Source organism: Cannabis sativa, chromosome 8 (assembly GCF_029168945.1).
Source record: "Cannabis sativa cultivar Pink pepper isolate KNU-18-1 chromosome 8, ASM2916894v1, whole genome shotgun sequence".
In the NCBI taxonomy this organism is placed as follows: domain Eukaryota; kingdom Viridiplantae; phylum Streptophyta; class Magnoliopsida; order Rosales; family Cannabaceae; genus Cannabis; species Cannabis sativa.
The window spans coordinates 35,565,880-35,637,968 of record NC_083608.1 but is presented as its reverse complement, the minus strand read 5'-3'; the positions used below and the strand labels follow the sequence as shown (position 1 = coordinate 35,637,968).

Sequence of the window (72,089 nt, the reverse complement as noted above, 5' to 3'; positions counted from 1 at the left end):
TTAATTAAATTTATCAAAATAGAAACAAATAATTAAACATCTTGAATAAAATTAACTTAATTATTAATTCTAATTTAATACCTAAGAAAAATATTGTAATTTAAGTTGGTCTAAAATTAATTAATAAATTAATTTTCAACTTAAATATATTTTACTATTTAATTAAATTTCTTGAAATAGAAATAAATAATTAAGTATCTTAAATGGAATCAACTTAATTATTAATTCTGATTTTAAGTTCTAAGAAAAATATTCTAATTTAAGTTGGTCCAAAATCAATTAAAATTAATTTGTAACTTAAATATATTTTTCTATTTAATTAAATATTAGAAAATATAAATTAGTTACCAGAAATTACTATGTAGAATCTTTTCTTTAAACAAAGTGTGTTTTTCTAAATTTATTTCAAAATAATCTAATGAAAAATTAATTTTATTTATTTTAAAATTAATTATGTTGCTAATTCAATTTTAATTAGGTTAAACTAGTTTAAATAGCCTAATACAATTTTTTAAATAAGGAAAATGGACCTTTACAATTGACGTTGGTCATGTAAGGGAGGGTTAGATTCAGTATATCGTACCCACTACTAGTGGCCCACTAACTCTCACATAAGGCCTAAAAGAGAGGAATTTAACCTTTAATTAAATAATTGTTATTAATTGAATAAGCCTAATACTAATTGGGCCTAAATAAAACTATCATATGATATTTTATTTTAGCAACCTAGTCCATTTAAATATCTAAAAATAAATGAGCTTCCTAGATGCATCTAAGCCCAAAAGCAAACATATATGCTCACACAAGCACACTGATTTGGATGTGTCCTATCATGTTTCTAAGTTTATCACTGATGAAAGAAATTACAAAATTTACCTATTTCAAATTATTTGTATGATCTATTGACAATTGGACTATGATTAAAATCAGATCATTAAATCTGTCAACAAGTTAATCATAACAATTTAGATCAAATTAATAATAGGTTTGTTAAAAAAAGTTTTTTTTTGAATAAACAATTTAAATAAAACAAACATAACATGTAACAATATGTGAAGTGAAATATTTATTACTTATATATTTAAATTATCATTTGAATAACTAACTATTTTGCAAATTTAGGATTGTTGAAACAATCTTAAATATTTTTTTTAAAATTTAAAGTTCAAACTAATTTTAAAATATCTAGGGTTATTTGAATAATTTTATCAAATTAAATTAAATATCTAATAAATAAATGATTTGAAAATAACCAATTAGATAATTTTAATATCATTTTCTAATCTTATAGTTTAATAAAATTAAAATAACAAAATAAATTAAATTTAAAATAGATATGGTTAGACAATTATTATTTTAAGAATAAAATAATAAATAAATGATAATTTTTCAAATTATATGTCAAAATATCTTAAATTAAGCCTTTTTCAAATTTTTACAAAATTATATAGATTATTTGAATATTTAAAATACTATTTATAAATTTCTGATAGGTAAAATGATATTTGGCCTGGAATATTTATTAAGAATTATGATGAAAGTGGGGAATAGAGAAGGCTTCAAATTCCATAAAAAGTGTAGAGATTTTTGAAGTTGAATCACCTTTGTTTTGTGAATGATGTCTTACTTTTTTGACACGGTGACTTCAAGTCTATCCTATAAGGTTTGAAGTTATTTTCTTAGACTTCAAAATTACATACAAGTGAAACAAAATCTGCAATTTAATGTTGTGGTGTGACTCAGAATAAGGTTCAAAGAGTTCTCGATGCTTCAGGCTTTGTTTGAAGTATCATGCCTTTCAAATATTTGGGTGTCTTGATTTGTGCAACATGTATTTCAGCTGCTGATTGTACAAGTATTATTGAGAAAATGATGTCTCGTATTAGAACATGGAGTTCTCAAAATCTCTCCTATGTTGGGAGAGTTACATTAATTAATTCTATTCTAATTTCGATTCATACTTATTGAGCTCAAATCATGTTGGTTCCAAAAAGTATCTTGAAAGAAATTAATGCTATTTGTAGAGCATTCTTATGGAAAAGATTCGTTGATCATGCTAGTCTGGGGAATGTATCATGGTCTCTTCTTTGTAAACCAAAGAATGAGGTGGATTAGATTTTCAGAATGTTGTCCAATGAAATCAAGCAGCTTTGGATAAATATGTTTGGGATGTGACCTCTAAATATGATAATTTATGGGTAAGATAGGTACATAGTATTTATTTGAAAGGACAGAAATGGTAAGAATATGAATCATCCATTCAAGACAGTTTGTGTTGGAGACAAGTAGTGAAAGTGAAGAAGAAAAAATGAAGCAACTTGACTGAACAACAACTGATTCAGTGCAAATATTCAATCAGTTTTGGCTACTTTGTTTTCTCCTCTTTAGCAGAGAAAGTGAAGTGGTATGGTCAGGTTTGGGGTCGATTCAATATTCCAAAACCAAATATATTTTGTGGTTGACTGTCCTAGATTGATAACATACCAGAGAAAGACTTTTTAGATACAAAATTTGCCAAAAATTGACATGCTTGTTTGTGGGTTGTATATTGAATATATTAAACATCTATTTTTTGAATGTTGTTATAGTAGGCGATGTCTTGATGCAGTCAAGGTGTGGTTATGTAGGTTGGCGTTCTTCAGGTACTTTGGTAAATAAGGTTTTGCCTTGTCTTTGGTAGGTGTAGTTTATTGTCTTTGGAGAAATCGAAACAATGTGTTATGGAACCAACAAGTCACTATATTTTTCATGTTCTTATACATAGTATTCAACAGGTTATTAAGCTTAGATTGATAATGATTAGGCAAAAAAATATGAAACTACAAGATAGATTGTGGATTGAACCGTTATAATGGTCTTTGGTATAGATACATCAGTTTTCAAGCCAATCTTTTGGTGTTGTTAAGGTGTAAATGAGTATTGGTGCAATACATATTTATGACTACTGATTCAACCAAAAAAATAAATAAAAATGTTTACAATATTATTTTTTTAGAGACAGAGTGCATTTTAGTTGTTCAAGCTATTCTTAGTTCGGTATCTATATTCCCCTTGTTCTTCAGTCTTTTGTATTCGCAGATATTTTTGTCTAATGATTATTTTTATTCAAAAAAAAATATATATGTATATACAATTTTATATTCCAAATGAAAGTAGTTAAACTACTATTATATGTATATAAACTATATATATTTTATTTGTTTATAGTAAATAAATTTTATAATTTAGAGATGTTTAACATATTTTTTGGTGTGTATTATCACCATTATTATTCATATAATTATAATAATAAATTAATATTTTATTCATTTATGTATTTTTTAGCAGCAAAATAAATGTGATTTTTATTTTTTGTTCCTTAATTAAAAAAATGACATACAGTATTCTAAATGCTATTTACGAGCCATATATGATTGAGCCCTATATATTTTGAAGATTATAATAGCTGTAATGAAAGTTTTACAAAGATAAAACAAAAAAAAATATACTTTCAGGAAAAATTGTCAAAGTGAGATGTTGTTCTTGTCTTACATAGATTTTATTAATTAAGGGACAAAAATGTAATTAACATAGATAAATTTGGACGAATTTAAGGAAATTTTATTTACACTCTAAAAATTTTTAAAGACACCCCATTTTAATAATTTTTTATTTTATTTAAAATTAATATCTTTAATTATACTAAATTTTTTTAACTTTTTTCTTCCAATTCATATTCTTAAAAAATATACATATCAAACAAAATTAAATTATATTTTAAATATTATGGCAAAAAAATTAAAATAAAAAATTATATGAAATTTTCTTAGAAAAAAAAAATATACATCAGTTAGAAAAAATTATGAAAATGAAATCAAAATAAGTACTGAAATTAACATAAAATAATGTGAAGAAAAAAATTTAAAAAATATTAAGAATACTTTTTAAAAATTATTTAAGTTTATATTTTTTTTTTAATAATGGGGTGTATTTGTTTATTTATGACGTCTCACACTTTTTAAAATCTATTTTTGGCTTAAATTATGTTTATTTTTTAGGATTTTTTTTTTTGAGCAATTTGCGGCGAAACCCCCTTATATTTTAATTTTTATACACTTAACCCCCTTATCTTTTTTTTTTTGTGGCAAAACCCCCTTATGTTTTAATTTTTATACACTTAACCCCCTTATCTTTTTTTTTGGTGGCAAAACCCCCTTATGTTTTAATTTTTATACACTTAACCTCCTTATCTTTTTTTTTTGGTGGCAAAACCCTCTTATGTTTTAATTTTTATACACTTAACCCCTCTATCTTTTGTTTTGGTGGCAAAACCCTTCAGTTTACTTTTCTTTGCAAATTTAAAGTTTTAGTTAAATATTACCGTTAAATACTAACCGGATTACTACTGTATCGACTTCGAGGTTTTACCGTTACATATACAAAGGTGTATACAGTGGTCATCCAGTTGATATTTAACGGTAATATTTAACTGGCGTGTCAAATTTGCAAAGAAAAATAAACATAAGGGGGTTTTGCCACCAAAAAAAAGATAAGGGGGTTAAGTATATAAAAATTAAAACATAAGGGGGTTTTGCCAAAAAAAAAAAAGATAAGGGGGTTAAGCGTATAAAAATTAAAACATAAGGGGGTTTTGCCACCAAAAATAAAGATAAGGGGGTTAAGTGTATAAAAATCAAAACATAAGGGGGTTTCGCCGCAAATTGCTCTTTTTTTTTTTCATTTTTATACTTTAAAATAGTTTTTTTTTTTTTTTTATATTTTTACGAAATTCCACACAGAAACCCCTATAGCAACTAACAGAGCAACCTAAACTGTAACTAAAATCCACATAGTAACTCATATAGAAACCATCGGAGAAACCACAAGAGCAACCCAAACCGTAAATTTGATAAAATAAGTTAAAATCTAATATACGGGATAATTCTTCTATTTATTAAAGGTGTCTAGAGTTTTATGAATTGGATGTTAAAATAAAAGTGGTGAAATGAGTTGAGCGACAAAATTTTATGTTTTATTCTCTCTCAAGAAAGAAAAAAAAATATGTTATGCATTTTATCATGTATTTATTAGGTAATTTTGCATGATGCAACCTTATTAACGCAGATTTTCGTTAACCAAACTTGAGCCTCTCAGTAATGATTTCATACAGAAAAAATAAAAAACTGTAGAAATAAAAATATGAACACAAGGTTTTTTAGTTAAAATTCTGCATAGTCCACGAGTCAATCTTATTCAGATTTCTGATTGTTTTTCAGGGCTTCTCTTGTATGAGTTTTTTTGTCCCTTTTTTGATCTTGTCTACCACTATTTATAATTACATAGTGGTCAGTAAATTATAAAGTTGACTGTAATATGTTTACAATAATCATCCTTAAAATTGTGGGATTTGATTACATATCACGCAGTGTAAATGCAGCTTATGATTTGAAAATTGTATAGCTGTGATTTTTCCGCTTTTACTGGGTCAAAATGATCGTGTTTTAGATCACGTCTTTAATTATCGTTTTTGGAGATGTCTCGACAGAAGCTTGGTTTTAGTGATCTAAATAGCGAGCTAGGGCCATTTTTCCTTCTGAAGTTGACGATGCATGTCTAATGTTGATCGCAGTTCTTAAAGAGTTCTTCGAGGCTCATTTGAATGTTATACTCTGGTTCGCGAGGATTGTAGGCCTTGCTAACGCTAACTGGATGAAGCTTATAAGAAGTCTTCCCATAGCGAGATGAGCACCTCGCTTACTTGTTCTTAAGCCGATCTGACTTTTTAACTTAGTTTTGTTCATTGTATGCTAAGGACTTTCATGATTGATACGTGTCGCTTTCTTTGGTGCCTCGCTATTTGCATTTAGCGACATATGGTTTCTCGCTAATATACTAAGTGCCAGTTTGTACATTGATTCCTCGCCTAAGACCTTACAGTCAGCGGGTTATAAATATACTCTGATACTTATATAATTAATGAGTTATTCCATAAGAAGCAATTGCATCGATTCACATTCCTTTTATCTTGACACGTGTCCACCAACCAAATTTCGGGTATAGCAATTGCCCCTTAAAAAGTTTTTTTTAGTAAAAAGAGCTTTTTAATAATTACAGAGGGCATTTTTGCCAAAATCCTTTCTTGAAAAAAACACATCCTTTGATTCTGGTGGTTGTACGGTTTCGAGGGTCATTATGAATCGTCATTTCATATTCTGCCTGACTCCCAACCGTTAGATTTCCCCATCTTTAGCTTTCTTGTCACTGGACTTTGTCTATAAAAGGGCGGCTTAGGCTTATCATTTTTCACAATATTCTGGCTTTTTAGTGAGATCCAGTTTAAGAATGGATCATCTCTTTCCTGCCAAAATGTCCCTTTTGAGTTCAGAAGTTCATCCTCCCAAACTCATAATACCCAGACGCACCAACCAATTTCCATTTGTTCCCAAGGACTTCAAACCTCAATCGGAGCCGAAAACGATGGATTCCAAGCCTGAGGAGCTTTCGACCAATCCAAACCAGGGGAACCCCGTAGCCCACCATGGGCGATCCTCACAAGTGATCATAGATCTTGTGGGCGATTTAGAAGGTCCTCCTCAGGCTGATAAAGAATTCCAGAGGAAAGTTGGCGTGGTCAGAGAATCCAGCCAACCCAAGACCCAAACCTGTGCCAACCTCTTTCTGGTATCGAGGAATTTCGTGAGGTTGGGAAAGAGATCTCGGCTTCAGGAAATGGGATCTTCTGATGATGAGGAGAATGAGGTCTGTGCAAAGATCAAAGCTCTCTACATGTAGCCGGTCTTTGTCAAGCTATGTGTACTCGGTCTTTCTCCGAGCTACGTGTAGACAGTCTTTATTAGGCTATATGGAGACGATCTTTCTCGAGTTTATCAGCTTCTCCTCTCATCCTTTGTTTAGGAAGATGACTTAATGGTTTGCCCCTAGTGGCATTTTTGTAAAGACAAGTTTGTAACCCGATTTAGGTTTTTTTCTTATCTTAAATGCCTTGTACTATTTTCATTTGAACTTAATACAATTGTGTTTGCTTGTGTTTTTATTCACAATGTAAACAACTATATTTTGATCAAATGTACAGTACTTTTGGATTTTTCCATTGCTCATACTCTTCATGTTTAAGTAGTTGGTGATCTACCAAACTTTTTAATTTTCGAGCAGTTGTTAATTTTGCCTCGCTATAGCAGTTACAATCTGCCTTAAGCAAACTTAAATATAATTTAATGGTTTTATTACTTTTTATATTTTAATTTGCTCGTATGAATAGTTATATTATCTATCTATTTTTTAGGTTCAAGTACTTTTATCAAGGCGTCGTGATACATCGTTTTGTACTTTCTAGCTCGCGAGAACCGTTAGTATTCAGTTTTATACGCGAGTTATAACTTTTGATTTTCCTTTCCCGTCGGATAGGTTTTAAATAAAAAATTATGGTTGTTTGATCCCTTCTTCGTCAAAAAGGTTTGATCAAGGTGTTATAACGATTCGACCCCTCTCTCATCAAAAAGGTTTGGTCAGGGAGTTATAATAGTTCGACTCCACTTTCGTCAAAGAAGTTTAGTCGAGAACTTTGAATTTCAAAAAAAAAAAATTGAAATGGCGGGTTTGCATTATATCATGTATTTCCAGATGAATTTCGATTAATCATACATAAATTCCCCTTAAGTAATTTTTAAAGAATAAACTTTGTAATTACTTAATATAAATGATTCTCTTTATTCATAACTGAAGTTTAAAGTTTACATCAGCAATGCGAGTTACATCATTTATTTCTTGGTAGTAGGGTCGCAAGTGTTCTACGTTCCAATAGTTTTTTGTTAGCGAGCCGTTGAGTCGAGCCAATTTATAAACTCAAACTACTGCTTTGATGACTTGCGGACCCTCCCAATTCGGGTTGAACACTCCTGCTGATGCATCTCTCGTATTTGCAAAGAATCGTCTTAGCACCAAGTCTGAATAGTCTTTTCTTTACTTTTTTGTTGAAGTATCTTGTAACTCGGTGTTGGTATGCTTTGTTGGTGATTTGCGACTCAGTTTGTTTTTCCTCAAGTAGATCCAAGGACAATTTTAAAAGTTCCTGGTTTTCTGCTTGATTATAAAACTCTCTTCTGTGAGTCGATATGTTCACTTCAACAGGCAACATCGCTTCCGAGCCAAATGCTACCGAGAAAGGAGTGTGTCCTGTAGTTGTTGTTGCTATAATTTTAAACACTACGCAAGTATACGCAATCAAGTAGTAAATCTCACACAGGTGAGGTCGATCCCACAGGGAATTAGATTAAGTACCACTAAATTATACTTATGATTCTATTCGGTAAATCGAAAGCAATTATGATTTAAAAACAGTAAAATATGAAAGAAATTCAGAAAACTTAATAACACAATTTAAAGTTGAGCAAGATAGACAATAGGGAGGAGAATCCTGTTGTTGTTTACCCAAATCGTTAATGATTAATTACTATCCTATTCTTGAAGTGAATGACAGATTATGAAACAACCTAGCTCCTTTCAGATCTTCTAGATTCTAAATCACATGTTATCTAATTAATTCCTTAATTAAACTAACATGAAATCAGCATTAAGTAATAATCTACTCGTCACATAAGTCATGCAAATACTTTCGTTTCACATAGAACATTGATTATCTTAATTTTAGCATTCTCAATTCTCACTTTTCAGATTTTGAATTGAGATCATAGAGCATGCACAAGGTGATCAATCTTAAACATGAAATTAAACACAAATTAAGATAATTTCACAAACAAGAATGGAGGAATGGTAATTAAACATTAACTAGGCAAAACATTAAACAACAATCATCATCCTCCCTAAATGGGAAATTTAGTTCAGAAATAAATCCATAACCATTCCTATAGCAATATTCAACATAAATAAATTAAAGAGGAATAGAGAAAGAAACTGTTGGTGGATTGACTCTGGATCTTCACTTTGATTTCCTCTGCTCTTCTTGCCTCTTTCTGCTGTGTTTTAGGGTTCCAAATCGCTTCCCTTGACTTCCAATCGCAGTTTTCTATTTATATCTAACTTTTAGGGTTCGTCGGACAAAAATACCCCTGACCGTACGGACGCTCGCCGCGGCCAAAAGTGGTCTCGCCGCGGCCAAAAGTGCATCAAAAAACTACGTTTCTGCCCAGACTTTCTGGCCGCGGCCATGGAATTCTCGCCGCGGCGAGATGGAATTTTCAGCTTCGACATCTTTTAGTAAAATGGGCATAACTTTCTCATACAAACTCCAAATGGGCTGATTCAAGATGCGTTGGAAAGATAAGAAAGAGATCTAAAACTTTTATGTTTTGACTTTTTCCAAAATATGATCAGAACATAGTCGAATTTAGGCTTGAAGTTTCAGCTTTATTCTCTTTCAAAATTTTCTCTATTTTATAGATCACTGTTTTCCGAAATTTGTCCAATTTATACATTCCAAGTGTTGAAACCTGAAACCAAAGAAAACAAGCGTAATTCTATTCCAAAAACAATAATAAAGAAGAAAAATAACTATAAAATGTGATCCAAAACTTAGGCTAAAAATAGCCTAACAAACTCCCCCAAACTGAATCTTTACTCGCCCTCGAGTAAATCTAAAACTCAAACTGAAATTAAACAATGGAATCGATAACTAAACCTTCAATTGATTGAACTCCCACTACCACCTGCACAACTTCAAGCAAATCAATAACCAGAATTTCAACTCAATAACTCTACGAACTAACTTGGATGCATAATTCAGAAGTAAGCAATCCATACAGGCACAAAACATCGCTTTTGACATTCATATCACAACCATTCTACACTTTCCGACATTCCGCTAACCCATGTTCAATAAGTTTGGATGACATACCTCTCTCCACTAATGTTGACAATTTTTGCTCGGAATCAAAAGGTCTTTTTCGGTTATAATAGCATGGCTTAGGCAAAACGGGTAGATGAGAAGTCATTTAGGTTACATTATACCATAAGCACAATTATACCAAACAAGCACCCACACTTATCCATTTTTTTCTTTTTCATATATCCCAAAGAAGATAGTAAGAGATTGCATATTTTTTCCTATGTGCCTACCCCATTGTTCACAATTGATTCTCAAGAAGCAATTATCACATGTCATTTTTCTCTTTTTTTTCTTCTTTCTCTTTTTTTCAATAGAGGCACAACACATAACAACTATTTAATTTTTTTTTAATCTCTTACTGCAAAAATTATTCCCCCACTTACAACAATTTATCCCCCCCCAAACTTGCTTAAAAGCTTATGGCATAATAAGGTATGTTGAGGGTGAAAGTAGTTAAAGATAACGAATTCAGCTTAGTTAAGTGGTGAAATTTTTTTTAGAATAGGCTAAGGCTCAACTTTGGGTATACTAAGGATAAAACTTTTTTAGGTAGGCTTGAAAGGCTCAATCGATCCAAAGAAAATTTGCCTAAATCATTTTCCAAACAAAAATCAACAAGAATTTCGCTTCAAGAGAGTATGTCAAACAAATTCTATTTCATGTCAAGCCAAATCATTCCACAATCCAAATAGAAAAAAAAAGTGATATGCGTCAAAAATAAATGTTTTACATCTAAATGAACAACCTTCTAATACACATCTAATTCAATTCAAAAAGTTATGACTCAAGCACACAGTTAAGATTTCAATCCATTGCACATGTGAATAACAGTAAGTCAATCAATATTCCAGCTTAGTTATCAACACATGACACTAACAAAAACAAAAACTAAACTAAAAAAAGAAAACATAAACTGAAAAATTGAAAAAAAATTAAATCTCTCCCCCCAAACTAAAGATGCACATTGTCCCCAATGTGACATTAAAGAAAAAGGAAAGGAAACTTACCTGAGTGCCACATCAATAAGCGGTTGACGCCCGTAATAAGCGTCATGCAAGACAACTTGAAAATTGTTGTTGTACTTGCCTTCAAGCTTGGCAAGTGATGAGTTTGAACCAAAATCAGCACCAACAACATAAGACTTTGGATGATAAGCTTGGGGAGATGCCTTTTGTAGCTTGTAGAGGATATAATATGGTGTTGATGAAATATATGAATTCATTGGTGGTTTATTAGTCAATATCATTGATGAAGTCGAATCAATGATGCCATGTTCTTCTTCATCGTCCAATGTCACAGTTTCTACACTTTCATCTAACAACACTTCTTCTTGTTGCTCACTCTCCACTTGGCTATCCATACCCTTGCTTGTGATTTCATATTCAATGAGTTCCTCTTCACAAGGATCTTGATCTTCAATTGTAGGCTCATTATCTTCCTTGTATTCAAATAATGACCCTTCTTCATTGTACCAACAACTCTCATAACTTTCATCATTGGAGTTATTACATTCTGAATCATGAGTCATTGAATTATCACATAAGGATCTCACCATGTCAGTTAAGCGATTAATCTCTCCTGGAAGTGATTGTAGAAGTGATAGTAGTTGCTCCTCTTTTTCAGTTTGTTGGGATGAATTTGGGCAATAAGGTGGGTATTGGTGACTCCAACCCTGAAGTGATGGATCCCAATGCCAGTCGTAATCAAAATCTGCCATGTTATTCAACAGATTTATTACATCATAGCCTCTCATTAATAGAGGTGCTCCAGTTGCCTCTGCTCCATAATCAACCCAACTTCTTGTTTCATCATTAAGCCCATTATAAAAGAGCCACGTAAAACACCCACTTGAGAAAGTGGGATAACATCTCTCTCCAAGCTCTTTAAATCTCCTCCAAGCAGAATAGAATGGTTCATTGTGTTGTTGGGCAAAATCCTCAAGATATAACATCTGGATTTATCTTGCAGGTCAAACTCATAAGTAACACATTAGTAAAATTAAAAGAAAAATAAAACTAAATTAATACTAAAAAAATAAAAAATTGAAACAACAAAATTAATACTAAAACTAAAAAGTAAAACCAAATTAGAACAAAATTTAATTTTTAATAATATTACAAAAATTAATCTAAAAGAAACAGATTAGAAATAAGCAAAAAGAACCAAAGTAGAAGTTAGTATAATTTTATGTAATATCAATCTTTATACAATTCCCCGGCAACGGCGCCAAAAACTTGTTGCTATAATTTTAAACACTACGCAAGTATACGCAATCAAGTAGTAAATCTCACACAGGTGAGGTCGATCCCACAGGGAATTGGATTAAGTACCACTAAATTATACTTATGATTCTATTCGGTAAATCGAAAGCAATTATGATTTAAAAACAGTAAAATATGAAAGAAATTCAGAAAACTTAATAACACAATTTAAAGTTGAGCAAGATGAGACAATAGGGAGGAGAATCCTGTTGTTGTTTACCCAAATCGTTAATGATTAATTACTATCCTATTCTTGAAGTGAATGACAGATTATGAAACAACCTAGCTCCTTTCAGATCTTCTAGATTCTAAATCACATGTTATCTAATTAATTTCTTAATTAAACTAACATGAAATCAGCATTAAGTAATAATCTACTCGTCACATAAGTCATGCAAATACTTTCGTTTCACATAGAACATTGATTATCTTAATTTTAGCATTCTCAATTCTCACTTTTCAGATTTTGAATTGAGATCATAGAGCATGCACAAGGTGATCAATCTTAAACATGAAATTAAACACAAATTAAGATAATTTCACAAACAAGAATGGAGGAATGGTAATTAAACATTAACTAGGCAAAACATTAAACAACAATCATCATCCTCCCTAAATGGGAAATTTAGTTCAGAAATAAATCCATAACCATTCCTATAGCAATATTCAACATAAATAAATTAAAGAGGAATAGAGAAAGAAACTGTTGGTGGATTGACTCTGGATCTTCACTTTGATTTCCTCTGCTCTTCTTGCCTCTTTCTGCTGTGTTTTAGGGTTCCAAATCGCTTCCCTTGACTTCCAATCGCAGTTTTCTATTTATATCTAACTTTTAGGGTTCGTCGGACAAAAATACCCCTGACCGTACGGACGCTCGCCGCGGCCAAAAGTGGTCTCGCCGCGGCCAAAAGTGCATCAAAACTACGTTTACGCTCGGACTTTCGGCCGCGGCCATGGAATTCTCGCCGCGGCGAGATGGAATTTTCAGCTTCGACATCTTTTAGTAAAATGGGCATAACTTTCTCATACGAACTCCAAATGGGCTGATTCAAGATGCGTTGGAAAGATAAGAAAGAGATCTAAAACTTTTATGTTTTGACTTTTTCCAAAATATGATCAGAACATAGTCGAATTTAGGCTTGAAGTTTCAGCTTTATTCTCTTTCAAAATTTTCTCTATTTTATAGATCACTGTTTTCCGAAATTTGTCCAATTTATACATTCCAAGTGTTGAAACCTGAAACCAAAGAAAACAAGCGTAATTCTATTCCAAAAACAATAATAAATAAGAAAAATAACTATAAAATGTGATCCAAAACTTAGGCTAAAAATAGCCTAACAGTTGTCTTCTCGGTAGTTCCTGTGGGCCCAGAGCACCTGAGGTAGCTCATCAACCCATTTGCCTTTGGCAGCGTCTAGCTTCTTCTTGATAGTATCCTTTAGGGTTTTATTAATGGCTTCCACTTGTCCATTTGCCTGAGGCCTAGATATTGACGAGAAGCTTTTGCTAATTTTATTTCTCTCGTAGAATTCAGTGAACAAGTCGCCATCAAATTGGGTTCCATTATCGGATAATATCTTCATGGGAATTCTAAACCTACAGATAATGTTCTTGATAACAAAGTGAGGACTTTCTTGCAAGTTATGGAAACGAGGGGCTCGGCCTCCGTCCATTTAGTGAAGAAGTCGACTGCTACTACCGCATACTTAACTCCTCCTCACCCAGTGGGTAATGCCCCAATTAGGTTAATTCCCCATATAGAAAATGGGTAGGGCGAGATCATCATTCTAAATTCTGTTGGTGGTACGCGAGGTATATTTGAAAACTTTTGACACTTATTGCATTTCTTGACAAACTCGTGTGTGTCCTTATTGATCGTTGGCGAGTAATATACTTGTCTAATGATCTTTTTAGACAGACTTTGCCAGCCCGCATGATCCCCACAGAAGCCTTCATGAATTTCTTGGATGATTTCATTTGCTTCTGCAGGGAGAACACACCGAAGTAGGGGCATTGAGTACCCTCTTCTGTATAGTTTGCCTTCGATAATTGTGTAGCGAAGCACTAAATACAATAGTTTTTGTGCCTCGTTTTTGTCATTTGAAAGTTGTCTGTCGAGTAAATAATTGATAATAGGCATCATCCATGTTGGAGAGCTATCTATCATCTCAGCGTCTTCAGTTTCACATATACTTAGCTCGCTTAGCATCTCTACCGAAACTAAGTTCAATTCATCCAAGTCATTCTGCGAGGCCTGTTTTGCTAAGGCATCGGCGTTGGAGTTTTATTCTCTCGGAATTTGTTTAATTTTACAGCAATCGAATCTTTCCCAGTTCTTTCGAATTTTCTCTAAATACTTCACCATTTTTAAGCCTTTGGCCATGTATTCCCCGAGGACCTGGTTCACGATCAGGTGCGAATCACTATGACAAATGAGATTTTTGACTTTCAATGCCTCTGCTATCTTTAAGTCGGCGATCAAGGTTTCATATTCAGCCTCGTTATTGGATGTGTCAAATTAGAACCTCAGATCATAGTGAATCTTAAAGCCTTCTGGCAATATTAATATTACCCCTGCACCCAAACCCTGTTCGTTGGATGCACCATCCACGTATAACTTCCAAGTTTCTGCGTCTTGCTGATCAGGTGGAATTTCTTCTGGAGCTATACCTTCTATCAAGAAGTCAGCCAAGGCTTGACCCTTAATGGATGTTTGAGTATTGTATGTTATGTCGAACTGCCCCAGTTCAATCGACCATTTTATCAATCTTCCAGAAACATATGGTTTTGATAAAACTTATCTCAAGGGTTGATCGTTTAACACCTTTATGGGGTGAGCCTGGAAGTATTGTCGTAGTTTACAAGACGCATGGAGGACTAGGCACAATGCGAGTTTTTCTAGAGAGGGATATCTGGATTCTGCCCCTAGTAACATTTTACTTACATAGTAAATAGGTTGTTGGTGCTTGCCCTCTTCTCGCACTATGGTTGCACTAATCGCATCTTTCGAGATGGCTAAATAGAGAAACAACGTCTCTCCAGTTATTAGTTTTGCCAAAATTAGAGGCGTTTCTAGATGCCTTTTTATGTTCTAAAAGGCCTCCTCGCACTCTTTTGTCCACTCAAACTTTTTGTTGCCTCGCAATATGTTGAAGAACAGCACACACTTATCAGTTGATTTCAAAATGAATCTGTTAAGTGCAGCCATTCTTCCTGTCAATGCTTGTACTTCCTTTGGCTTTGTCGGTGACACAATGTCTATTAATGCCTTTATTTTTTTAGGATTTACTTTAATACCCCTCGCGTTAACTATGAATCCCAAAAATTTTCCTGAGGAAACCCCAAAGGAAAATTTTTTTGGGTTTAACTTCATGTTATACTTCTTTAATATCTTAAAGCAATCTGCGAGGTCAGAGGTATGATCCTTAATTTTAATTAATTTTACCAACATATTATCGACGTAAACCTCCATATTCTGCCCTATTTGGTTTGCAAACATTTCATTTACCAATCGTTGATACGTTGCCCAGCGTTCTTTAGTCCCAACGACATGACTTTATAACTATAGAGTCCTATGTTGGTTACAAAGCTTGTATATTCCTGTTCTGAGACATACATTTTTATCTGGTTATATAAAGAATATGCGTCCATAAATGACATAAGCTCGTGCCCAGCAGCTGTATCCACTAACTGGTCGATCCTGGGAAGTGAGAAATAGTCTTTTTGGCACGCCTTATTCAGATCGAAGAAGTCAATAAAAGTTGTCCAAGTTCTGTTGGGCTTCGAGACGAGAACAGGATTGGCTATCCACGAGGGATAAAACACCTCGCGTATAAAGTCGTTAACTAACAACTTGTCCACTTCCTATTTTAGTGCCCCTTGCCTCTCAGAATCTCATTTTCTGTCTCTTCGCTGGGTAACTTGGATCAACATTTAAATGACGACAGATAATATTAGGGTCGATCCCTATCATATCTCCATAGTTCCAGGCGAACTGATCTTGATTCGCCTCCAAAAAGGTTATTAGCTGCTATTTGAGCTTCTCGTCCAGGTTTTTCCCAATGTATACACGCTTTGTGGGATTTCCTGGATCGAGAATGACCTCTTCCAATTCCTCAATTAGTTTTAGCAGGTTTTTCTCATCTTGAACTCAAGGGTCAAAATCTTCGTCTTTCTGTTCCGTTTCTTCTGCCAAGATCGCCATCAACTAATGACCGACTTTTCTATGCTATAGCTCTATCCAATAGCAATCGTGAGCCAGCATCTGGTTTCCACGCACCACTCCCTTGCCATTTGGTGTTTGGAATTTCAAGGATAGGGGCTTGATCGAACTGACTGCCCCTAGTCCGATTAGTGTTGGATGACCCAATAATATGTTATAAGCCGAGGGCAGGTCGACAGCATCTTGCATAATAGTAGCAGATAAAGGTGCCTCACCTAAAGTTAATGCAAGCTCAATTATGCCAAGGCTAGTGACGCTGTCTTTGGTGAATTCGTAAAGGTTCACCATATATGGCCTTAATTTGGCTTTTTCGAGCCCCATTTTCTTTAGAGTCTCCTTGTAAAGGATATTTACCGAACTCCCATTGTATATTAATACTCTCTTGATCCTTTTATTGGTGAGTTGAATGGTTATCACCAATGGATCGACGTAAGGATATCTCACATTTTTCTCATCTTCCTCCGTGAATGTAATGGGAGGCTCCTCGGTTTTCACCTTCTTGGAAGGTTCTAGGGCAAAGGCCGACTGCTCATTCTTTATCTCTTTCACATATCTTTTCTGGGCATTATTACTTTCCCCTGGGATATGTGGCCCTCCCGAAATAACCAAGATGTCCTCTCCCTCAATAGGAATAGGTTGTAACCCCTGGTTGTTTGGGTGATTTGGAAGACTGGGCTGGTTATATCCCTGGCCCTGTCTTTTCACGTACTGCTTAAAATGGCCTTGAGCGATGAGACTTTCTATCTCATCTTTCAATTGGCGACATTCGTCGGTCGTATGCCCGATATCCTTATGGAATTTACAATACTTATTAGGATCTCTCTTACTCCTTGAAATCCTCATGGGCTTAGGCTTGCTGAAGGTAACCTTTTGCTCATGTGCGAGGTATATATTCTCCTGAGTTTCATTAAGCTCCGTATAAATAGTATACACTGGCACGTATTTGTCATGCTTCTTTTGTTTCTTTCTATCCTTCGACGGCTCCTTAATTCTGTCCTTTCTCTTCGAACCAGAAGCCCCCGAGTTATCAATTCTTGTGGAAACTGTACCTGTTGAAACATTTCTGGGGTTGCTTCCCGAGCTTATTTTCAACAGATTCATTTCCTTTCGAGCTTCTTCCTTTTGAACGAACACCTCAGCCCTTTCGTTGAACTCAGTGATGCTTCTCACCGGACAACTTTATAAGTCATCCCACAACTCGCCCCTACGGTTAATGGATCAATATAGATCCTCGCCTGAAGGGCTGTAAGTTGCGTGCTATCATTCAAATTCCTAACCCTAGCTGCAACCGTGCTAAAATGACTTAAGTACGCCTTAAGTGTCTCGTCGGGCTGCTGCTTTATATTGGTTAGTGAGGCCGCTTCGGGTCATCTATCCCTAGCAGCCTAGAACTGTTTCTTGAAATCCCTGGACAGTTGCTCCTAGGAAATTATCGAATGATGAGTAAACTTGTTAAAGTAGCTACTTGCTGCTCCAACAAGCAAGGTGGGGAATAAAATACATCGTAAATTGTTTGTCACATTACTCACTCGCATATTGTGTTAAAGTTATTCAAATGCGAGACCAGATCTGTGGTTCTGTCATATGACGAGACATGCGGGTTTTTGAATCTCAAAGTAAAAGGGTTATTCATTATGTCTGGATGATACAACTCAAGCTCCTCGTCAGAGTCGTATCCAGATAGCTTCCCTAATTCCCCCACTTGATATCTCTTGAACTTGTCCTTCAGCTCGTTTATCTGCAATTGGATTGGATCCTCTTGCTTTGGACCAAGCTATTGGCGAAGGTCAGAATTCTGCACATTTAAGTGCTCTCGCAGATCCGATTGGGAGTAATTATTGGCAGATCTTGTCTTACTCACAGATCGCGTCCTACTCATAGACTTTGTCTTTGAGTGGCTCACAGATTTACTGGTTCCCATACTTTATCGATCATTAGCTCGTTGAATACTTTCTCTTCTTCGAGTTGATCGACTATGGGTTCTTGACCGCCTCGAAGTCACACTTGCTTCTTCACGCTCTGTTCTTTCCTCCCAAGAGCAGTTTGTCGTATTTCCCCCATCTGGGTTTGTATGAGCCCTCACTCTATGGGTTTGGGAAGAACGTTGGTGATTTCTAAGAGGTGACGTCTGTTCCCCCGATTGAGTCCCAAGATCCTCCTCATTCTCATGAGGGATTTCTGGTTCATCAGTTTCTGGTTGTCTCCCATCTAGCTAGTCGTTCTAATTTTCAGGGGGTGTCTCATTTTCCCTGGGTTGTTCTTCTCGGGCTTTTTCCTATCTCCTGGTTCATGAGCCATGAGGTCTGCCTCGTGGTCTTCTCACTACAAATTCAGGTTGATTTTGAGCATTCGTCCCCTGTGTCACCCTGGCTGAGGCTGCATCACGCTCTAACTCAGCGTTTTGACGTTGCGCCTCTTCCAAACGACGTCTTAGGCGGCGTTTTTCCGTTTCATAAGCTCCTTCTCCCACAGATTGGGCACCTCCACGATTGAGCTCTTCATCCCTCATCCTGCGGTTCTGACCATTCCCACGCTGAGTTCTCCTTGAGTGTGTTGTCTATGTACTAGGACCAACATCGGGTCGAGTTCTTCAGGAACGTGTGGTCCGTGCACTGGGGCCACCCTCAGGTTGAGCCCTCCTGGAATGGGTGGTCCTTCTGGACTGCGGGTTGGTAAATCTTTTGGAGCCCATGGGCTCTTTCCCAGAACGATGATTGGTTTCCTCATGTGGGGTGTTAAAATTTTTTGGGTTTTCAGCCATGAAGGAGGTGGTTTTTCTTCAAAAGAAGGGAGGGTTTTTTCTGAGCTTTATTTTTTTTACAGAGGCTCTCAATGAAAGCACCAAACTGTTAACGCAGATTTTCGTTAACCAAACTTGAGCCTCTCAGTAATGATTTCATACAGAAAAAATAAAAAACTGTAGAAATAAAAATATGAACACAAGGTTTTTTAGTTAAAATTCTGCATAGTCCACGAGTCAATCTTATTCAGATTTCTGATTGTTTTTCAAGGCTTCTCTTGTATGAGTTTTTTTGTCCCTTTTTTGATCTTGTCTACCACTATTTATAATTACATAGTGGTCAGTAAATTATAAAGTTGACTGTAATATGTTTACAATAATCATCCTTAAAATTGTGGGATTTGATTACATATCACGCAGTGTAAATGCAGTTTACGATTTGAAAATTGTATAGCTGTGATTTTTCCGCTTTTACTGGGTCAAAATGATCGTGTTTTAGATCACGTCTTTAATTATCGTTTTTGGAGATGTCTCGACAGAAGCTTGGTTTTAGTGATCTAAATAGCGAGCTAGGGCCATTTTTCCTTCTGAAGTTGACGATGCATGTCTAATGTTGATCGCAGTTCTTAAAGAGTTCTTCGAGGCTCATTTGAATGTTATACTCTGGTTCGCGAGGATTGTAGGCCTTGCTAACGCTAACTGGATGAAGCTTATAAGAAGTCTTCCCATAGCGAGATGAGCACCTCGCTTACTTGTTCTTAAGCCGATCTGACTTTTTAACTTAGTTTTGTTCATTGTATGCTAAGGACTTTCATGATTGATACGTGTCGCTTTCTTTGGTGCCTCGCTATTTGCATTTAGCGACATATGGTTTCTCGCTAATATACTAAGTGCCAGTTTTTTACGTGGTTTTGCAGTTAAAATTCTACATAGTCCACGAGTCAATCTTATTCAGATTTCTGATTGTTGTCCCGGGCTTCTCTTGTATGAGTTTTTTCGTCCCTTTTTAGATCTTATCTGCCACTATTTATAATTACGTAGTGGTCAGTAAATTACAAAGTTGACTGTAATATGTTTACAACAATCATCCCTAAAATCATGAGATTTGATTACATATCACGCAGTGTAAATGCGGTTTATGATTTTAAAATCGTATATCTGTGATTTTTTTTCTTTTACTGGGTTAAAATGGTCGTGTTTTAGATCACATCTTTAATTATCGTTTCTGGAGATGTCTCGAAAGAAGCTTGGTTTCAGTGAACTAAATAGCGAGCTGGGGCTATTTTTCCTTCTGAAGTCGACGATGCATGTCTGATGTCGATCTCGGTTCTTAAAGAGTTCTTCGAGGCTTATTTGAATGTTATATTCTGGCTCGCCAGGATTGTAGGCCTTGCTAACGCTAACTAGATGAAGCTTTTAAGAAGTCTTCCCATAGCGAGATGGGCACCTCCCTTGCTTGTTCTTGAGTCGATCTGACTTTCGCACTTACTTTGTTCATTTTACGCTAAGGACTTTTACGATTGATACGTGTCGCTTTCTTTGGTGCCTTGCTATTCACATTTAGCGACATATGGTTTCTCATAAATATACTAAGTGCCAGTTTATACATTGATTCCTCGCCTAAGACCTTACATTCAGCGGGTTACAAATATAGTCTGATACTTATATAATTAATGAGTTATTTCATAAAAAGCAATTGCATCGATTCACATACCCTTTATCTTGACACATGTCTTCCAACCTAATTTCGGGTATAACAAATCTAAAAGTGCTGAAGCTTGGGCATTATCACAAGCACTGCATTGGTGTCAAGACAATCAAATATTAATCCACCAGGTGGAGACTAACTAGCTGAACCTTGTCTGGGACATCAAATCTCAAGAAAGTATCATCACCGATTGTGGAGTTCTTATTGATGCTCTTAAAGATGTGTTAATTCCTTTCCCAACTATTTTCCTTTTTCATATCAATCGATAAAGGAATACAACTACTCATAATCTTACCCAAGTGTCTATTAGGTTAGTTAACACTTGGATTTGGTCTGAAAGTGATCCCTTTCTTTGCTCGTTGTGATTTGACGAGTCACTCTTCTCTAAAAAAACATCAATATCATAAAGTATAAGCAATTAATATACACAAATTTATAAAATGAATATATTATAACAAGAAATATAATATGGTTGTATAAATGCATATTACAAATTGACTATGTAGCTTTTTTTTTTAGAATTGAGATATGATATTATAAATAGTTATGTAATAAAAATGTATAGTACTATTATAGTAATTTTGTATCTTTTATAATATACTAATTAAAAAGCTTAAAAAATAGTACTTTGTATAAAATTTTAAAATATATAATAACCATATAATAGAAGTTTGGTTAATTATCTAGTATAAAATATAACTGATATTAGTACTAAACATAAAAAAAAATTGCAATGTAGTTCCAATACATTCCATAAAAAAAACAAAACACACACGCACAATACCATTAAAATATTGAACATGATTTATTAGATCACCACAATGTTGAAATATATAAACAAACAAATGGTAGAAAATCTCCTTAGTAAGAAGTAATATCTTGATTTTATTACTTCTTTGGTAGGTACACATAATATCCAAGGTACTAAACAAATAACATCAAACATTAATAATAAAAATAACGAGAACATCTTTATTTTTATTTATTTGATTAACCTTTCCTTTTTGTAAGTTCAAAACCTGGTAAGTAATTGACCAAACCAATTTTCTCTTAGAAGTTAATCAAATACGAGACGTGATGAATTTAAGCGGGACACTGAAATCCAGGTGGAGGAGTCTTCCCACAGTCAGCGAGAACTTGAAGAGCAATTGGGATGATAACATTAACGTTAAGGAGCTTAGCCTTAATAGAAGTACATAGACAAACTGCTGCGTCTAAGTCTACCAAGCCTTTAAGCACTGGACAACACTTGTCCTTTGCACTTCCCCCGATACCTATATTGACCAAACCGCCCAAAACATCCACACACGCCCCGAGCTTTAGAGTGTCTATGGGACACGTTTCCTGCGTTGGAGACGGTGGAGGACACACCGAAGGAGGGGGCTTAGGAGTCACAGGCTCTGGTGTTGAAGGAGGGGGCTTAGGTACCACAGGTTCTGGTGTGGTAGGAGGTGGTTTTGGTATAATAGGTGAAGGTGTGGAAGGAGGTGGTTTTGGCACAACAGGTGTTGGTGTAGTAGGAGGTGGTTTTGGCACAACAGGTGACGGTGTGGTAGGAGGTGGTTTTGGCACAATAGGTGACGGTGTGGTAGGAGGTGGTTTTGGTATAACAGGTTCGGGTGTTGAAGGAGGGGGTTTAGGTACCACAGGTTCCGGTGTGGTAGGAGGTGGTTTCGGTACAACAGGCGATGGTGTGGTAGGAGGTGGTTTAGGTATAACAGGGGTTGGTGTTAGAGGAGGAGGTACAACCGGTGATGGCATTGAAGGAGGAGGCTTTGGAACCACGGGTTCTGGTGTTGAAGGAGGGGGTTTAGGTACCACAGGTGTCGGTGTGGTAGGAGGTGGTTTTGGTACAATAGGTGATGGTGTGGAAGGAGGTGGTTTTGGTACCACAGGTGATGGTGTGGCAGGAGGTGGTTTTGGTATCACAGGGGTTGGTGTCAAAGGAGGAGGCTTAGGCACAACGGGTGATGGCATTGAAGGAGGAGGCTTAGGAACCACGGGTTCTGGTGTTGAAGGAGGGGGTTTAGGTACCACAGGTGTTGGTGTGGTAGGAGGTGGTTTTGGTAGAATAGGTGACGGTGTGGAAGGAGGTGGTTTTGGTACCACAGGTGTCGGTGTGGTAGGAGGTGGCTTTGGTACAACAGGTGACGGTGTGGTAGGAGGTGGCTTTGGTACAATAGGTGACGGTGTGGTAGGAGGTGGCTTTGGTACAACAGGTGACGGTGTGGTAGGAGGTGGCTTTGGTACAACAGGTGATGGTGTGGTAGGAGGTGGTTTCGGAACAATTGGTGTTGGTGTCAAAGGAGGAGGTTTAGGTATCACTGGCACTGGCACCGAAGGTGGGGGCTTAGGAACCACCGGTGCTGGAGTCAAAGGAGGAGGCTTAGGTATCACGGGCACTGGTGTTGAAGGAGGCGGCTTAGGAACCACTGGAGTAGGCACTGATGGAGGGGGCTTTGGCATCACAGGTGCTGGCGTTAACGGAGGGGGCATAGGAACCACCGGTGTTGGCGTGGAAGGAGGGGGCTTAGGTAGCACTGGTGTTGGCGTGGAAGGAGGGGGCTTAGGTAGTACAGGTACTGGCGTGGAAGGAGGAGGCTTAGGAACCACCGGTGCTGGCGTCATAGGAGGAGGTTTAGGTACCACTGGTACTGGCGTAGATGGAGGAGGCTTAGGAACCACTGGTGTTGGTGTGGATGGAGGTGGCTTGGGTATCACAGGCACTGGTGTTGAAGGAGGGGGCTTAGGAACCACTGGCACTGGAGTGGAAGGAGGGGGCTTAGGAACTACCGGTGTTGGCATCAAAGGAGGAGGCTTGGGTACCACTGGCGCTGGCGTAGATGGAGGAGGCTTAGGAACAACTGGTGTTGGTGTCGAAGGAGGAGGCTTTGGAACCACTGGTACAGGCGTTGATGGAGGGGGCTTTGGAATCACAGGTGCGGGCGTTGTTGGAGGAGGCATAGGGACCACTGGCATTGGTGTGGAAGGAGGAGGCTTAGGTACTACTGGTGTTGGTGTTGATGGAGGGGGCTTAGGTATCACAGGAACTGGCGTGGAAGGAGGGGGCTTAGGTACTACTGGTGCTGGCGTAGAGGGAGGGGGTTTAGGAACCACTGGTGCTGGCGTGGAGGGAGGAGGCTTAGGAATCACCGGGGTAGGTGTTGATGGAGGGGGCTTTGGAACTACAGGAGCAGGAATTGATGGAGGAGGCTTTGGAACCACAGGCACAGGCGTTGATGGAGGGGGTTCAGGAACCACAGGCATAGGCGTTAATGGAGGGGGCTTAGGGACCACTGGCACTGGTGTGGTAGGTGTGGTAGGAGGAGGTTTAGGTACTATTGGTGATGGTGTTGAAGGAGGGGGATTAGGTATTATGGGCACAGGCGTAGAAGGAGGGGGTTTAGGAACCACTGGTGCTGGTGTCACTGGAGGAGGATTAGGTAGCACTGGCTCTGGCGTGGATGGAGGGGGCTTAGGAACTACTGGTGCTGGTGTCGAAGGAGGGGGCTTCGGTATAACAGGCACTGGTGTCGAAGGAGGCGGCTTAGGAATTGGGGTAGGAATTGATGGAGGGGGCTTTGGAATCACTGGCTCAGGCGTTGATGGAGGGGGTTTAGGAATCACTGGCGTAGGTGTTGATGGAGGAGGCTTCGGAACTACCGGAATAGGTGTCGATGGTGGTGGCTTTGGAACTACAGGTGCAGGCGTTGATGGAGGGGGCTTAGGAATCACTGGCACAGGCGCTGATGGAGGAGGCTTTGGAACTACTGGAGTAGGTGTCGACGGAGGAGGCTTTGGAACTACAGGCGTAGGCGTTGATGGAGGGGGCTTGGGAACCTCTGGTGTCGAAGGAGGTGGCTTAGGAACCACTGGTGTTGGTGTCATAGGAGGAGGCTTTGGTACCACTGGTGGTGATGTTGAAGGAGGGGGCTTAGGGACTATTGGGGTAGGAGTTGATGGAGGGGGCTTTGGAACTACTGGAGTAGGTGTTGATGGAGGAGGTTTTGGAATTATAGGTGCAGGTGTTGATGGAGGGGGCTTGGGAACCTCTGGTGTTGGCATCGAAGGAGGGGGCTTAGGAATCACTGGTGCTGGCGTTAGAGGAGGAGGCTTAGGTACTACTGGCGTTGGCGTGGATGGAGGGGGCTTTGGAACCACTGGGACAGGCGTTGATGGAGGGGGCTTTGGAATCACTGGCGTAGGTGTTAATGGAGGGGGCTTTGGAATTACTGGAGTAGGTGTCGATGGAGGAGGCTTTGGAACCACAGGCACTGGCGTTGATGGAGGGGGTTTAGGAACCTCTGGTGTCGGCGTCAAAGGAGGGGGCTTAGGTAAGACCGGTGTTGGTGTTGATGGAGGGGGCTTTGGTGCAACTGGGGGTGGCTTTGGAATGGTTGGTGGTGGTTGTACAGCTGGCGGTTTGACGTGGGGAGGCTTGGGAGGGTGCACAATGGGCGGTTTGGGAGAATGTGGTGGTGGTTTTGGCTTGTACGGAGGATGTGGTTTGACATGGGGAGGGTGTGGTTTGACATGGGGAGGGTGTTTTGGTGGTTTAGGATGAGATGGGTGTTTTGGTGGGTGTTTAGGAGGGTATTCTGGTGGTGGACAGTAGGGTCTAGCAAGGGAAGTGAGTAAGGTACCCAAATTGAGAAGGAGGAGGAAGGTGGTTGCTAGAACATACTTTCCCATTTTTAGTTATTATGGTTACTAAGTGTTGTAATGTAATGTATACCCTCCTCACTCTCTCCAGAGAGAAGAAAGCAAGGTAGTGAAATGTTGAGAACTCTCTGCTAGAGAAGGTCCTTAAATAGTAGAGACTAGGATATTTTTCAACTAGTAGGCTAGGTGTGGTATGGGATTGTATATGTAGTGACAAAGTGAGCCAGATACGGCTTTATACTTGATATGATGATAGAGAAAAGAAATGCCGGTTTTTGATTGTTAGCTAATAAAAATCTGTTTGTACAGCTGTAATATTTTTGTTCAATGATAGTTTGTTACTTTCAAGGTCATCGTCGTGTTATAGTAACTAATTATAAGAAGTTACGTCCATATTAATTTTACACTGACACATTTATATAGATGACGTTAAGATAGATCGTCTGTTCATAATGTCACGTTAATGAAGATTTAAGAATTAGCAAGAACATATAAGACATTTCTCTAGTTTTGATTCTATTACTAAAATCTACGATCAATGATAAGGTGATGATGACATTATATATGCATGCATGAATAATGCATATGGGTAATTATATTATGTATGATGTGGTAAAAGCTTCTAGCAGACATACTTGATTGTATATTCGCATTATAATCGAGAACTGTAGTAGAGATGAATGATTATTTCTCTTACTCACTTCATATATACGTAAGAGTTCGATCATTCTCTTCAAAGTTATACAATTCTGTAATTGGGAACTAAAATTAAATCATTTCAGGCATATTTAACTTTCATTCTCTTGCAAAAGAATCCGATCAGTTTGGAAATGGATAATGAGTTTTAATTAGCATGTAGCAGCCTGTTAACAGTCCGTGACAAACTGACAAGGATAATAGAGATGTATATATATAAAACAAATTAATAGTCATATATATAATCTATGAGAAATCCCCATGCATGTGATGAATATATGATGAGGATTTCATACTTACCATATATATCATTTCTTCCATATATAGAAAAGGTTGTATAATGTGACAAAGCTCGTTTCAGATTTTTCCTATTATTGCTACATTTCAAAAATACATTGACTTGTATCAATCAATTTCGAATCCTGATCTTTAAGTTCATTCCCGCGATGTCGGCCACAATGTTTCTTTCAAAAACTACTACTATAATAATATATGTATCGTTAATTAATATATTCAGTATTTTAAAGTGCTGAATACTATAATTTACAATAATTAGGTATTATTTTAAATTATTTATTAAATTAAAATAAGAAGAATATGATATTAAAATACAATACTACTAGTGTAATATTTTTATGGTATTTATGTTAGAATTTAGAATTAAGGCGTGATTAAAATTAATTGGGCGCTATAGGAGAAATAGTTTATTTATCTTATGTATATATTTTATTTCCACACATTAGCAATTTAGAACTAACTCTATACACCCTCCTTATGTTTGGTCTTAAAAATTGTGAGTATAACAAACGACCTTTAGAAAACCACAAGACAGAACGTGACATTTGAAAGAATTCCACATGGCCAAATATCAAAATCATATGGGTATACACGTTGGGAAATTTAATTATGGATTTTGAAACACTGAGAAACAGACATACATTGGCCGAAACGTCCCAAATGAAGGCTAAAGAGGAGATAGCGGAAGTTTTTTAGGCTTTTTAGACTAGCGGCACTTTGGGCTCACAACGGATCACAAGCGGTTTTAATACCATGTTAAAATTTAGGATTAAGGTCTGATTAAGATAAATAGAGTTTCATCTCAAAACTAATTGGTTATAAATTATAATAACTTATTTATCTTATATATATGATATTTTATTTATTTTCACGTGTTAATGTAGGACTAACTCTAATAATTTAGCAGCTTAAAGTACCCCTATCATTTAACATTTCTTATACACAGAATGCATGTCCTTCCATCAACATTATTGTCATTTTATCCATTGCTTTTTTCGTTCACTTTGTTTTATATTTATAACTTTTGTAATACAGCTCTCTATAGATACTCTTTACTGTCACACACACCAGTAACATTTAGATGTGTAAGGAGTATAGGGCCTAGCAGATAGTGAAGTGTTTTTGTTTTCTTATTATTGTTATTATCGTATAAACAAAATTGTAAAATGAGATGCCTTGCCAAGATTTGTCTATTATGTATATTCATTTAAATATATATTATTAGTGTTGTTACATTATTTGAAATGATTTTACTACGGGCATGCTATAAAATATTTTGGTGTTGTTTGGTAACACTTTTGTTTTTTAATTTTTTAATCGCAAAATGAAAGTAAATTTTTTGTTTTAAAAAAATTTATTTTTGAAAAACTAAAATGCGTTCTGTAACCACTTTTGTTTTTCAATTTTAAAAATAGAATACAAAAGTGTGTTCTGTAAAGTTCATTTTTATTTTTATTTTTTGATTTTATTTAAGTTAGGTCTAGGTCCGGGGTCAAATTCGGGTTCAAGTCAGAAATCGGGTTCAGCACCAGGGCCGTGGGGAGGGGATTTGGGTCCGGGTCTGGTCGTAATCTAAAAGATTGATTAAGAAAAAAAAAAAACTGTTTAAAAAAATATTGAAAGGGATTTTTTTTTTTTTGTTTTTAAAATTTTGATTTCTAATTATAGAATTGAAAAGTAAAAACAGTTTTATGGAACATGTTTTTGAAAATATTTTTACTTTTCTACTTTTAAAAATAGAAAACTGATTAAAAAAGTGTTACCAAACGCCACTTTTGTTAGTTATATGTATGCTAAAGCAAAACAAACTCAATATTATACATATGCACAATAACATTATGAAATGTTTACTTAAATTGTACTTATAGATACTGAAATGTAAATTTTATTTTAAAAGAAATCTATTGCCATATACTATTTTCCTATTGTAAATTGATATAAACATCTCAATATATAATTAATTTGAAATCATTAAATACACCACCTTTCAACACATTTAAGATAAATATTTTTACAAAATAATATTTAAAAATTACTTCATATACTATTTTTTACATTATTTTTAAATTTACAGTTTGAGTTACTCCGGTGATTTAAATGTAAGTTGATATGTGAATTTTGGTTGCGATTTATGTTGCTTCATTGGTTGTTATGTGTATTCTATGTAGATTTCTATAAAAATACAAAAAAAAAAAAAAAAAAAAAAAAACACCTACTTTAAAATGTAAAAATAAAAAAAAAATAAAAAACCCAACAATATATTATTGTGCATAATATAAATAAAAGTTTAAATATAAATGAAGAAAATTGTGATTTCATAATATGTTTCGGTAAGTGTCAAGTACACCTTTTAAAAAGGTTGTTTTGATATTTAGTATCTAAGAGTTTTTTAGCCTTTTTTTTGTTTTCTAGTATGCTATAATTATTTAAAATCACTTATAAATTTTTATAATTCTAAATTTACAATGCAAAAATATGATTTAAGTAATTATTACAAGTGTAACTATTTTCTCTAATATGTATAGTAAATAATTGTTTAAATCTTATTTTTTGTAGTTTAAATTATTTACGATTTTTTGAAATTTTATACGTAGTTTTAAGTACAACTACAACACACACACAATTATATATAAATTATAAAAAAAATCTTTAAATATTGAGACAAATAGAGAGTATACTAAAATATTCTTTTTAGGAGATCCATTGTAACTATAATAAGGTGATGTTTGCTTTGATGTAATGCAACATAATAGAAATGGTAATTGTAATATGAATAAAAATATAATGGAATAAAAATTGTAATGAAAATAGTATTATAATGTTTGGTTTAATTCTATAATGGACATTATAATCAAATAAAGTAAGTGGTATAGTGACAAAAATATCCTTAGTTTTATTATTTTTAATATTTAAAATGTAAATAAAGGTAAAAAAAAAAAAGAAGGACAAAAGAAGTATTTTCTAACAATGTATATTTACATTAGTTTTATAATGTAATAATATATAATGTATAATAGCCATTGCAAAATTTTAAAATTTAAAACAAACAACATAATAAATAGTAATCAAAATACAAAGTTAAAACAAAAAAAAGCTTCGTTCTCTCTGTTTTCTCTCTTCCATGACAAAGAAAAGAAGAATAGTGCGAAAGCCAGTATCTCGAATGAAGGAACTTGATTCAAGCTTAGCTTTGCAAGAGAGGAAGACAGATAATGAAGCTGAAGATGCAGCTAATGGTCTAGATCTGATTATAGATATGTTGAATATTGCAGATAATACGAACTAGGCTATCGAACAATTTGGTTCCAAAAACCAGGTTATGGAATAGGGGCATTTGAATTGGGCTAAGGAAGTGGAAGATAAAGCAGAATCAGATAACGATCAGGTTCAATTCCAAGAATCAGCGAGGAATCATTGGAAATCTTTCAAGGAGGAGAAGATGTACTTTCGTGTTCCTAAATTAACGTATACAAAACCTATACTCAAGAATGGAATCAAGATTGCACAACTCGACCTTAAGGAAGTGAAAGAACAAGCTGCAACTTGTAATACAACAGTGATTTATTTGTATGGTTCTTGGAGCCAATCCTCCTATGGCTATTTTTGAGGGATTTATCAAACGGATTTGGGGACATCTTGGGATAGTACAGATAGTAAAGATGACTATGGGACTGATTATAGTCAAATTCAGTGATGAAGCATCTAGAGATTAGGTCTTGGAATTAGGAGTGATCCAATTTGATAGGAAACATGTGATTATAAGGCCACAGTCCACTGATTTAAATGTTGTTAAGCTTGTTCGATCAGTGCCCTTTTAGATTCGACTTCAAGACCTTGGCCTCCAATATTGAGAAAATAATTGTCCGAGTGCTTTACTTAGTACAGTTGGGAAACTAATCATAGTGGACCAGCATACTAAGGATCGCACAAGGGTTCAATTCGTTAGGGTTTTAGTGGAAATGGACATTACAAATACTCCTCCTAGATCAATACAGTATATTAATGAACATGGTCAGCTGGTTGAACAAAGTATTGATTATGAATGGCTCCTGATTAAGTGTGAAAGCTGTATGGGTTATGGACACATAATGATGGACTGTCGAAAAGGAGAGGCTAAGAAGAAATTCCAGGAAACTGTAGTTGTTAACTTAGTGAAGGAATCAAGAAATAATGAGATAGAGATAAAGGTGGCTAACAAGGTAGATGGTAATAAATATTCAGGTCATTTCAGGAAGGCAAATCAAAAGAATAGTTCTGATGAGGTTAACCATGACAAAAAATGGGTTACACCTCAGAAAACTATCCCCCAAAAATAGGTTAAAGCTGCAGATGAGACTTTTGAAGTTGTGCAAACTACTGCTAATAGTTTCAGGGCTTTAAATGAAGAAGAACAAGGTTTGACAACAAAAATGGTGTCCAAAGAAGCAGCGGATTTAGGTATAATATGGATAATTGTAATGTTACGTGTTGGAATATTAGGGGTGTGAATAATAGAGATAAACAATATATTGTTTTGGATTTTTGTAGTATCAATAAAGTTGGTGTATGAGCCTTAGTTGAAACAAAATTAAAAGAGAATAAATTCAAAGAGATGATGGAGAATAAGTTTGTTAATTGGGATTATTTCTTAAGCTCTACCGTTGAAGGTCGTATTCTAATTATTTGGAGAAAAACTTTTGTCAAAGTGATTGTCATTGCTAAAACTCCTCGGCTTGTCCATTGCTATGTCAAAATGTCAGGGAATGATAAAGCTTGTTGTATTACTTTTGTCTATGGATTTAATACCAGACATGAGAGAAAACTCTATGGATTGATCTACTAAGTCTTAAGCATCTTGTGAAACCGTAGCTTATTCTTGGAGATTTTAATGCAGTTTTTTAACTTGAAAATAGATCAGGAGGGAACCCTATATGTCTCAATGATTTGGCCGATCCCAATGCCTGGTTTTCTCAGGCTCATGTTGAAGCTTTAAAGAGTACTGGTTCAGTTTTTACTTGGACTAACAACCAAGATGTGACTAGTAGAATTTATTCGAAAATTGATCATGCATTTTCCAATGAAGATTGGCAAGACACTTTTGATAATTCTACTACTCATTTTGGTTAGGAGACAATCTCGGATCACTGCTCTTGCATTGTTTCTACTAAAGCTGAAGTGAAAATTGGGATTAAACCATTTTGATACTACAACTTTTGGGCAGATCACCCTAATTTTAAAAACCTAGTTTTAACAAACTAGGAGAAACTGATTGTTTCCTATGGATTGAAAGGAATATACCTTAAGTTAATGAGATTGAAGCATTGTCTTAAGAAACGCAATCATGAGACAATAGGAGATATAGGAAAGAACTTTCAGCAAGCTAGAGATCGATTCTTGGAAGCTAGAATGAAGGCTCAAGATCATCCTAGGGACACTTATTTTCAGGATCAAGAGAGGTCAGCTGCTACAAATTTAGGGTGTTGACAAGCTATTTATCGATAGATAAACTTTTAATTTTGAGTCTAAGTCCCCCGAAAAGTGATTTAGCGTATCACTAATCAATTTTGCATATGTTGTGACTTAGGGGTCTGTAAACCGTCAAGCAGCAGTTCCACTCAGGTTGACTGGCACACCTAAATTTAGAATCGAGGTAAGATTAGTATAATAGTATCATATGTGATTACATGTTTAGTGTGTATTATGAATACCTATTAGTTAACATATCAGTAATAGTGGTATCAGTCTACATAGAGTTACACTAGATACTGATTGATATATGTTTGGCATAAGTACTGATTGACGCTATCACATCGATACGGCTAGAGTACCGAGTTAGGCTAATATTATTGTCAATAGTACTGTCGTATGAATGTTCTAGACTCAAGACGTGTGGGATGCAAGATAGGGTTATAATTAGGTGTACGGGCGTCTAGTTATAATCTGGTTTATGTTATGTTATGATTATGCTTTTCTTATTGAGTCTGTCGACTCACAGTTATTCTTCATTTGTTTAGGTAAGGGCAACGCTAAAGCTGAGCAGTAGTGAGTGCGAGCAGATGAATATTGTACATATCCAGGCAGTTAGAGTTGGAGTGTTTAATCTTCGAGGCAGCAGGCTTTATTTTGGCAGTCGCTAGGCAAAATTTTTTTGTAATTATATATTTTGTAAAACTCTTGTAACTTTTAGAATCGGGATCCCGAATTATGTAATGTTTATTTACTATAAGTTTAAAGTTTAATTATGAAAAGTTTTAATTGAACATAATTTTCATAAAATTCGTTGATTAGCAACGAATTGAACAGTCAGTATTTAAATCACAATAATATGCCTAATCTAGTAGAGTGTGATATTTAATATCATTTCCTTCCAAAAATACTCTTACAGTTCACAAAAGTCTCTCTCTCTCTCTCTCTCTCTCTCTCTCTCTCTCTCTCTCTCTCTCTCTCTCTCTCTCTCTCTCTCTCTCTCTCTCTCTCTCTCTCTCTCTCTCTCTCTCTCTCTCTCTCTCTCTCTCTCTCTCTCTCTCTCTCTCTCTCTCTCTCTCTCTCTATATATATATATATATATATATATAACTAAGTCTCATTGTCTCCACCCTAAAACCGAAAAATCCATGAGCTCAACCACCACAAAATCACCACCCATCGTCAGACTTCTCATCCCATTACTTGTTTTCTGAGTTTTTTTCTTGTTTTCACGATGTCGCTAAATATCAATAAATGTCGCTAAATTGCTAAATTTCGCTACATCACACTCAAGTTTTCGTGATGATTAGCAATTTTTAGCGATGTGATTTGCAATTTTTAGTCTCATATTGCAAATACATTTCTAAACATCGCTAAATATGCAAAACATTACTAAATACGCAAAACATTGCTAAACATCGGTAAACTTTAACTCTAGCCTCAGATTTTGTCTATCATTGCAAATACATCGCTAAATATCACAAAATATTGTGGAAAACGAGAGAGATCATGGGAGAAGACGATGGCAGGGGCTTATGACTGGGGTTGTGGATCTAGGTTCGACAGCAAAGGTTATGGGTTGGGGTTTAATGCTAAAAACAAATAGGGTTCGTTTGGCTAAATTTTTTAAAAATAGAGTTTTAAAATACTAGAAAACATAAAACATAAAAATGTAGTTTTCAATTTTTAAAAACATTTTTTGTCTAACATATTATATTTTACATTTTAGCTCACATACCCGAACCCTAGAATCGGACCATAGAACTCAAACGCCAAACCCCAAACCCTGAACCCAAACTCGGACCTAGACCTAGCCCCAAACCTAGAACACGGACCCTGACCCAAACCCAAACCCAGATCCTAGAACATGGACCTAGACCTGGACCTCTAACTCAGACCTAGACTCAGATCCGAACCCTAACCCAGACCCCGACCCCGACCTCAGACACAGACCCCAAACTTGGATCGGACCCTGACCCGAGCCCCAAAACTGGACCCGGACCACAGCTTAGGACCTAGCTCGAGTCTGGGATTAAGCTTGGGGTTTAGGGTCTGGGGTCCAGTGTTTAGGTACGATTTGGGGTCCAGGTCTAGGTCTGGATCCGATCGGGGTCACGTTCGGGGTCCGAGTTTGGGTCTAGGGTCAGTTCAGGTCTGGGTCCGGGTCCGAGCATGGGTCTGGGTCTGGATCCGAGGTCAGGTCTGAGTTCGAGTTCAAATCTTGGGTCGGTGTTGGGTCTAGGACTAGGTCCCAAATCTGAGGTTAGGGTCTAGGTTTGGGGTTTGAGGTCTGGGTCTGGGTTCGTGTTTTGGGGTCTGGGTTCAAGTTTGAGTTTGGGTCTGAGTTTAGGATCTGGGTCCGGGTCTAGGTCCAGGGTCTGAATCTAGATCCATGTCTAGGTTCAGGTTTAGGTTCGAGTCTGGGTTTGGGTTTAGGCTGGGGTTTGGGGTTGATGGGTTCATGTCATTGTATGGTGTAGAATATTGATTTTTTTTACTAAAAAAAATCTAAAAAAATATTTCAGCAAGATGTACTATGAAGATTAACTTGATTAAAACATATGACACGGTTGATTGTTGTTTTATAAAGGAGCTCCTAAAGCATCTTTACTTTCCTCCGAGATTCATTGGCTAGACTCTACTTTGTTTAAAGGGGAGAAGCTATAATCTCCTTATGAATGGGAAAAATTAGGGTAATTTTAAAGGGGCTAAAGGTCTTCATCAAGGTGACCCTATTTCCTCCTGTTTTATTTATTCTGATTATGGAGTACCTTACAAGATTATTGGCCCGTGAAGCTAGTAAAAAATGGTTTGGCTTCCATCCTTTGTGCAAACAGTTGAAGCTAACTAGTCTTTGTTTTGTTGATGATTTAGTCATGTTTAACACCAAATCAGTGCAAATCATTCAGGAAGCTTCAAGTCTTTTTGTGATTCAACTGGCCTTGCTGCAAATAAATCAAAATCCAACATCTACTTTAGAGGCGTTAAAGATGGCATTAAGTCTCAGATTCTTGAAATGATGCAAATGGAAGAGGGATCCTTTCCATTAAAATACTTGGGGGTTCATCTTCGTCCAACTCAATGGAAAGCGTCTGACTGTGGGGTTATTATAGATAAGCTGAACAAGAACTTGAATTGTTGGGCTAGCCAAAACCTTTCCTTTACGGGTAGAGCGCAACTTATTCATTCAATTTTGCTTGGAAGTAGGAACTTTTGGATGAGCATTTTCATTCTTCCGTACAAGGTAACTGCAACTATTGATAAAAGTTGTCGTGATTTTCTTTGGGGATTGAATGGAAATAGAAGCAAACTTCATCTCCCTTCTTGGGAAAAGGTTTGTCTTCCGAAAAAGCTAGGTGGTATTAGTTTTTGTGAAGGTAGGAAGTGGAATATGGCCTTAATGGCAAAGTTTCTTTAGGCTATTTCCAACAAACAAGATTGCCTTTGGGTGAGATGGATTAATTCCATCTATCTCAAGGGTGAAAACATTTGGAACCTGCCTATAAAGTAAAAAATGGGGTGGTAATTCAAGAAGCTTTTGAGACTAAGACAAGTTGTCAGTGAAGTCTCCTTGAAGCAAGCTAAAAAAGGAAATAAACTTAAAGTTAAACAGTTTTAAAATTCTCTTGTTATGGCCAATACAGTTACTTATGCTGAGACAATTTTGAATAAACTCATTTTGCCGAAGCATAGATTTATCTACTAGCAAGTGATTAATTCTCAACTTCTAACAAAAGATAACTTGAGCCAGTTTATGACATTATCATCCACACTTTTCCCTATTTGTGAATAAAGAAAATGAAGATCACAGCCATCTATTTTTGAATTGCTTTTTCTCGAAGATGGTCTTTAAAGAAATTAGCAAGTGACTGGGTTTTGTTGACTGGCTGAAGATAGTTTAAGAGCTACATCAGTGGTGTTCTTCAGCTATGAATGATCTTAAGAGTCAAATTTGTAATGTTGTTTTCTCTGTAGCTTTATATTGTATTTGGAAAAATCAAAACACTTGTTTGTCTAAGTGTAGCATGGCTATTTGTATTAGCTGGGAGATAAAGAAATTGATTGAAAGTAGAGTGTTGGGTTTGAGAATCCATAAGCTTAGCAAAATGAATGTGTACTTGATTCAGTCATAGAGAGTTGGTAGGCATTTTTTGGTTGTAGTTCCTTTGTTTGGGGTTGCTTTTGCTCCTTATGGGGTGGCTGCTGCCACTGCCTGTGTTTGTTCCTTATTTGGTTTTTGAATAAAGTTATTCTCTTGCTAAAAAAAATTAAAAAATAGTTTTAAAAAACTTGAGCCAAACACCATTAAATTTTTAACATAATAAAAAATTATTTTTTGTTCTCATTTTTGAAAATATATAATTCTAAAAACTAAAATTGAAAACACAGCAAAACAACCTCTTAATGTTCTAAAACACAAATTCATTGTGTGGTTAGCGGCTTGGCTGCGTCTAAAGACCAAGGATAGGTTGACTGTCATGGTTGCCTTGTGGACCTAATGTGTTTAATTTGTGGGAAAGGTGTAGAATTGCATCACCACCTTTTTTTGTGTGAGTTCAGCAAGCAATTCACAAAGTAGATGTTGCAGTGGGTAGGTTTGAACATTATTCAGGTTGATTTTAACTCCATTTGAACCATATAAGAATATCAGAAAAAAGGCTTTATTATTTTGTAATGAATGAAAAATTAATTGTGTTATTACAAAAAATGTTGACTTTATATAGGGGGAGAGATATCCAACCCTAGAATACACATCAAACAAAACTAAGAATATCCCAATCTCTATAACCACACATAAAAAATAATCATTTAATACTCAATATGCCCCCTTTAGATGAAGTGTGCAAATTTGTGGCATTCATCTTGCCAAATAAATTCTTGAAATAGGATGGAAAAAGTGGATTGGTAAGGAGATTGGCAGGATTGTGTTTGGTGTTGACGTGAAGGAGCTTCAGCTGACCACTTTCTACTTGTTCACGGACAATGTGGTAATTAATGTCGACATGTTTGGTCCGTTCGTGGAAGACTGGGTTCTCAGAAATATGAATGGCAAATTTGTTATCATAATACATAAAGGGTGGATGTGAATGATTAACCCCAAAGTCCTTAAGTATAGCAAGTAGTATAGCAATTTTCAAGTTGTGTTGGCCATGGCTTGGTATTTCACTTCGGTAGAACATCAAGATACAGTGTTTTGTTTCTTAGACTTCCAAGAAACTAAGGAGTCACCCAAGAATATACATTAACATGTAACAGAACGTAGGGTACCGAGGATGTACCCCAGTCAGCATCAGAAAAAACTTTAAGTTGTACCTCATTGAAAGACAGGTTACTTTCAGCATAGGCCTTGAGTTGGATAAAAGAAATAGAGTGGAAGAACAGTCCTTGACCCAGAGAGCCCTTCAAATATTGAAGAATTCATTGGGCAGCATGAAGATGAGGTTGCTACGGAGCCGAAAGGAATTGGCTTAACCTGTTAACAGCATACGAAATATCAAGTTTTGTTATAGTTCAATAAATAAGTTTTCCAATCAAACTTCTATAGCTTGTAGGTTTAGAAAGTAACTCCTTTGTATCCTTGTTTAGTTGATTGTTGGGTTCCATTGGGGTGGAGACTGGTTTGGCACCAATATAGCCTGTATCAGTTAAAAGTTGCAAAGTAAAGGGTCTTTGAGAGACCGAAATACCATTAGTAGACCTGCCAACTTCTAGGCCAAGGAGGAACCTCAAGGGACCAAGATCTTTGAGTTTGAACTTAGAATCAAGCTGTCTTTTAAACAGTTCAGCATCATCAAATTCATTGCTAGAAATTAAAATATCATCAACACAAACCAAAACAACAAGAAAAATGTTATTAGAAGATCATATAAACAAAGAGTGATCCGAAGAGGATTGTTTGAACCCATCATTAATCAAGCTACAACTTAGTTTAGCATACCATTGTTGAGATGGTTGTTTAAGGCCATAGATACTTTTATGTAGTTTACAAACGGCATTCGGAGGGAGTTCTCCTTGATGTTTGTAGCCGGGGGGTATAGCATGTAAACTTCCTTAGTGAGATCACCATGGAGGAAAGCATTGTTAATGTCCATTTGATATAATTGCCAGTTATTAATGGCAGCAAGAGCGAGAAGGACTTTTATAGTATTAAACTTTGCTACCAGAGAAAAAGTTTCTAAGTATTCTATCCCAAGCTATTGGGAGTACCCTTTTGCTACTAAGCGAGTTTTATATCTTTCAATTTCACCTTTCGCATTATATTTTATTTTATATACCTATTTGTAATCAATAAAATGATGGCTAGCAGGAAGAGATACAACAGTCTAAGTTTTATTGGCTGTAAGTGTAATAGTTTTAGTATCTATTGCTTTTCTCCAGACGGGGAATTACAAGCTTGGGAATAACTTGTTGGTTCAGAATCCAAATAAGCACTTAAAATGGAAGCACAAAAATTAGGAGAAAATTTGTCATAAGAGATGAAATTTGAGATGGGGTATGTAGTGAAAAACTCACAAAGATAGTCTTGGATATGAGTTGGACGAACAACCATTCTTCTAAAAATTTTTGTGACATTGGGACCGCTCATAAGGGCTGGAACAACCGCTAGTGGCGGTGGTACTACTGCATTTGTAGTGGTTGGAATGGTCATTTTTTACTGTAGCAATGGTGCATTTGTGGTTGCGGTAACAGCCACACGTTCGGGCAGCAGAAAGGGGCTAACAGTGGCTGGAATAGACACTGTTGTGGGCATTGGAAAGGTGCTCGTGGGAACTGAAACCGCTATTTGGGAAGGCACCTAAGATTTGCCACAAATGGAGACATTAGTGTGAGAAAAAAAAAAGCATCAATAATGTCGGCAGAACATGTATTTTTAAGAGGGAAAATATGTTCATAGAAAATGACATCTCTTGAGTGAAATATTTGGTGACTTTCAAGATCAAGTAAAGTATAAGCTTTAATACCAGTCAGGTATCCAATGAACACACACGCACAAGATCTTGGAGAAAATTTATGCCTTGAGTTGTCCAAGATGGAAGCATAAGCAAGGCAACTAAAGATACAAAGGTGATCATAAGAGGGTAACCTGTTGTACAACAACTCAAAAGAAGATTTAAAGTGAAGTAAAAGAGATGGTGTGCGGTTCATTAAATATACATAAGCATTAATATAATAACTCCAATATCCAAGCGATAAGAGAGATTGAAAAGCAAGAGAACGAGCAATGTTCAATATGTGTTGATGTTTTCTTTCGATAATAGAGTTCTGTTGAGGTTCATTAAATATACATAAGCACTAATATAATAACTCCAATATCCAAGCGATAAGAGAGATTGAAAAGCAAGAGAACGAGCAATGTTCAATATGTGTTGATGCTTTCTTTCGATAATAGAGTTCTGTTGAGGTCTTTCAACACATGAATGATAAGGAAGAATACATTTAATTGCGAAAAAAGAAGTCAAGTTCTGTTCTTTCGCATTATCGCATCTTATCCCTTTAATGGAGGTAGAAAACTGATTTAGCACATAAGCATGAAATTGAGATATAATAGTTTTTACATCAGATTTGCATTTAAACATGTAAACCCAAGTAAATCTAGTATGATCGTCAATAATGGTAAGAAAATAACGATAACCTTCTATGCTTGTGGTGTGAAAAGGTCCCCAAATATCTAAATGAATTAAGTCAAAAGTAGTTGAAGTCATGTTATTAGCCGAATTAAATAACAATTTCTTTTGTTTAGCTAAATGACATACATGACATGGTAACAAAGGTGAATCAGAATCATGAAATTGAAGAATTTTATTCAAAGATTTGGTAATTCGCAAAGAAGGGTGTCCAAGGCGTAAATGCCATTTTTGAACATCATTACAAGGCTTACTAGAAAGAACATTAGTACAAGTTTTATTAGAATGAACAGAATTACATGGCGAAATCTTTTCTTGTTGGAGAAAAAAAAGTTGTCCAACGCGATTAGCAATCCCAATCTGTAAATTCTGAGTTGTGTCTTGAATAAAACAATTGGAATGTAAGAATAAAATAAAATATTTCGGATTCTGGATAATAGATGTAACTAACATGATACTAAATTGAAATGCAAGTACAAAAAACACATTAGTTAAACAAAAATTGGCATTAATATGAACAATACCAGATTTGTGAACTGGAATTTTTATACCAGTAGGTAACATAATATGAGAAGCAGTGGGAATAGCATCAAAAGAAGTAAAATATATTTTGTCAAAGCAAACATGGTGGGTAGCCCCACTATCAAATATTCAAAGATTATTTGAGAAAGATACAGAGTTACTAGTGAAGTGAGATGCCAATGAAATATTGACATTAGTTGTAGATTAACCCTGAGTTTGTTGGATCTGCTGAGTAAGCTGAGAAATCATTTAGTGAAGTGAGTTTATCCGAGATAGAAGGGGAAGCGGAAGCTTGGCTAGCAGCAAGGCCTTTGACAAGAGGAGTATGATTCAAAGTGGAACGCTGTGAAGATTTAGATTTTTGTTTATCGAAGTAACCTGGAGGAAAGCTATGGAGGATATAGCATTTCTCCTTCAAGTGCCCTAGTTTTTGGCAGTTGGTACAAAATGAACATCCTCTTATTGTGAGGAAGATTCGAAGGCTGGGATGGAGTGGCAATAATGAGGTTTGGGAGGATGTGAAGTTTCCTTTATCGCTCATGTTGTATGATGGTAGAAAAAACCTTCGAAAGAGACAAGAAAGGCTCAGTAATCAACGCTTCATCGCGAAAAGCCTAGTAAGATTTATTGAGCCTAATGAGAAATCGAAGAATCTTTTCCTGGTTTTGAAACTTGGCATTGTCAGTGGATGCTTGACAAGTGCAAGGAAGACGAGGTCAGAGCTCATTGATCTCGTCCCATATGGCCCAAAGCTTTGTGAAATAAGCAGTGATAGACTCGTCTCCTTGTCGTAAATCGGTAAGTGATTCTTGGAGCTCAAAAAGGTGAGGACCGTTCCCTTGACTGAAGTGATTAGTGAGCTTAGTCCACATCTCATGAGTTGTGTCAAGAAACATTATACTGCTCTTAATATCCAAAGAAACACAGTGAATAATCCAAGACAATACCATTTGGTTGCAACGAATCTAAGAATGAAATAGATGACTAGTAGGAGCAGGTTGTGGTAGAGTTCCATCGATAAATCCAGTCTTATTCTTAGCCCCAAGAGCAAGATGAAAGTCCCGATGCCACTGCTGAAAGTTATGTTCCAAAAGAGGCAGAGTCACGAGAATCAAGCCGAGATGATCGCTGAAGCCAACAAAATAGGGATTATCTTTATTGGTTGAACGGTCATGAGAAGAGAGTTGTGTGGAAATAGGGTCAACAATGTGAGATCCAAGATTGGTGAGATGAACATCACTTATAGTAACAGACGGTCTGAGCGAAACGGATCTTGGAGGAGCTAACGGAGCAGTCATCGGAGCAGAGCGAGGGAGATCAGAGGGTACATCAACTCGTTTGATCGCAACGTCAATGAAGGGGGTGACATTTTCTTGAAAGTTGGAAGCACCATGGGACCGGTGGTGAGATCTAGAGCAACAGCTCCGGCAATGGACTCAACAGCTCCGTCAGGAAACAATGAAGAGGGAGCCAGCATAATCATAGAAGAAGGTCTGGTCGGAGGGAGAGGAGCATTGTCTGTTCTGGCCATTGAATTAGGCAAGGAAGAAGATGAACCGTGAAAAACGAATCTGAGCGTCTAAAGTGGATCTAGTCTCCTAAGAGAGAGAATCTGATACCATATTAGGAAAAGGCTTTATTATTCTGTAATAAATGAAAAACTAATTGTGTTATTACAATAAATGTTGACTTTATAGGGGGAGAGATATTCAACCCTAGAACACACGTCAAACTAAACTAAGAATATTCTAATCTCTATATCCAAACATTAAAAATGATCATTTAATACTTAATATAGAAGGTAAAGCGAGCTCTTTGAGAAAAGAGGTTTATATGTTGGTTTCTAATGCTTGTGTTTATCATATTTGGAGGAAAAAATAGAGCTTTGTGGTTTTAAGAGATGAAAACCCTATTTATAAATATTCATGGTACAAAGAAAGTTATTGTAAATAGGTTCTATAATTTGACTCGTATAAAGATAGGAGCAAAGAATATAGATTGGTGGGAAAATTTGTGTTAGAGAAAGTGAGGGTGATATATTCTTTAAGGGTGTAATTTTTTTTTGTAATGCAATTTACTGACTTATTTATATATGAAAAAAAATAATATTCAAATAATTAATTACAAACATCTTTGATTGATTTGATTGATTTTACAAGTGTGTAGAATTAACTTGAATTCTATTTTTTATAATTTAAATTATTTTAAATTTCTTAAAAATGTTTAGAATGTATTGACTATAAAATACAATATTATATGAGAAAATAAATAAATTATAACTCTTTAATTGTTAAAAATATAAAAAAGAATACATGGAGACACATACTTTTAAGTTGCAATGTAAAACACTTTATTTGATTATTAAAGTTTTTTTTCTTTAACTATTAAAACAGTTATTTAGCTATTTTCTGCCTTTATTTGTAGATGAAAGAGCATCCTTCAAAACCTGACATAATGACAACAAATCATTTTGAGAAATACAATAATTATTATTTCACACAAAAGAGATGAGAGATATTATAATACAAGGAATTAAGTAATTCGAAATAGAAAAGTGTTATCGTTAATCTCTTATTTCAATCTCTGCATTTGAAAGTATATACCAAATTTTTTTTCATTGCGACATTTATTATAGTTACAATATCAAGTCTGTAGATTAAAAAAAAATAGTCTACTGAATGTAAAAAAGTTAAAAAAAAATACATATAAATATATATACTACCATGTAATTTTGGGCCAAAAGATTAACTAATAGATTGAAATAGAAATTGTAATTATCGCAACTCTTTTAAATAATATGGTGTTGAAAACATAAGTTGCTTTTAAATTGTACCTCTAAAAATACGCATTTATTTTCTAAGTTGCCAGTATTACTTTCTCTCTAATATAATTGTATTCTGAGATATAAATTAATGTAAATTTTTAAACTAAATTAAAAAATATATATATGTATATGTATTTATACACTATATTATAATTATAAAAGAGCTGATAAATTTTAAAAGGAAAATAATAAATAACTTATAATCAAAATAAAATTAAAGAGCAAGTTAAATATATTTATGTTATATTAATGTTTATATGACAGAAATTGTTGTTTCTTTTTAAAATATTTGTCTATGTAATATAAAGAATTTTTTAGAATATTGTACTTAAAATTTAAATTTATTGAACATATTTTAAAAAAATATTTTTCTTTATTATTTCTTATCCAATCCACATATCTAAAAAATATATACTTTTGTTATTGTTTTCATTTTTAAACAATAAAATAATAATAAAAAAATATTTATATTTCTTAAAGAATTATTGTTGTAATGTATTACTTTTTACAGTTACCAAAAAAATAATTTTATATTATTATTTTTAAAAAGAAAAATAAAAAAGTTCATGATATTTCTAAAAAAAACGAAAAGCATTATAAAATTAAAAATATTATGGTTAAATTAAAATTATAATCAATAATAAAGTTTGAACATTATTATGTTTTTTTTAATATAAATATCACTTAAATTAAATATTTTTTAATAAATAATGATATTGTTTATTAAATAATATTAAAAAAACTAATTATACAATTAAAAATATACATAACCAAATTAAAAACTAAAAATATAATGAATCACATAATACTAAACTAATATATATCTATTTATATAAAATGTGGCTATGTAACGAAATTCTTGGTTTGATGGAGTTTTTTAGTTTTCTACGTTAATGTTAACAGAATATCTCAATTACTTAACATAATGTTTTTTATTAATTTTATAATATTATTATATATATATATTTAAAAAGAAAAATTATGTAAATATTTTATATAAAAAAATTAACTTAATTACATATATTTAAAAATAAAAATTACATAATATCTATACATAAAATATATATAAACAAATGATTAATGATATATATGCTTCTAATAATTTGTACACTAAAATTATAACCATATTCTCCTAACTACAAATTAAAAATATTGTATCTATCACTCTTATTATTTTTTTTAAAAAAATATATGTTTCGACATAATATATAAAATATATTTTGAAAGTAATTATTTTTCTAATCAAACTCAATTTTTTTTTCAAAATATTTTCTAATATAAGCGTTATATATATATAGAAATCAATATAAAATATGTATAAAATAGTATAACAATGAAATTTATTCTTTTATTGTATATATAAAATACGTATGTATATATATATATATATATTTATATATATAATCACATCTAAAGAGCACACACCAATGTAGCCTATAAAAATTCATAGATCACCTATTTCAAAAATTAAAAAATAAAAATGCATTACTTAATTATAAAATTATACATGTATTGCACTTAACATCACTTAATTAAACTTAATTAAAAAAAACTAATTATACGTGCATTACGCGTAATATCAATCTATTATATTTATATATATAACAATGGAGAATTATAATAATAATAATAATAATAATAATAATAATAATAATAATAATAATAATAATAATAAAACTTAACAGAATTATGAGTTAGCATCTTTTATTCAACCCCACCCGTCCCCACAAAATCCATAACAAAGAAAATAGAGCAATACACATGCAGAAGTTGTTATCTGCAATCCTCTTCATATTTTTTATTTTTTATTTTTTTTAAACATTATCAACTAATATTATGTACAATAAATTGTTATATATATATATATATAACACTTCTCAATAAAAATAATATTGTTAATAGATACTTAAAAATATAATTATAAATTTTAATTTTTAAAATATTAAACTATTAGATTTTGAACCACTACACTAATAATATTAAAAAAAAAAAGTTTAAATTTTTATATTTAATTTAACTACTTAATTAAAAAAAATTAAAAATTACACTATACCAAAAATATATTTATATAAAAAATATTTAACTCAATTTTTTTTTTATTTCTCCCTCCATAGGCACCTTGCACAAGTTCGTTTTATTAATTAAATGTATAATTATTATGTATCAATTAAATTAATTAATTGCTCAAATAAAAAGAAAAAAAGTTGCAAATTTTAATTAATTGCACATCAAAAGAGAGATTTTTTTTATGTAAAATTAGGATAAGATTAAGATATATAATAAAATAATAAAACAACTACTTACCAAAAAGAGGCTCTTTTATTCTACTTTTTATTCATTTATTTATTTACCATGAATGAGTTTAAGTTTGTGAGGATGTTACTTAATTAAATAATAAGACATAGAAAAGAAAAAATATATATATATATATATAACTACTATAAGAAAAAATATATATATATTTATTTGTTTACCATGAATGAGTTAATTTGTGAGGATATTACACTTAAATAATAGGACATGGACAAGACAAAAAAAAAATATAGCTATTTTAAAATAAGTAGACACATAATAGAAAAAATACAGATGAAAAATTGTAATTTTTTTATTATTACATGGCCTATTTTGTAAAAAAAAATATAGGAAAATATTTTACTAAAATAGAAATTAAGAACATTAAAATAATAAAAAAAAAATGAAAATGTTGCCTATCAGTTATATCTTTCTAATTAAAAAAAAAAAAATTAAGTGACACATAATAGAAGAAAAAATACAAATGATTTTTTTATTATTATAAATGGCCTAATTTGTTAAAATTATAGGAAAATATTTTACTAAAAATGAGAAAATGAAAAACTATCTATCAATTATAACATGACATACTTTTCAAAAAATATATATATATATTTATATATATGGGTGTGTTTTTAATGGGTATTACCCATAAATAGATAATATTAGAAAAAATGATTTTTTATGCTTAATTTTTCTATTTAATTAAAAAAATATCTCATTCTTACGGGCTAAGGTTGTTCCATTGACTGAAAGAAAATAATAAAAAAAATCGACAAAAAAATGATTAAAAAATATTGAGTTTGACTTAAATATTTTTCATATAAACTTATTTTTTATATAGTGTAGAAAGATATATTTTTTATATTTTCTTTAATTAAGTAGCTAATTTAAGTATATAAATTCAAATTTTTCTTTTATTATTCGCCATCGAATCGAGATCTAATGACTTAATTTTTTTAAAATTAATATTTATAGTTAAATTTATTTAATACCCATTAAAATTTTTTCCATATATATATAACATGACCTATTTTATCAAAAATATGGGAAAATATTTTACAAAAAAATATAAAAATTAATAACATTAAAAGGAAACAGAAAAAAAAAGGAAAAATTATCTATTATTTATTAATTATAATTTTCTAATTTAAAAAAAAAAATCAACACAACAAACCAAAATCTGTCAATATCCATTCTTCTTTTGAATAGAGATAGAGATAAAAGCAATAAAAATACAAAATTAGCTGGTATTTTTTATTTATTTTTTTGAAAGCAAAATTAGCTGGTATTTTGAAATAATTGATTTATGACATTCCTATTACAACCCACAACAACGACCGCAACAAATACTGTCTTTCTCCTACCCCTCAATTATAAAATAAAATGAAAACGACCTCAATTTGGTCTTAAGTTTGGTATTTACTCTTTTGTAATTTGATACTTGGATTTTTTATTTTTAACGATATGAAAAGATATATGCAATTATATTATTAAATTATACAAATAATAATATGACATATTATATAATATTAGATATTATATGGAGTAGTTTTTAGTAAGAGCCAACTATATGTTAAAGGCATATTAGACCTAGGTCACGACCGCTCAAGTTAGTGAGAGATCTAGGGAGAAAATTAAAATGAAGCTTTTGTTATAAATAATTTTGTTATTACATCGATATAATATTTACTTAACTATGAATGTTTATAATGAAATAAATTTATAAGAGATTATTTCATAAATATACAAAAATAACAAAAAAAAATTAAAAAAATATAATTATACAAAATTTTAAATATTTTTACGATTTTTATAATTTTATTTACAAAAAATAAGGTCTTTCGAAGTATTTATATGTTATACTCTTATTAATTTGTTGTTATTTGTATGTTATTTTTTGTTGTTGTTTGGATGTTATTTTCATATAGTTTTCTAGTAATTTTGGTATTATTTTTATAAAATAACGTAAAAATATATTAAAAAAAAAAATTCAAACGTAAAAATGTAACAAATTTACAAAAAATAATGATTTATGTAATTATCCCAATTTATAATGCATTGCTATACTCTAGCACTAATTTTATAATATAATTTTTCAATTGTATATTAACAATTGTGTCAAATATATATTCTATATAAAATGTGATTATGTAACATCAACCTAATATATATATATAAATACTAAGCTATTATTTTTAAGAGAGAAATGGATTCGCAACAAGGCCTTTTTATATAATTAATTTTTATACATTCAATTTGATGTTTAATTAATTAAGAATATTTTTATTAAAATGTTAAATTTGTTATGAATTATCATATTTTAATACTAATTTTGTAGAAAATAATGCTTTATTAATGTGTTAAAAATTATATGAAATGTAGAAAAATACTATGCTCTTTCTTAAAAAAAAATGGGAAAAAAACAAATATTTAAATTAAATAATTCCACAAATTAAAACATATATTAATTTATTGTTAAAGAAAAACTTGATAATAATATAATATTTTATTTTATTTTATTTAAAATCAATATAATATAATATGATATTATAACACACACATATACATGTTAAAAAAAAGGATTATTAAAAAAAAAAACAACAAAAAAAATTACAAAAATACGGTTTCACAGAATTTTAAATATTTTTACAATTTTTTTGATTTTATTTACAGAAAATACGGTCTTTTTATGTTGTAATCTTGTTAATTTGTTGTTGATTTTTTGTTATCTGTATGTTATTTTTGTTGTTATTTTCATGTTACTTTTATGTAGTTTTCTTGTTGATTTTATGTTGTTTTGGTGTTATTTTTTAGAAAGCCGTAAAAATGTAAAAATGTAATTATTTTACAAAAAATGGTGCCTTATGTAATTATTCAAAAAAAAAAAAAAAAAAAACCAACAAATAACTTTGACTCCAAGGCCCTAGTTCTTTTTTTTTTTTTTTCTTTTTGAGATTCTTACAAAATTATTGAATTTTAGGCAAAAGTTTACAATTTTACTATCACACAATTTTTTTTTTTTACAAAAATACTGTCTTTTTATAAAACAACCGTAAAATTACAAAACAGAACAATTAAAACAACATTAGAACAACTAAATAATAACCGTTGAACAACCGTAAAAACTTAACACAATACACAATATAAAATTTATACAGTATTTTTTAAAAAAATTCTACACAATAAAAAAATAAAAAAATTAAAAATTTCAGTATGCAGTATAAAAATATTTTTTTTTCGACATAGGCCCTACCCAACCCAGGACCAAAAAAAAAAATATTACTTTAACACACAATTTTAACTTTTGAAATGTTCAAAAACAAATATTCCTAAAACAAAAACTCAATAATTTTTTTTTTCAAAGACCCAAATTGGATTGGTACTTTACTCTAAAAACAATTAACATTAATAGTATTACACTTCACAAAGTACTAGTGCTAACACCCTTTAACATTTCTCTAAATCTTAACATTAACACTAGCGTCAACCATTTTATTTATTATATATAGTAGAGTTTTTATCTAAAAATACTCTATTTAAGAATAACCTCTCATTTATTATAAAAAAAAAATTAAGTCCTACTTCGGGTCAGTTATAAATAAGAATAACCTCTAAATTGTAATTAGTTATACATTTTATAAGTTCTGTATTAAGAAAGTATACATCTATATAAGAATAATTACATTTCAATAAAATATATACACATATTTTATAAATTTATTTATGTAGAATTAATAATTTTATTTCAAATTGTAATAGACGTATAAATATTATATTTACTCAAAAATAATTATATTATAGTGTAGTATTAAGGTTTATTGTTATTATTGTTTCATTGATATTTTTTAGTGTTTTGATTTTTTTTTTCTAGTATAACTCTATTTAGTTATAATCTCTCAATTATAATATAATTTACTTATTCTCATGTATATTCTTGAATAGAGATTCTATTGTAATTGAATTTATCTCCTGTTTCATTTTTATTTTTTATTAACTCTAGATTTTTTTCTTTTTCCCAAACAATCAAAATTACATAGCGATGCTTTATAAATAAAAAATATACAGAGATATTTTACTCTATCTCTTAAGAAAATTACTTCTGTAATGAGACGTTTTTTGCACTAAGATATAGTTTTCTTCATTAATTTTGTAAGTGATTTTTAAGTTTTTAGAAAATATACGTTTTTTTTTTTAATTACAATTTACAATTATTCATTAGAGTTCAGCCTGAGGTCTTTTAAAACTAAGGAGGAAAACATTTAGGTGGCGTTTGGTTGGAGGTAATAAAATGGAATGGAATGGAAAGGAAATAATTTTCATTCCATTCCTTTGTTTGGTTGCATTTTAAAGTATTAGAATAGCATTCTAATGGAATGCTCTTTCCACCATTTTGGTGGAATGGCTATTCCATTTTAAAAAGGAAGGAATGACCATTCCAATGTAACAAGAAAAAAAATTTAATTATTTTTTTATCAATTTTTTTTATCCATTTTAAATTTTATTCCATTCCATTCCTATTCTCATTCCCATTCCTATTCCTATATTTTCAATCCTCCCAACCAAACGCCTCCTAGTCTCTAATCTATTACAACTTTATATATAAATGTTATTATTTAGAATTCAAATACCTATATTTTTAAACCCCTATTTTTGTAAGGATTTTGTTCTTCTACCTAGATTAATACGTGCAGCAAAATAAACCATACTAATTAGTTTATGACATATATAAACCATACTAATTAATTAAAAATATATTGATGATTCTGGTAAGTACATTTTTTTTTAAAAAAAACACCAATATAGAACAAAATAATCATTAAAAAGTTATTGACTAGACTAAGTATTGAGAAAGCATACTATTATCAATATAATTTAAAATTGAGTCTCATATTTTAATTCAATAATAATTATAAGGAGTTGTTTACTTCTAAGACATGACCACATAATAATATTGGTTGCTACTAAGCAAATATCTCAAGATTCTCAACATATAATGCTCAAAGAAAATATCTAAAATATTATACTGATTTTGTAAAGAGAAAAAAGAATATAAAGTTTTTATATCTAAATAAATATTATATTAATATAAAAAGAGAAGATAATGTTGAATGTTGTTAGAAAATTAATTAAGTTGAAAGATAACTAATTATTAAAATTATTTAAAAAAAAAAAAAGAGGCATTGCGAAGATAAGTTATATATTAATTAATTATAAATTTATATAGTAAAGAGAATAGCTATAACTAAAAGTAATAACTTTATTTAATTTTATTTATCTAATAATATTTATTACAATTATTTAGTACATTCTACAAGTTTTCAAAGATACTCAACTATTAACTTTCAAAAAAAAAAACTTTCTTCAAAAAAAAAAAAACAATTATTTTACGTATAATAAACAGCACACGTGTTTAATTATTTTTTTTTACATAATAAATTACTTGAACATTAATTTTATTTTTTAACAAGAAAAAAGGAATTTTATTAATCAAAATTTCACATCCTATATAATTAAAATGTTTTGAACCTTAATTTTAACATTCTATATAATTAAAATTTTCTTTTAGAAAAAGCTTGCCTAATATTTTTCATAACTACAATCAGATCCATTATATTTTTCTGACACTTGTAAAAATTATTGATTACACTTTCTGCAAAATAAAAATAAAATAAAATAATTGCCTGATCCAAATTCCTCAAAATAAAAATAACCAAATAAATATATACCAAAATTATTACATTTTTTTTATTTGTTTGGAGTAAAAACTTATTTTAGATTGGATATTTTAAAAACTAATAATATAAATTAACAATAAGATATTATTTTAAAAAATATTCAAGATAATGTTGGAGTTTTTTAATTTTTATACTTTAAAATATATTTTTTTTTATAGAATTCTACATAATTTAAATCTCAACCAAAATCTATATAACAATCCACACAGAGCTAGAAACTACCCAAGCAATCTAAACTAGCAATCTAAACTGTAAATTTAAAAATAAAAAATAAAACAAAATACATAAGTAATTTCCCAATATTTATACAAACTAATTTTAGATATTTTTCCCAAAATAAAAGTGAGGTGAGTTATAGATGAGAATTTTATAATATTTATTTTGACTTGGTAATAGTTATAGTATTGATATGTATCCAAATAGCACCCATCATAAGCCTAATCACCAACGTGTCAGAAAGTGTGGTAAAGTTACACTCGTCCACAAATACTATATCATCAACAAAATTTTCTCAACCATCTTCAATAACTCTAAAAAAATGTTCTGGTAAAGCTCATACCAACACATTTTCTTCACTGTAGTTTTATCATTTTCCTGTGCCATTTGCAATGTTTTTCTTATTTTTTTATTATTATTTTGTTTTTTTTTTTTTTTTGGACTAAAAGCATTTCACAAAACGAGAATATATAATTAGGAATAATGCCAAGGTAAAAAAAAAAAAAAAAAAGGCTTACTTGGGTCGTCCGTGACGATCATTGCGGTCCCTCCAAAATCACAGGTGCCACCAGCAAGCTTGGCCTTCTGGAAGTAACTGTTGAAAGCGTAGGAAGCGTGGGCCAGTAAAGTATTGGGTAGGTAGCAAGGCCCATTGGGCTGAATTGACTTGCAATCTGCTCCTGTCCCGCACGCATAGTCCAACGCCGGTTGCATGATCGAGTCAGGAACTGTGGGCTTCCCAACGCACCACACTGCAGATTGTGGCTTCTTGTGGTCAGGGGGTGTTCCGTTATTGGGTCCTGAAGAAGACGGTGGTGGTGGTGGGACTGGCCCAACTGGATAAGTCATAGGGGGAGTGTTGAGTTGTGGTGGGCTTGGGCTTGGGCCTGATTTTGGTGGGCTTGGCCCATAAGGGGGTGGTACTGGAACCGAAAGTGGAGCTGGTGGGGTAGGAGGGAGTGGAAGGTTTATGGGTGGGGTTGGACCTGGTGGAGGAGGAGTTGGGATTGATGAGGGTGTTTGGGGTGAAAGTGGTGGAAATGCTAAGAAAGGAGGAGAGTTTTGGGGTGAGGGGGAACTGTAGGGTGGTAAAGAGAAGGGAGAACTTGCTTCAAATGTTTCAAATTCAAAGCTTGAGTAATCCAATGGCTCACCAATATTAAGGTGATTTTGTATTCCTACATAAGTCTTGCCTTCTTTCGCTTTCTCTGCATATTTTCTTCCTTCTGCATATACACATATGAGTAACTGAGTTGTGTTTAGTTCAAGAAGTTAAAACAGACTAATACTTACCACATTGAATGAAGAATGTTGTTGCTGAAACTGCGACCAAATAAGCAATTAAAATGCTCATTTTTGAGTGCTGTGATCTTCTTTTTGACTCCATTTATGAAAGATGAGTTAATCTAATAAATGCCCCCAATGAGCAAAATTTTCCAGTTGAGGATTTGCTGCACTACTCATTCTTTTATATGCACTTGGGAATTTATTTATGGATGGAGTGCATATGTAGGTAGCTAGGAAATAAATTAACTGGCAAAATAGGAGAAAGGTATCATAACTGAAAACTAAAGGGGATTCCTTTTGCCACTTTTTCATTTTTGTTTATTTTCAACATTCTGCATATTGACACTTGTATATTGAATTTGGAAAGCAGGGCACACAAAGATTTGGAAGGGGAGAGCGTTTAGAAAGGTTCACAGGTGTATTTTTATTAGTATTATAATTTATTTTAATGGGATGAATATATTCTTACTTGTCAATAGAGCTATATGAAATATATTTTTTTTTTTTGTGTTAATGTTTTTGGCACTTTTTCTTTTGCTTGAATTCTACTCAATGGATTGCTAACTAGTTATTTCAGATTCTTACTAATGACACTACCTCAAAACATTAAAATTGCATGATCTTGTAATATAGGCCCCAAACAAACAAGATATTCATAGATTGTTAGCTGGGTAAGAAATCATTTAGTTTCAAGTTCAGGGATTGAAATTTGCATATTTAAGCACTAACACCTTTAATATAATGTGATCTGTGTAATGTTTTCATTAAGTGCCTTTGGTTTTAGGTTATTTTTTAGGTTGTCTTATAGAAAAGTTGTCTTCCTTGCTTTGGAAATTTTATGTCTGATGACATTAAACCTTAGAAAATTACGAAAAACTTATGATGTAAAGACATAACACTTCTAGTGGTTAATTCGTAAGAAATTTTGCAATTAAAGAAATTCAGCATTATTAAAAATGTTTGGTACGGGAAGAACATTGGTTTATAAAAATTTAATATGTTTATTCATTTTGATTTATTTATTTTGATTTGTGTGTTCTTACATCTAACTATCTTTTTGATTAATGCTTTTTTTTTTCTAAGATTCATGTGTGAATTACCAATCATGTCCTAACTCCACTATTTTGGTTAGAATCAAAGGTCTTAGGTGTAACATGTTTTATATAATTATTTTCTTGTTTTATAAGAAAGCTGTTGTTTAGTAACAGTTAATCAACCTTGATAAACACTAGGAAGTATGAAATTTAATTTATAATCTTGGCAAATTTAACTTTCTTCCTCTTCTGTTATTAGCATATTTCCCTTTGTCAATCACAAGAGTTGAATTCATTCCTTTTGAGACTTACATAGCAGAAAAGTCCTGCAGGTAACAAATTTTGTGATATGGCTAACTCTTTATTGTTACATAGTCAATTTCAAAGTATAGTACATATACCGTAGTGTAGTATAAATTTAAACAATATTTATAATTCTTTTGTCAAAATTTATTGTCAAGAACATCAATAAAATAATACCTAAAGATTTGTAGATTTGGTGAATGCCATTGTTATAAAGATTGTATCAGCAACATGGCTTATTTTACACCTATTGTAGTATGGGTGTAAAATTTTCAATGGTTACTTGTATCACAAAAATTTGAATATACAATGCACAACACAACCCTGTTTAAGTTAGCAGATTTATAAATTTTTTCAATCTTTGTTGATGTGTACGAAAATATTTAGAATGCACAAACTATAAATTAAGGGCTCCTTTGGTACGCCGTATTAGGGTTGTATTGTATTAATTAATAAATAACAGTATGTTTGGATAAAGCAATGTATTGTATTAATTATGACTATCAAAATTTTTAATACAATGTATGCTGTATTATTTAATACATAACAAATGGTCCGTATTAGCTTGTATTATAATATTTACAAAGGATTCGGGGTCAACACCAATCTCCAATCCAAACCTGGGACCCAGACCTGGGCCGCGGACCTGGACCCCGACCCTGGACCCGAGACCCGGACTTAGACTCTGGACCCAGACCCGGACCCCGACCCGGGACTCGGGACCTGGGACCCGTACCTAGACTCAAGACCCGGGCCCAAGACCTGGACCTCGGACGGACCCGGGACCCGAGACCCAGACCCAGAGTCGGATTCGAGACCCGAACCCGGGCCCGAAATCCAACCCGGACCCGAACTTGGACCCAAGACCCGGACCCAGTACCAGGACCCAGATTAAATAATACTAATACAATACAATACAACACAATCTATTAATACAAGTCAATACCAAACATAGTATTGTATTAAATAATACTAATACAATACTATACAACACAAGACAGTCTAACACAGTACAATACAATACGGCGTACCAAACGAGCCCTAAGTTTTATATTTTGCATTGATTATAAAGAAAGGTTTGTTTATTACTTAATAATTTCATCTTTAGCAGTTTGTATGCTTGAAATCTACATTGCTGATTAGTTAATAATTGTTCCAGAAACTTATCATCAACATTTCTTCATAGTAGTGAGATTGGTAGTAGAATTGATTTAGTAATATAGGTCATAGAAAACAAGCAAGATCTTCACTGATTTATCACTGCCTAGTTTTGGGTAGTCTAGTCTAGTGCTGTTTTTTCTTACCTTTTCTTCCTACATTACTAACATGTAATCCAATTTTGTATTTTGTATTTTTCAAAATAGAGAGAAATAATTGTTTAGTAGTAATTAATTTGGAACACAGAATCTAATTTATAGATTGAGCAAACTTAAGTTGAGCATGATTATTTTTCAATGTCATTTTCATTCCTTTTGAGATTATATATGGTGAAAAGTTGTTATTAGTAATTTAAATTTTCTATGAATATTTCCACTTTCAACATAGAGGTGTAAATGACATTTGAATTAAGTTGAATTATATTTATAATTCTTGTATCCTCAAGCATTACTTAATAATATCTAAGTTTTAAAGTTAGATATGTAGTTTTGGCAAATGGCATGGTTCCTTTAAATTAGGATTTAAGCAGTGGGTTGGTTACTTAATAGTGAATCTCAACTTTTAGAGTATGAGTGTATTGTATTTAATGGTAGAATCACAAAAAATTGAATTTATTGGCAACAAATTCCTTGAAATTTAATTGTATTGCTGAATCATGCTTGAACATCTCTGTTAAAATGAATGGGTAAAGTAATAAATTCGGTTAGCGGAAGCGCTGGCCTATCATCTATAATCTCAAAAAGGAATAATTTTGTCGCTCTAATTGACAAAATACATGCGGAAAATTTAGGTTGCTCTATCTATAAATTAGGTTTTGTGTTTTCGAGTGTTTATAAAGGCCGATTAGTTATTACGAAACAGTCTCAGCCTTAGCAATGAGTTCCCCCGATGAATCTCATCCAATGTTTGTAACGACTAACAAAGATGTTCTTGTCTATCATGTTGCTTGGATTCCACCCACTGATTACTCATGGAGACTCAACTTTGCTGGTGTGATTTCTGACCGAAAGTCTGGGACTGCTGGTCTGGGTTTCATTCTTCGTGATGAGAATGGTATATTCAAAGCTGGTTGTGCAGAGCCCCTGTCCAATTGTGATAACATAGTTACAGCAGAGCTGACAGCTTTGTGTCATGGCCTTGAAGTTGCTATGAACCAAGGTGTGGAATATCTGGAGATAGAGGGAGACTGTGGCATTGTGTTTGAAGTTCTCCATTACAAGATTGAAGTCATATCTCCAGGTATTGAGAAAATCATTAGCAGGTGTCTCAATTTCTTGGAGGCTTTCCGACATGCAAAGATCACCCAGGTGCCTGTTCCCAGGAACATGGCTGCGAACAAGATGGCCTCCATAGGCTCTGGTGAGCGCGAAGCTATATACTGGTCTAATACACCTCCCCCTGAGATTTCTGAAATTGTTGTTGCTGATGTTATTGGCCGCTGGGTGTCTGTGTCTGAAGTTTAAGTGAGAAGTTTCTATGGCATCTTTAATAAAGCCTTGTATGTTTTGTTTTAATTAGTGAGGCAAGGACTTGATTTTGAGAGAGTTTAGTCTGATACATTATCGAAACTACCTTGTAAACCTTGTTTATTGGGATTATAATTTGAAGTATGTTTTGAAGACTATTTTCCCTAAATTTCTCTTTGCTCCTTGTTCAATTTTTTGTTTTTCTCATTTCTTGGTGGATTGAAATTGCTTTTCCATCAGCTTTTAACATGGCCATCTTCAATTTCAAGCCATGTTCATTTTAGGCCAAGCCTTAGAACCCCTGGTGCCCCCCTTTGAGTCTACTTTATTGTTTTATCTATGTTCATTTGTGTAATCCCTACTCTCCTCTATTATTCACCTTTATTTTCATGTTAATGCCATCTTTCTTACTTTGAATTGTTTCAATTTACTTTGGTCAACAAACCCTTGCTAAGGCTATTGGTCATTTGGTCATGCTTATCTCTTTCTCTTAAAGAAAGGTAACAATAAATAAATGAGAAGCAATACAAGGTAAGTATAGGCTGTAATTTGTGTGTAAATGGTAAGTACGTATCCAACATTTAATTTTCAAACTTTGTTATATTGCTATTGACTCGTTTTCATACAGTGTATCAAATTAACAACCAATAATAGTCTATTGTAACCGTCTTACTAGTACTACTGACATCTGGCACTGATTATATTAGGAATACAAATTATTACTATTCACTATTCTGTGACAATTAATTTTTGTCTAAAACATTTGTGCTTATCTTTATTCTGGTGTGCTAAAACCAAAGCTCCTACTTTTTGCTGATTAATTTTGTAAGTCTTGAACAAGGTCCTTAAAATCTTGATGCAAATAACCAAGTTTTGTTATGTCACCATGTAGGGGTAGTGACTAGAAAATAGAGATGATTTTTTTTTTTCGGGTAAATACTATTTTGGACCCTCTGTTTTGCAAAAGTTACTAATTGGACCCTGTGTTTTATTAAATGACAAAATGGACCCTGTATTTTCTAAAATAGTAAAAATAGGACCCTGAGCTTAATTTTTGACAACTTTTTTTTTAATACAACTAACTTGAAGACAATGCTTAATACGAACAGATACAAAAAATGTAAATAGTTTTGTCATAGCACTTTTAGATCGGATTATAATTAAACTTTATTTTGACAAAAAATCAATTCAGGGTCCTATTTGTACTATTTTAGAAAATACAGGGTCCATTTTTTCATTTAACAAAACACATGGTCCAATTGGTAACTTTTGCAAAACAGATGGTCCAAAATTGTATTTATCCTTTTTTTTTTCCTGGCAAGAACCCACCCTAATGGAGCAGGGATTCTTTGCTTAACAGATTACACAGAGTAGGGATGGCAACAATTTTCCATTCCAATATCAAACAGATGTAGGATGGAGTTATGGAGTTATGGAGATGGCACTCATCCCTCCAATGGAGCCCTTTTAATTTTTTAATTATTTTATATATTTTTTTAGGAGTGTTATCGTTAACTTTTATTTACAATATTTTAGTTAACTTTTATGTCTGAAAATACATGTCAGAATGTTTTTATTATGGTAGTGTTCGTTATAGTTACAACATCAATAAATTTTTAAAAAGTTTCAAATAGTTTACAGTTCTAAAAATAGATTTGAAGTTTTTTGAAAACAAGAACTCTATTTTCGATATTGTAAACTAATCAGAATTTTTCAAAATTTACAAATGATGATATTGTAACTATGCATCCCAAAAAGAGGTACATTGATGCACCTCTTATTTGTTTCGACATCTAAAAAAAAAAATAGTCTAATTTTTTACATAGTTGTATATACGTTATAATTATTTAAGACATCTTACAAAATTTTAAGAAATTTAGAATAATTTACTATGTAGAAAATAATGTTCAAATAGTTTATTTCACATACATATAAAATAAAAGAGTTACACGTGCAACAAACTCTTTAAACTCTATTTTTGGTATGTTAAATTATTCCAAATTTATCAAAATTTTGTAAAATATCTTAAAAAACTAGAACATACATAATCATGAAAAAAAAAAAATTAGACTACATAATTTTTCTGAATGACAAAACAGATAAGAGTGCACTGATGTGCCCCTTTTAAAATGACGCATTATAGAATTTTTCAATAATTATTTGGGAGTTTCAATTCAATTTTTAAAAATATATACTATTCTGATTATGTAATATAATGTAACATTTTAAATTTTATGAAATCCACTTTTATTATATATTTTTATTTTATTTTGCTAAGTAAATGGGTCTTAATGGAATTCTACGACCCTCCCTTGACAGGGAATATGTGCACAGATAGGAGCTAGGACGGATATAGATTATAGGGGCAAGGAGCGCCCCCTGCTGATTTCTCGCACTATTTTCGTCTGACCGTTATAATTTTGAGTTATTTGTAGCAAAACCTCCTCAACTCTCTTAATTTACTTACAAATAATTATCTAACATCATATTTTGGTAAAAAAAATCCTCCAAAGTACTGTTATATTTGCATTTTTAAGGTGTCATCTCCTCTAGGGCTGAGCATCTGTCGGTTTGGTCATTTTTTTACAAATAAAAATTCGAATTTCGGTTTTTGATTTAAAATGGTTCAATCCAAAAACCGACCGACCAATCCGAAAACATCCTTAAAACCGACCAATGTGAACCGCGGTTTGGTCAGTTCAAATCGCCCAAACCGATTTTTTTTTTGTGTAAAATATAATCAAATTTATTTTATAAGCACATTAATACAAACTATAGTAGTAGTAGCAGAAAAAAAAAAAAAAAAAAAGAAAGAAAATGAGAATAAGAGAAAATGGATTATGGGGCTTTGAGTTTGAAGCCCTAAACTATAGTAGCAGTAGCAGAAAGAAAATGAGAAGAAGAATGCATATCTGGCAAAAACGATAACTATAAATACTAGAGTTGAACTATAGCAAATCTTTCTTACAATAAATCTCACTAAATCCAAAAACAAATTAAATGAACTTATAATGATTATTGTCCAACGCCAGTGTTATACCTTGTAGGAGATTAATTATAACATAAAAGTAGGATCAGATAAGCACAAAATCGAGCTATAATTTACTTGAAAACATACCACGAAATAATTGAATCATATTCAGCCTAGACCAGAGTACCAGATCAAGATAATCTCATCACTTAAAACCATAAATAAACTAATAATTCAGACACTCCGATCTATATCACTATAACACAACTCCATCTCAATTCAATTCTACAATATTTGACTCTAATTACACAAGAATACATACAGTAACACACAAACATGCTAACATACACAAATACACATACAAAATTTAACAATAATATTACTTAAGCAAGAACATGTTTTGGCAAACCAGAGCCCTGGAAGAAAGGGACAGCTTCTTGGCCACTAATCCGGCCATCGCGGTCTAAATCAGCTCGCCGAAAATACACATCGAATAGATCCACATTCACCGGTTGGTTCTGCGGCGAAGTCATGATTGGAATGTGATTCACAGATCAGAGCATGAATAAACAATTAAAAAAATTAAAAAATTATATATGTATAAGTTATTTCCGTCGGTTTCGATTTTATTGGTCGGTTTACTATCCAAAAAAACGACCGACCATTGGCGGTTTTTTCGATTTTTGGTTCCGCCGTTTTCAGTTCCAGCAGTGTTCGGTAGGTCGGTTTGAACGGTTTTTTGGATTTTATGCTCAGCCCTAATCTCCTCAATATCGTTAACTCCTTATTTTACCTACGTCGCAATGACAGGTCACTAAAAAATTATCCTACGTAGCCATATTTTTCAAAACTTGAAGTGTAAAAATTAAAATGAGTAATTAAAATAAAAATAAAACCTTTAAAATATAAACAAAACCCTAAACTTAAGAACAGACATCTAAAAAAAACTAAGAACATAAAAAGAAGGAGACGAAGAAGAAGAGAAAGAGGAAGGAGACGAAGATCAAAAAAAGAAAAAGACTAAAAGGACGAAGAACAGAAGAAGGGAAGAAAATGGCTTACGTGACTATGAAATATCGTTGTGTCCTCCGAAGAGAGCTATGACTTTCACCTCTTGGACTGATGCAAACCCAAGTAGAAGATTCATGAGATGTCCTCCGTACAATGTAAGTTTGTATTGTTCTTCAATTTTTTCTTCTCTTTTTCTTTTTGTTTTTTCCCAAAAGTAATATTTTGTTAGATTTTTTTTTCACAGCAAGTGGGTGGGTGTAAATTTTGGGAGTGGTATGACCCTCCGATGTGTGAGTGTGCTGCAGTAGTCATACCGGGCTTGTTGAGAAAAATAAGGAGGCTAGAAGATGAACTTTCATCTATGATGTCAAAAATTGTTGAACTTTCATCTATGTCGAAAGTTAATGAACTTTCACCTATGTTGAAATTTGATGAAGATCTTGATTTAACAAACATAGATGAGCGCTACAATGAAAACTTTGATGACATCAGCCCAAGTGTTCTTGTTCCTGAAAATAAAAGCAGTCTAACTTTTAGATTTGTATTAATATATATCGTAGTTATTTTTGTTTTCTTGTGGTTGAAATCATAAAATTATGTTAAAAAAAATAGATGCAAATGTAAGGAAATGACATTTGTTCTAATTTCTGATTTGTTAATAGTTTATAGTTCATTACAAACTAAACTTGTCATTGTGCTTCTGATGTTCACTTAATTTAACCCAAAAAAGAACATTCAAAGGCGGCAACTCTTAATTTCACATAGTCCATATGTGCATCCTAAAACATAAAACTCCCTAAATTAAGCAGTCAAGAAAAAGTAGCACACACTGCTTACAATTCATACATCCAATACTTACATAAAAAAAACACAATTACAATTCAAACACTAATTTAGTGGCGTTCTATATCAAATTGTTGGATTGGAAGACCCTGCATTTGGAGCTTCTTGTGCATTATCCCTTGCCTCCCTTGCCAACTGTTTTTCTTTCCTCTTTCTCCTCTTTAAAGTTTCCTCAGTTGGGTTTTTGAAAGGTGGGCGACCTCATTTCTTCTTCTCCACCTAAACATAGTTGAAAATTGTAGGGAAATCAGTTCTAAAGGTGTTCCTTTGTACAATTATATAGGCAAACATAGTTTAACTAAATCAGTAACACTCACTCATGAAATAATTTTATTTGCCAAACTTATGTAAAATAAAAATCAATAAGGAAAAATGAATAACAATATGTAAATCAAATAACTGTGGCTGTGGGGTTGAAGTCTTTGGTGTGTCCAGCTTCTTTGTAGTTGGAGCAATGCATAACCATTCCAAATCTTCTACTTTTAGTTGTAGTTGGTGGTGGTGGCTCATCACCTGCTCTCTTTCTCTTCTTTCTAGGTCTGCCCAAAAGGTTGTGCTCTCCAGGAGGGAAGATCGGATTAAGACCTTTGTTGGGCCATTGGTCTAGGCTAGACATAGGAAAAATTGTGCCTTCATAAGCAGCTTGAAATCCTAGCTTCTAGTAGTAATCATGAATATAACCCCATTGCCGATGGTTGCAAAACTAAATTGCCTCCAAAGCATGTCCACAAGGTATTCCTGTGAGCTGGAATACTCTGCAAGTGCAAGTTCATTTATCCAAATCAACCGTGGTTTTGTTTTGTTTGAAAAGAAAAATAAGGTGAGAGGTGTGGAGTCTCAAGCCCTTATTTTAGAAAATAGGGGGAGAAGTCAAAACAAAGAAGGAAGGTATAGAAATGATAAGTCCAGAGGTAGATCCAAATCTAGAAGCAGAATTGATGGCAGCTTTCACTGTGGCAAGCCAGGCCACATTAAGAAAATTGTAGGATTTTGAAGCGGGAAATGCAGGAGACCAACAAGAAGAAAAATAATGGTGACAGCAACACAGCTACAGCCGCTACTATAGAAGAAGATGTGGCAATAGTGATTGCTAATGAATGTTTGCATGTCGGAGACAACATGATTGAGTGGGTGGTAGATTCAGGAGCCTCTTTCCACATCACTCCCAATAGAGAGATGTTTACCACATACAAAGCTGGTGACTTTGGAAATGTGAAGATGGGTAATTCTACATGCTCCAAAATTATTGGAATTGGAGATGTAAGTATCCAAACGAATGTTGGTTGTCATTTGACATTGAAGAATGTAAGGCATGTTTCAGATTTGTGCCTTAATTTGATCTCTATAAATGCCTTAGATGAGCAAGGGTACAAAAGCTACTTCGGCAAAAAGAATTGGAAACTCTGTAAAGGGTCAATGATCGTTGCGAGAGGAAAGTTATGTTGTTCGTTGTACAAGACTTATGGGAAGGCTTGCAACAACAGTATTAATGTAGCAAACAACACTTCACCAAATTTATGGCACAAACGACTTGGAGATATGAGTGAAAAGGGTTTTCAACTACTCGCAAAGAAGAAGTTCATTCCTTTGGAGAAGGGTACGATATTGGATCCTTGTGAGCATTGCTTATTTGGAAAGCAGCATAGAGTTTCATTTAAGAGTTCCTCTGCTAAGAAAAGGGAGGTATTGGAGCGAGTTTACTCTGACGTTTGTGGTCCCATAGAAATCAAATCCTTGGGAGGAGCCAAGTATTTTGTAACTTTCATAGATGATGCATCAAGAAAGGTGTGGGTCTATATGCCAAAGATGAAAGACCAAGTGTTTGGATTTTTCCAACAATTTCATGTTATGGTAGAAAGAGAAACTGGGAAGCACTTAAAGTGTCTCAGAACAGACAATAGAGGCGAATATACTTCTCATGAGTTCAGAAACTATTGCTCTAAATATGGGATTCGACATGGAAAGACTGTACTTAGAACTCCTCAACATAATGGTGTATCAGAACGAATGAATCACAGCATTATAGAAAGGGTCATATGCATGATGAGATCATCCAAGCTACCAAAGCCATTTTGGGGAGCAGCGGTACAGACTGCATGTTATCTGAACAATATATCTCCATCAGTTCCTTTAAATTTTGATATTCCAGAAAGAATATGGACAAGGAAAGATGTGTCATACTCACATCTGAAGGTGTTTGGATGCAAGGCGTTTGTGCACGTACCAAAGGAACAAAGGTCCAAACTTGATGATAAAGCAGTTCAATGTATCTTCATCGGCTATGAAGATGAAGAATTTGGGTATAGGCTTTGGGATCCAGTTAATAAGAAGGTCATAAGAAACAGAGATGTGGTCTTTAATGAAGATCAAACAATTAACAATTGAAGGAGCAAGAGAAGAAAAATGTCAACCAAAAAAGGCTGAAATTGAGTTGTTTCCTCCAGAACAACAATGGTCAGACGATGAATTGCAAGAAGTTGCTGAGATGACCCATGGTGATGACAGTGATGCTGAAGAAGATGTAGTGGCACAAGAAGATATCAATCATGGGGAGAAGTACCAGTAACCAGAAAATGAGCAATCTCGCAGAAGGTCAGCTAAAGGACTAATTCCATCTAAAAGATATCCACAATCAGAGTAAATCCTTTTAACTGAAAAAGGGGAGCCAGAGGACTACCAGGAACCATTGGCTCACAAAGACAAAGACAAGTGGATAGATTCCATGGATGAGGAGATAAATTCCCTTACGAAGAAAAACACCTATGAGTTGGTGAAACTTCCAAAAGGCAGGAAGGCCCTAGGGAATAAATGGGTCTTTAGATTAAAGGATGATGGACATGGAAACTTGGTAAAGTACAAGCCTGATTAGTTGTCAAGGGTTTTGGTCAAAAGAAAGGGATCAATTTCGGTGAAATATTTTCTCCAGTGGTGAAAATGTCATCAATTAGAATAATCTTTGGACTAGCAGCGAGTCTAGATCTTGAGATTGAGAAGATGGATGTAAAGATTGTATTTCTTCATGGAGATTTAGAAGAAGAAATTTATATGCAGCAACCTGAAAGTTTTGAGGTGAAAGGAAAAGAGCATGTTGTTTGTAGACTACGTAAGAGTTTGTATGGTATAAAATAGGTTCCACGATAGTGGTACAAGAAGTTTGATTCATTCATGGTGGATCGAAGCTATAAGAGATTAGCTGCAGATTTGTGTGTCTACATCAAGAAATTTCCTAATGAGAAATTTTTCATCTTATTACTATATGTCAATGACATGTTAATAGTCGGCCAGGATGGTAAGATGATAAATCAGTTGAAGAAAGAACTATCAGGAGTCTTTGATATGAAAGACTTGGGGGTAGCCAAACAAATCTTAGGAATGGAAATCATTCGTGACAGACCTTCTCGAAGATTATGGTTGTCACAGGAGAACTATGTTGAACGAATACTTGAGAGGTTCAACATGAAGGATGCAAAGTCAGTTTCTTCGCCACTTGGTGGCTAGTTCAGACTCACTAGGAATTCATGTCCTTCTTTGAAAGAAGAAAAGAGGAAGATGTTGGCTATTCCTTACTCTTTAGTGGTTGGAAGCTTGATGTATGCGATGGTTTGTACGAGACTGAATATTGCTCATGCAGTGGGAGTCGTAAGTCGTTTCCTTGCAAATTCGGGCAAGTAGCATTGGGAAGCTGTAAAATGGATCTTCAGATATCTGAGAGGGACATCAAAAATGTTCCTAAGCTTCGGGAAAGGAGAACCGATCTTGGAAGGGTATGCAGATGCTGATATGGCTGGTGATCTTGACGGTAGAAAGTCTACATCTAGATATATGTTTACTTTTGCATGGGGAGCTGTGTCATGGCAATCCAAGTTGCAAAAATGTGCTGCTTTATCTACCACAATAGCAGAGTATATTGCTCTTGCAGAACCTGGGAAAGAAATGTTATGGATAAGGAATTTTCTCCAAGAATTGGGTTTGAAGCAAGAAAGGTACGTGATTCATTGCGACAGTCAAAGTGCGATTGACCTGAGGAAGAATGCTACTTACCACTATAGAATGAAACACATTGATGTTAGATATCATTGGACACGTGATGCACTTGAAAAAAAAGCTATTCCAAGTGCAGAAAATTCATAGAGACAAGAATGCAACAGATATGCTAACAAAGGTGATTCCTCGACATAAGCTTGAGTTGTGTTCCAAGCTTGCTGGGATGAGTTCTCGATGATGAAGACACAAATTCAATTCTTCCTCAAGGATTGAAAAAGGCGAATAATTGATGGGCAATGGTTGTTTTTCAACCATGTGAAAATGTGGTTGTATTTTTCAACCATGTGAAAAAGTTACAATGGTAATTTTTGACTTGAGGCATATGCACATTTTCAACTATGCATTTAATGCAAGATTGATTTTTTATTTTTTGTTCATACATCCAAGGATGCCTATAAATAGAGCTCTATCCCTTTTCATTTGTTCATCCCATTACAACCATAACAAGCTACTCCAAGAGTGAAGAGTGAGGCTCTTGAGAGAAAAATAGTGAGAATACCTCTTTGTAAGAGAAATGTAAGGGAGTAAGAAAAAGAGAGTTCCTTCAAAATTATGAGAAATATTTTGTAAAGAGATGGTGAGATTACCACACTAGTGAGTGTGAGAGTTTTGAGTGCATTCCTCAAGTATTTGTCAAAACTTGATGGTGTAATATTGTGTACCCATTATTATTGTTATAGTGGAAGGTTTACCGTGGTTTTTATTTGCCACGAGCTAATTTCTTGTCATGCATTTAGTGTTTTGATTATTATTCTTAAAATACTATTTACATTGGAAGATATCCGAAAATTCTGAATATGCTCTGTGATTGTAGTTTTGACAGATCTTTCACATCGGAAAGGAATTTCAGAGTCCCCATTGTATTTTTCTGTAAATATTGATCCTGAAGGGAATTGGAATACAATCTATTATTCCCAATAGTGCGTTGAGTTAAGAAAATGGAAAGTAAAGAGATGTGTATTAGTTTGTAGTCGGTACAAATATAGGCGGTATGGGATCGATTTAAATAGTTAACATGATTTGTGTAATATATTTATAATGAGGAGTGCTACCGTCAACCTCTTATTACAACCTCTTAGTCAATCTTCATGCCTGAAAACACATGTTGGAATATTTTTTTATGGCGGTGTTCGTTATGCTTACAACATCATCCTTGTAAATTTTTGAAAAATTAAATTCGTTTGAAGTTTTTTGAACAAGCGTGGTAAACTGAAATATCAGGAACTCTGTTTTTGGTATTGTAAACTATTCGAAATTTTTCAAAAATTTATAGGGTTGATACTGTAACTATAACGAATACTCTTATGAAAAAAAATATTTCGGCATGTGATTTTGAACGTGGAGGTTGACTAAGAGGTTGCAATAGGAAGTTGTAATTACTAATTAACGCTCCTCATTTATAATTTATGTATATTCTTAAAAAATTTCCAATAGTAAAATAAAAACATAATGAGGAGTTAGTATTATTTTGCATATTGAAATTAGATTATTATTTTGTTACTTTTTGTTACTTTCTAATTATTTTTTTATTGTTTTATAATTATTTTCATATTATTTGTTAATTTGTTTTAGATATGTTTTTTTATTGTTTTTTTTTTATTTTATAGAAATACATTATTTTTGTAATTTTAAAATATTAACACAATATTTTTGATAACTTGATACCGTAAAAATATTAAAAAAAAAAAAAAAGTATAACAGTAAAAATATAAAAAATAACAAAGAAAAATTGGTATTTTTCTAAAATCCCCTAAATAAAATGTCACTAATTGACTTGTTTGGTGTAGTGTCTTTTCATTTGTTTAAAATTTTAAAGATTTAAAGATTCTTTATTTTATTTTACAAAAAAAAAAATTCTCTATTTTATATTAGAGAATCTATGTTTGGTGTTATTGGTGAGACACAAGCACAGCAATTAACAATTATAAAATGAAAATTACGTACTATGTGAGTAAGTATTAGTAGTACATAAAAGCAACACCGAACCCATCCCATTCCAACGGTCACTTTTTCTGTATCTTTCCCTTTCGCTGCTGCTTAAAATAAAACCACCATTCCCGTTTGCTTTTTCAGCTTTCATCACAAAAGTTGGAGAAAGTTTTGAACAAGGAAGAAGCATTAATGGATTTTTGCAACGCAAAAGTGGTGGAGTATTTGGAGCCATTAATGTCCAAAGAGCTTCTCTGCAAGTTTCCAGACAATTCCGCTTTCGATTTCGATTATTCTCAGAGCTCAATATGGTCTCCCTTGGTCCCTCGACCTTACAGCCATGCAGATTTGGACTCCGATTCGGATTTCGCTTCGCCCAGAAACCTCAATCTGGAGATGGGTTTTGAGTTAGGCAACCCAAATTGCAGCTTTCAAAAAGTTCATTCCAAGAAGAAGAAAAAGAAGATGATTAAGACGACGACCACGGGTTTTGCCTTAAATCTCAGTGCTTTGAAGAGCAAAACGAAGAACAAGAACAGCTTTAAGAAGAAATTGGTTTCTGATTTCTCTTCAACTCCTTCGTGTAAAGGCACTTGCAATCCCCTTACTAGAAAGGTACATTGCTCTAGCTCTTCTTATTTTTGTTCTTTCTTTCCCTGTTATATTTTCAATTTGGAGGTACCCATTTGAGATTTAGGTAAGAAATTTTGATTTATAAAGTTTTCACCTTAAAAATTTGGAGGTGTCCTCGTAAATTTTATGAAATTAGAAAGAAGGAAAGAAAAAAAATCTCCAACTTGTGCTAATAAGTCAATTGTTCTTAAAAGTCTCTACTTTGGTTTTGGGGTCTTATTTACAGGTTTGGAATAAGGTGCTTAAAGCTGCATCTAAACATTTCAAGAAAAAGAAGAAAGATTCCACTGCTCATGTGAGGCTGTCCAATTACATTACAAAGGGAAACATTTCTCAGTGTTAAGTACTCTTGTAATAATTCATTTAATTTTACTATTAAAAAATGCACTGATTACAATAATATATATATTGTTCAATATAAAAGTTCCCCCCCCCCCCCCCCCCCATGTACTAGTTCCTAAAGAACCTAATGTGTTCTACTATTCTGTTTCATATGTAATTTGTTTTTCATTCATTGAAAAGCTTCTTTCTTTTCTTTATACGACATTCATTATTTTGTTTTCATTATTTTGAAATTGCACCTAGATCAGAAATCTGAACCATTTTGTAGTCTTGAATGAGACGAAAAAGAGGAAATTTAACAGTAGAAATATGAATCATTGCTCATAATCTATAGCATTATAAATAGAGAAGCTTGTAAGAACAATGGATCGCGAAAATGTAGGTGTCTATCTTCTCTAAAGGAGATGGAGAAGCTTAGGTACTATTAGACTCCATATTTAATTATATAAATAGTAATATAACACATTATGTTAGTGAGCATAACTGGTGCCCTTTAACATTTTTTACCATCTAATAGAGATTAGTCAAGGTTTATAATTAATTTTAAGAAACTTATATTGAGACCTAATTTATACACAAACATCCTAAAACTTAAAGAAGAGGACATTAGATTATACATATTTATTTAACCTTGTGCAAAATAATCAAAACACATAATAAGGTTGATGTTATGTGCAGTGCACATATAATTAGTTTTCTTTTTAATTAAATTTAATTAGGTGATGTTAAGTATAATACATGTATGTTTAATTTTCTTAATTAAATGATATATTTTTTTTTAAAAAAATTTAAATGAGATTTGAGATTTTAATTTTTGAGAATTTTTTTTTAATTATTGCGGGAACATTAGTGTTTACCGAGTTTTTCGGCAACCAAATAATATTAGAGCTTAAGAAAGTAATGAAGGTATAAATAACAAAATAACAAACAAGAGATTTTTACGTGGTTCAGACATTAATTATCTTTGGTCCACGAGTCTATTTCATTAGGCTCTTTGGCCGATGATTGTGCATACAAATACAAAAGAGGTGGACTTAACTCCACTAGGGCCGACCTTGAGCTAAGACGAAGGAGGCGGCCGCCTTAGGCCCCCACCGCTTAGGGCCCCATTTCGAAAAAAAAAATTAAAATATAGTTAGTAATAAAATAAATAATAATACTTTTAATGCCAAATATGTGTTGTAGCCTAGTGCTAATTTGATTAGTTTAACAACTAAGAGGATGAGAGTTCAAATCCGAATAGCCTCACTTTTTCACTGGATCCCAATTTTTATTTTTGCCTAAGGCCCAAATTAACATAGGGCCGGCCTGGACTCCACCCTACTGTGTTCCTCTTTATACGTTGATGTAACCACCTCGCTAATACCATCATGGTAAAAGAGGACTGGGAGGAGTATTGTATCTCTATACTTAGCATTTTTCCTACAAAGACGGTAGCGAGAAACAACTAGTATAGTTAGCATAATTGTTTAAGGATAATGATAAAAGAGCGGTTAGGAAGTTATTAAATATTATTCCATGTGCATAAAAATGAAACGTGAGGAATGTCCATGTTTCATGAACAGTTATGAATGATTAGATCTCAAGAGAGTAACTGTTATCCTATACAGCTATAAATAGTGACAGAATTCAGGATAAAAGGGGCGACCAATTTGAGAGATAAAAAGCAAGATATCATTACTATTGATATTATTGCATTATGTATTCCAATTATTATCACTAATAAGAAGGATTCGTGGAGTATGAAGAATTAACTTCAAAATCACGTTAAAAACTTTTTGGTGTTCATTTATTACTGTAGTTGTGATATATTTATTACAAAAATGGCTAATATTCTTGATTAACAAATATCTACATTAACAATAAGTATTATTCTAAATTTTTTATTCTTAGTGATTACCCCAATAGTGATTGCTCATAATAGGATTTACAGAATATGAAATAATGGTAGAAGCTCATAAAATAAGAATGACCTTGACTCTCGCCTAAATATGACAATGTCAAATTCTTATTTTGATCAATTAAAAGGTTGCTAGAATTGTGTCCATTTTTAGATGAGGTAACAACTCTATTCAATTGATGATATCTTTGACTCTCACCTAAACGGGACACTGTATATCATTTAGTTGAAAACCTTAGAAATTTTGAGATGTGTTTGTTTTGCTTTTTCACATGTCTTCATTACATGCTAAATGTTTACAAATTTTCTAATATGTGTATGAATTTGTAATAAACCTATATTAATTTCTATTTATTGATAATTATAGTTTTCAATATGACTATGAACAACCCAATTGTGTCACTATTGACTAACAACAAGATCTCTAGAGCTAATTTTGTCACGTGGAAAGAGAACATTAATATTGCTCTCATAGGTGAAAATTATTTGTTTATGTTAACTGAGGAAGCTCCTGAACGACCAGGTGAAAATGTAACCAAGACAGTAAGAGATAAATTTGAGCATTTGCAGAATGCTAACAACAAAGGTCGTTTCTTTATGCTGTCTAACATGGTTGATACCTTGAAAAGAAGGTTTGCTAACACTCTCATGGCTGTCAAGATCATGAACCAATTAACTAAACTATTTGGGAAGGCATCAGATCAAGCTCATTTTAATGCGACTAAGAACTTTATCAATGCATGGATGAAACCTGATTAGAATGTGCATGAACACCTTCTCCAGATGGCTAGTTATTCCCAGGAAGTTAAGATCCATGAAGCTATCATAGATGAAGAAACTCAAGTGAGTTTGATCTTGAACAGTTTAATTCCAACTTTTTTGCCCCTTTACTTCAAACTACGACATGAATAAGTTGACATTTGACTTTCACGAGTTGATCAACAACCCTTAGACATTTGATAGTTTGATTGGAGGTCCACAGAAAGGAGGTAAAAAAGCTCTTAGTTCTAGTAATGCTACGAATGGTACGACAAAAGTTGAGACAAATATTGCCACTACTTTCAAACTCAACAAGAAAAAGAATTGGAACTAACAAAAAAAGGCCTCTTAAAGATGTTAACACAATTAATAAGGGCAAAAAGGCTTCTAATTCAAAGGCAAAAGGAAAATTGAAATGCTTTTATTGCAATGAAAAGGGCCACTGGAAACCCCAGTGTCCTAAGTTTTTGGCAAAGAATCAAGATATTTCAAATTTTATTGAGAATTAATGCATTTTAGAGAATTATTATCCATTTAGGTTATTAATTCTAGATATACTAACCATGTTTATGTACTTTTTTTTTTCTTTTCAGTTCTAGCTACTTAAAGTTGGATGTCTATCCTAGCAAGTTGAGACAAATAGTTAGACAGAAGGGTAGAGAATGTCCAAGCTAGAAGATAAAGCTCATTTTTTTTTTTTTTTTGAATTCATTGTTTTAATTTTCAAACAATTTAGTTTTGAAATTTCTATTTCTATTTCATATATTGCAAGCAATCATTGTGACATTTTTGAGAGTATTAATTTAAATTTTTCTCTTTAAAAGAATTTCATTACGAGTTACTTTTATAAAATTGAGCTTTATATTCTATTACTTTTATGCCAATATCAAAATTATATTTGTTTTTTTATCAAGTTATTATGTATTTTACATTTATCATTGATACAAAATCTATGTTGTAATAATCTATGCTATAATAATCTATGCAAAGAGATAATACCACATAAACTTGAAGTTAAAGTCAATGTTTATAAATAACTAGGGAATAGATTCGCGCTTCACGCAGTTTTAATAATTTTTTAAATTTTTTTTGAGGGAAAGATACTTGTTATTATAAACTAGAAAAGAATTTCGTTTACAACAACAGAGCAAATAGGTGGAGGGATATTCTCTAACCAAAAATAAGCCTCATCCACCCCTAACGCATGCTTAGCCAACCCATGAGCAGCCATATTGGCATCACGTTTGACATGAGAAACACATGTACATTTGGGAAAAAGGATAAAAGACTAACAACATCTACAATTAAATCATTAAAGGA

At 33.2% G+C, this 72,089-nt stretch overlaps 4 protein-coding genes across 4 annotated transcripts; 2 read left to right on the top strand and 2 right to left on the bottom strand.

Annotated features, from left to right (window-relative positions):
- Positions 1-21,553: 21,553 nt before the first annotated feature.
- On the bottom strand, positions 21,554-25,593 carry LOC115700185 (uncharacterized). The gene has a single exon (XM_061102869.1). The coding sequence runs from the start codon at positions 25,462-25,464 to the stop codon at positions 21,856-21,858; it is 3,609 nt and encodes a 1,202-aa protein (XP_060958852.1). The 5' UTR covers positions 25,465-25,593; the 3' UTR covers positions 21,554-21,855.
- Positions 25,594-42,276: 16,683 nt separating this feature from the next.
- LOC115700463 (leucine-rich repeat extensin-like protein 3) lies at positions 42,277-52,590 on the bottom strand. Its single transcript, XM_030628004.2, has 3 exons — positions 52,383-52,590; positions 51,608-52,315; positions 42,277-42,465 (listed from the first exon to the last, which is right to left on the bottom strand). Exons 1-3 carry the CDS (start codon positions 52,474-52,476, stop codon positions 42,434-42,436), a joined length of 834 nt encoding a protein of 277 aa, XP_030483864.2. The 5' UTR covers positions 52,477-52,590; the 3' UTR covers positions 42,277-42,433.
- Positions 52,591-55,746: 3,156 nt separating this feature from the next.
- On the top strand, positions 55,747-56,334 carry LOC115700183 (uncharacterized). The gene has a single exon (XM_030627746.2). It carries the CDS (start codon positions 55,747-55,749, stop codon positions 56,332-56,334), a length of 588 nt encoding a protein of 195 aa, XP_030483606.2.
- A 10,768-nt stretch (positions 56,335-67,102) lies between these two features.
- On the top strand, positions 67,103-68,331 carry LOC115700585 (uncharacterized). The gene is made up of 2 exons (XM_030628177.2): positions 67,103-67,750; positions 67,995-68,331. The coding sequence occupies exons 1-2, from the start codon at positions 67,328-67,330 to the stop codon at positions 68,109-68,111; spliced, it is 540 nt and encodes a 179-aa protein (XP_030484037.1). The 5' UTR covers positions 67,103-67,327; the 3' UTR covers positions 68,112-68,331.
- The last annotated feature ends 3,758 nt before the right edge of the window (positions 68,332-72,089 follow it).

Excerpts from the sequence above, each read along its gene's own strand:
- LOC115700185 (XM_061102869.1), bottom strand. The coding sequence starts at position 25,464 with ATGGGAAAGTATGTTCTAGCAACCACCTTCCTCCTCCTTCTCAATTTG.
- LOC115700463 (XM_030628004.2), bottom strand. The coding sequence starts at position 52,476 with ATGGAGTCAAAAAGAAGATCACAGCACTCAAAAATGAGCATTTTAATT. Across the intron at positions 52,316-52,382 it reads AACATTCTTCATTCAATGTG|AAGGAAGAAAATATGCAGAG; the intron begins GTAAGTATTAGT and ends GTGTATATGCAG. Across the intron at positions 42,466-51,607 it reads GATCGTCACGGACGACCCAA|GTTTTGAAGGATGCTCTTTC; the intron begins GTAAGCCTTTTT and ends TCATTATGTCAG.
- LOC115700183 (XM_030627746.2), top strand. The coding sequence starts at position 55,747 with ATGAGTTCCCCCGATGAATCTCATCCAATGTTTGTAACGACTAACAAA.
- LOC115700585 (XM_030628177.2), top strand. The coding sequence starts at position 67,328 with ATGGATTTTTGCAACGCAAAAGTGGTGGAGTATTTGGAGCCATTAATG. Across the intron at positions 67,751-67,994 it reads GCAATCCCCTTACTAGAAAG|GTTTGGAATAAGGTGCTTAA; the intron begins GTACATTGCTCT and ends TCTTATTTACAG.